The sequence below is a fragment of the Leuciscus leuciscus genome (assembly GCF_965113295.1).
Source record: "Leuciscus leuciscus genome assembly, contig: HAP1_SCAFFOLD_387, whole genome shotgun sequence".
Taxonomy (NCBI): Eukaryota; Metazoa; Chordata; class Actinopteri; order Cypriniformes; family Leuciscidae; genus Leuciscus; species Leuciscus leuciscus.
The window spans coordinates 1-68,513 of NW_028118352.1; the positions used below are offsets into that span (position 1 = coordinate 1).

The window sequence follows — 68,513 nt, forward strand, 5'->3', positions numbered from 1 at the left end:
CTGTGCTGCCTGCTGATATAGGTGCCGATGCAGGCAGTTTGCCCCACACAAGATGCTCACTCTCTGGTTGTAGAGTCACACACTGTTGCAGTTTCAGCGTACCAACCTTGACAGGTACTGTGTCACCTCTCCATTTCTCCATATTTGAAAGAACAGAGAAGAAGTGATGACAATCCTCATCAATGCCACCACTGGGTTCAGACATCAACCGCCAATAGCTGTCAGCCTTTCTCATGAAATGAAGGATCTTCTTAATAGCATTGCTACCCAATATCACATCATCAGTCTGGCCAGGCACCACAAGCATTGGGATGACCATCTTGCAATCGTACACCACCACATCCACATCATATATAGCTTTAGGTGTGACTTGATGACCGCCACATCCGACAATGATGACCCCATCAGCAGAATATTTTCTCAGGCCTGAGTTATGCTGCAAGAGGCGTGCTTCTGCTGCTTCGCTCAGTGTGCATGCCATGGAACCACTATCTATCATTGCTTTCAGAGTTATGTTCGCTGCTGAGATAGTGGTATAGAACAAACTATCAGACCTCTGTATTTTATGTAGGCCTTGAAATACAACGGTTATGCTTGGGGGTACTTTGGAACTGAATGACTGGTATAGTGACTCAAAATCATCTGTTTCGTCAGTAGGAGGCTCACAAACAGGGTCTGCACTGTCCTCCTCTTGATGCAGACCCATCAGTTTCCCGACGGAGCGGACTTCTGTGCTGGGCAGCTGCGTCTAGAGTGGTCAGGTGAATGGCACAGGAAGCAGAGTTTCCTGTCACGACAGTGAGTCAAGGCAGAATGTGCAGCATCACCACATACAGCACATGGCATGCTATTCAGACCCTCAATCCTGGGAAGTCTAGGCTTAGACACCCTGTTTGACATGGCCTGGGCAGGAGGAGCTCTCTGAAGTAGAACTTTTTCTAACATTGTGATGACGCGGTCGAGAGCAGGGGACTCGGTCAAGTTGGCTGCATGAAGGTCTTGTCTGTCAGGTAAAGACACACCAGTGCACTGCATTTCAACCTTGTTCACGTGCACCTTCTCATTGAGTCTCTTATCTACAGCAGAGGCAGTGCCCTTAGAGCGAATCTCAGTGTGATATTCATCTAGCACATCTTGGACCTCTTCAACAGACCACTTATCTATTGTATTTGACCTGAACGTCAAGGCAAGTTCTCTAGATGGACAATTTTTGATAAACATGCGCGTCACTTCCAGGGCGGGGCAGTCTAGTGTTTTACCCTGTTCTTTAAGCCGGTCAGTAGCAACATCCGCAGCCTGATGGAGCCGTAGCCAATAGTCATATGCACCCTCATCACTCTTCGGCAGTGTAGTGTAAAAGTCTGCTAGGGGGAGGGGTGAACAGGGGACAGCAGCAAAATGTTTACGTAGAATACCATAGATGGCCTCCGGGTTCTCAATTACTTTAATTCCACTGTTCCTCATCCCAAACTTCACGACATCTTTTGCTTTGCCTCTGAGATGCGTGAGTATTTCTTCTGCCTGTTGCTCTGCTCTGATATTTATTTTCTTTATGTAACTCCTCATTAAGTCTTCCCACTCACGAACATTCACTGCGTCTGTGCTATCCCCTCTGAAGGTTGGAGGCTCCTTCACCTTTCTGTGAGGTACCAGTTGGACTTGGGACAAGTCCAGACTCTGTGTGGATGTGTTAGTGGGTGCGTTGAGCATGTGTGCTGTGCTAGGCGTGGACACTGCTTGTGTTGGGCTGAGGCGTGCGATAACGCTATCTGCCAGCTGCTGACCAACATTCCTTATTATGTCACTCATTTGACTCACTATGTCAGGTAACAGGGGGGTAGAAATTGGGGTGGACGTATCAACAACTTGCGCGTGTGGTGCATGCTCAGTGTGGTGATTCTGGGAAGAAAATCCGACCCCACTAGCTATAGGGGCCGCTGCGGCAATCTGACTATCCCCCACGACATGAACGTCACCTCCCTGAACAGGACTATCAAAATCCCAAAAAATCGGAATCCCTCTCCCCCTACCAATGCCCTCACCAAACGGTGTGCTGATATACCCTTGTCTGTAGCTCATATTGGCGTATCATGCAACATCAAACAATCAGTAACACAGTGTCAGCCAATCAGTAACAACAAACTGCATGAAATATAGTCAGAAAAGACTAGCAAAGAAAAATGTATCAGTAAATAAAAACAATTGAGGCCTATACTAATGTGCGAAACGATATGCTGTCCACCTGACAGCGTGATGAAGCCGTCCAGTAGAATGGTCCCAGGTCGGGGTGAAGATCCAACTTCAAATCGATGAGTCACGGCACCAATGTGACGGGTCACTCCATCCTACTGTTGCTGCTACACATCACCACGGACAACCACTTGGATCAGGTTTCTTTATTGCTGGAACACAGTATGACAGTGTGGAATCGTGGGATCAGCAAATAGATCTCGGGACAACAATCCATTATCTCTTTATCTCCAGTGTGGGTAAATGCAACGCAAATCCCACAGTCACACTGAATCAAACTGCCCCTAGATGGCGTAGTTGCATCACTTTTAATATAATTTAACTAGCAACTCTTTTTACTCCGTTACATATATATATTTTTATATTTTGAAGTTTCTATCCTTAAGCAACAAGAACATGTGTCTCTGTCTAATCTCAGACTTATATGTGTTTGCTCCACACTTTAGAACCATGTGTTTGTGTCAAGAGTTGTGGATTCATTGGAGGGGTTAAGAGGAAAGAAGTTTCCATCCAGGAGTGTCATATTTCACGCCCATTGCCACTTTGAGGCTTTGTGCGACACAGAGTACACTTACTCCTGTATCAACTGTGGATTTTACCCACCTGTGGTAGTCACACAGCGATAATAATTCCCTTATGAAAAATAAGTTTATTCAAGTGTTCTATTAGTATACTTCTTTTCAACTAAAAAGAAGAAAGCATACTTTCAGTCTACATTTTATATACTTCTCAAAAATATACTTTATGTACTTCTCAGAAATATATTTAATTACACTTAAGTGTACTTGACTTATCCTCCTGAGACCCGAGAGTTTGCCTGGTGTGCATTTTATAATTGTTCTTGCTATTTGGGATAAGTAGGACCTAATAAGTATAATAACTAAAATTTGTTTTTGTACAGGAAGTAGTTTTTGCAGAAAATGATGTCCTCATGTGAGGACAGTGGGTCTATAATTTACCATATGATGTCCTCATGTGAGGACATAGTACTGCAATCAAAAAACAAACTTAAATGGTTGTAATTCAAGAATGCTTTGGAATATAGACATATGGTTGGTCTTGTTTTTAAGAAGACATTTGCCAGATTAATGTAGAAGTGAAATAAATTATGAAAGTGAAACAGAAAAAAAGTTATATAAGTTTGAGTTTATGAAAATATAGAATGTAAAAATAGAATTATTTATATTTTATATAAAATATATATATTATAAAATATATTTCACTCTAAAACTGCTAGAAAATTAAAGCCAAAAATCTAAACAAGTTGTGTTCCAAATTTTAGGTTGATATCTCAAAAAATGAGCTTTCAGTAAGATTTTATTTGGGCGTAGTACCAAACTTTTTCACTAGATGGACAGCCAGCTTCCTTACTGACCATATAAGGGCGTCTCCATTTTCATATGTTTTGAGTGATCTGAACCATGTCTTTCCATAATTTCATACAATTTATGAAGTATACATCCTATTCAGAAATAGTATGGGTGTTTTGGCAGTATTTGATTTGATTTCAACCTCTAATAAACATAAAAAGAGCACATATGTGCGTTATAGCTCACTGCTGCATCACAAATCGAGAATCCATAATATTTTTCTTTATATTCTAAACATTTTCAGACCTTTTTTTCTCATAACATTTAATTAGTGTTATCTTTTGAACTCTTGGCATGAAAACAAACTGAGGTTTCTACCAATCTTTCATGATTTTTCATGTTTATTTCTATTTCAAAATAAAGGCCTAAACACGCCTAATGAATATGAAATATTCTTGTTGCAAATTGATTTTATTTAAAAAAACAGCCACCAAATATGAAAACTAGAGATTGTAAGCTTTCAAATGATATATAGATTGTCAATATTACTTTAGGTTTTTACTACGGTATTATTGTTCTAAATATATATGGGCAAACGTCCCACCAGCTAACCATATGTTAGAATAAATAACGTAATATAGTCCCAATGTCCTCAAACGAGTACTTCACATTTACTGATGTCCTAGAGTGCTACTATTACTAAAATATCCATCCATCCATCCATCTTCTTCCGCTTATCCGGGGCCGGGTCGCGGGGGCAGCAGTCTAAGCAGGGATGCCCAGACTTCCCTCTCCCTAGACACTTCCTCCAGCTCTTCCGGGGGGACCCCGAGGCGTTCCCAGGCCAGCCGGGAGACATAGTCCCTCCAGCGTGTCCTAGGTCTTCCCCGGGGTCTCTTCCCGGTGGGACATGCCCGGAACACCTTCCCGGGAAGGCGTCCAGGAGGCATCCGGAAAAGATGCCCGAGCCACCTCAGCTGGCCCCTCTCGATGTGGAGGAGCAGCGGCTCTACTCTGAGCTCCTCCCGAGTGACTGAGCTTCTCACCCTATCTCTAAGGGATCGCCCAGCCACCCTGCGGAGAAAGCTCATTTCGGCCGCCTGTATCCGGGATCTTGTCCTTTCGGTCATAACCCACAGCTCATGACCATAGGTGAGAGTAGGAACGTAGATTGACCGGTAAATCGAGAGCTTCGCCTTACGGCTCAGCTCCTTCTTCACCACGACAGACCGGTACAGCGACCGCATTACTGCAGAAGCTGCACCGATCCGTCTGTCAATCTCCCGTTCCATCCTTCCCTCACTCGTGAACAAGACCCCAAGATACTTGAACTCCTCCACTTGAGGCAGGAACTCTCCACCAACCTGAAGCGGGCAAACCACCCTTTTCCGACTGAGAACCATGGCCTCGGATTTGGAGGTGCTGATTCTCATCCCAGCCGCTTCACACTCGGCTGCAAACCGTCCCAGTGCATGCTGAAGGTCCTGGTCTGATGGGGCCAACACGACAACATCATCCGCAAAGAGCAGAGATGAAATTGTGTGGTCCCCAAACCTGACCCCCTCCGGCCCCTGGCTGCGCCTAGAAATTCTGTCCATAAAAGTTATGAACAGAACCGGCGACAAAGGGCAGCCCTGCCGGAGTCCAACATGCACCGGGAACAAGTCTGACTTATTGCCGGCAATGCGAACCAAGCTCCTGCTCCGGTCGTACAGGGACCGGGTAGCCCTTAGCAAAGGGCCCCGAACCCCATACTCCCAGAGCACCCTCCACAAGATGCCGCGAGGGACACAGTCGAATGCCTTCTCCAAATCCACAAAGCACATGTGGATTGGTTGGGCAAACTCCCATGAACCCTCCAGCACCCTGTAGAGGGTATAGAGCTGGTCCAGTGTTCCACGACCAGGACGAAAACCACACTGTTCCTCCTGAATCCGAGGTTCTACTATCGGCCGGATTCTCCTCTCCAGTACCCTGGAATAGACTTTCCCGGGGAGGCTGAGAAGTGTGATCCCCCTATAGTTGGAGCACACCCTCCGGTCCCCCTTCTTAAAAAGAGGGACCACCACCCCGGTCTGCCAGTCCAAAGGCACTGTCCCCGACCGCCACGCGATGCTGCAGAGGCGTGTCAGCCAAGACAGCCCCACAACATCCAGAGACTTGAGGTACTCAGGGCGGATCTCATCCACCCCCGGTGCCTTGCCACCGAGGAGTTTCTTGACTACCTCGGTGACTTCAGCTTGGGTGATGGACGAGTCCGCCTCCAAGTCCTCAGCCTCTGCTTCCTCAATGGAAGACGTGACGGCGGGATTGAGGAGATCCTCGAAGTATTCCTTCCACCGTCCGGTGATATCCCCAGTCGAGGTCAACAGCTGCCCACCTCCACTGTAAACAGCATTGGTAGGGCACTGCTTCCCCCTCCTGAGGCGCCGGACGGTTTGCCAGAATCTCTTCGAGGCCGACCGATAGTCCTTCTCCATGGCCTCACCGAACTCCTCCCAGGCCCGAGTTTTTGCCTCCCCAACCACCCGGGCTGCAGTCCGCTTGGCCCGTCGGTACCCATCAGCTGCCTCAGGAGTCCCACAAGCCAGCCAGGACCGATAGGACTCCTTCTTCAGCTTGACGGCATCCCTTACTTCCGGTATCCACCACCGGGTTCGGGGATTGCCGCCTCGACAGGCACCGGAGACCTTACGGCCACAGCTCCGAGTGGCCGCGTTGGCAATGGAGGTGGAGAACATGGTCCACTCGGACTCAATATCTCCAGACTCCCTCGGGATCTGGTCGAAGCTCTGTCGGAGGTGGGAGTTGAAGATCTCTCTGACAGGGGATTCGGCCAAACGTTCCCAACAGACCCTCACAGTACGTTTGGGTCTGCCGAGTCTGTCCAGCTTCTTCCCCCGCCATCGGATCCAACTCACCACCAGGTGGTGATCAGTTGACAGCTCCGCCCCTCTCTTCACCCGAGTGTCCAAGACATACGGCCGGAGGTCAGATGAACAACCACAAAGTCGATCATTGACTTCCGGCCTAGGGTGTCCTGGTGCCATGTGCACTGATGGACACCCTTATGCTTGAACATGGTGTTTGTTATGGACAAGCTGTAACTAGCACAGAAGTCCAATAACAGAACACCACTCGGGTTCAGATCAGGGGGGCCGTTCCTCCCAATCACGCCCCTCCAGGTGTCACTGTCGCTGCCCACGTGGGCTTTGAAGTCCCCCAGTAGAACGACGGAGTCCCCAGTCGGAGCACTTTCCAGCACCCCTCCCAGAGACTCCAAGAAGGCCGGGTACTCTGCACTGCCGTTTGGCCCGTAGGCACAAACAACAGTGAGAGACCTATCCCCGACCCGAAGGCGCAGGGAAGCGACCCTCTCGTTCACCGGGGTGAACTCCAACACATGGCGGCTGAGCTGGGGGGCTATAAGCAAACCCACACCAGCCCGCCGCCTCTCACCATGGGCAACTCCAGAGTGGTGAAGAGTCCATCCTCTCTCGAGGAGTGTGGTTCCAGAGCCCAAGCTGTGCGTAGAGGTGATCCCAACTATCTCTAGTCGGAATCTCTGAACCTCACGCACAATCTCAGGCTCCTTCCCCGCCAGAGAGGTGACGTTCCATGTCCCTAGAGCTAGATTCCGCGTCCAGGGATCGGGTTGTCTAGGCCCCCGCCTTCGACTGCCGCCCGATCCACTTTGCACCGGCCCCTTACGGTCCCTCCTGCAGGTGGTGGGTCCACGGGAGGGTGGCCCCACGTCGCTCCTTCGGGCTGAGCCCGGCCGGACCCCATGGGGGGAGGCCCGACCACCAGGCGCTCGTATACGAGCCCCAACCCCGGGCCTGGCTCCAGGGTGGGGCCCCGGCTGCGCCATACCGGGCGACGTCACGGTCCTCAATTTTGTTGGCATCATAAGAGTTTTTTGAACCGCTCTTAGTCTGACCCGTCACCTAGGACCTGTTTGCCTTGGGAGACCCTACCAGGGGCATATAGCCCCAGACAACATAGCTCCTAGGGTCGTTCGGGTACTCAAACCCCTCCACCACGATAAGGTGGCAGTTCAAGGAGGGGTTACTAAAATATGTCAAATTTTAATCCCCATATGATGATAGAGACAGTATTGTACATAAATACATTTGTTTCATTCATATAATTTGAATAGATTTTTTACCTGGGTCATTTTTCTTTCGGGAACTGGTGTAGAAGTGTTTTGCTGATATTCCAGCCATTTTCTTCTCACTGACATTGGTGTAATGTTGTGATATCACCATAAGATGGTGTGGGCAGTGTCCCTAAATGTGGCCAACATGTCTAAGATTTACAAATTTGACTATCATTGTGTCAAGAGGCAAAAATGTAATGTCCTCATATGAGGTCGCATGGTCTCAGGAGGTTAAACTGAGAGAAAAGTTCAAGTATATTTGGCCTGTAGCCTACTTGTACTCAATCTTTTGATCGAGATATACTTAAAAGTAGGGATGCACCGATCCGATACTCAGAATCGGTATCGGCTCCGATACTGCCATTTTTGCCAGTCAGGCGAGGCCGATCCAAATCCGATATTGTGCGTATACTATTCTGTGTTATTGTTAAGCCCCACAAAAGGCACACAAACATTATAAAGCACCATAAAGTTTTCGTGCACAATATTATAAGTGTTCTGAAGCCATTATATAGTATAATGTAAGATAGAAATTAATATTTAAGTCGTTCAATTCAAGATCACGTAAACGTTTCCCTCAGCTGCGGCTGTCAATCATTCTTCATTCAGCATTCAAACAGCGTGTCGCGTTCGGTTACGAACTTACGACAGTTAACACGATGAAACTCTCTCCAAGATGATTCAATGTTACTATTATTATACTATAATGCACGACAGTGAGGATGAATTGAGTGATGTGGATATTGACAACAATAATGTAGAATTTATAAATGGTAGTGAAGACATCATTCAGTATGATGATATAAATTATAGAGCAAATGAGTTTGGCTGTGACATAGATCCGGATGAGCATTTGTTTAATAATATAATCAATGATTGTATTTACTACACTGACGAGCAATTTAAATGCATTAATATGAATGGTGCCTTTAGTATTATACACTTTAATAGTAGGAGTTTGAATAAAAATCATAACGACATTAAACAATATCTTAGTCAGTTTAATAAATTCAGTGTCATTGCTGTTTCTGAGACTTGGTTGGATGCAGACAGGTGCTGTGAAGTAGAATTAGATGGATATGAATTGTTCACTACCAACCGGATAAATAAAAGAGGTGGGGGTGTTGCACTATACATAGATACAGATCTGGGGTTTGAGAGGATTGGTAGTGAGTCAACCACCATTGATGATGTTTTGGAGTGTATAACATGTGAAATTATTTTAGAAAAATCTACAAATATTGTTGTTAGTTGTGTGTACAGAACACCTGGATCATGTCTAGACATCTTCAATAAAAAAATGGACAGTCTTTTTAGTAATTTAAATAAGGTCCATATTGTGTGTGGTGACTTTAATATTAATCTTCTGAATCCTCAGAAAAATGTGAAAACAGCAGACTTCATTAATACTATGTACTGCAACACTCTATTTCCTCTTATTGTTAAGCCAACCAGAATTACTACGGACACATCAACATTAATAGATAATATTTTTACTAATCAATTAGCAAGTCAAATTATCGCTGGAGTACTTATCAATGACATCACTGACCATTTTCCTATTTTTAGTATTTTCAAACAATTACGAAATAATACAAACAAAACAAATGATTTCAAAGTTGTAAGACATAGAACTCCTGAAGCTATTGCTGCTCTCAGGGGTGACTTATGTGCCCAAACTTGGGAAGAAGTGTATACAACTCCTGACCCTGATAGGGCTTACAATGCCTTCCTACTTACCCTAATCCATTTGTATGACCAGCACTGTCCGCGTAAGAAATACTATATTAAAAATAAAAATAGCCAGGATAAGCCATGGCTTACCAAGGGCATAGCTAAGGCCTGTAAGAGAAAACAACAACTCTATAGAGTTTATTTAAAGCAAAGGACTAAACAAACTGAAGAAAGTATAAAATGTATAAAAATAAGTTAATTCAAATAATAAGATCTAATAAAAAAGCGTACTATTACAAATTGTTGGAGCAGAACAAGAATGATACCCAAGGTACCTGGAGGGTTTTGAATGGCATTATCAGGAATGGGAGAAAAAAGGAAGAATATCCAAATTACTTCACAGTGAATAACTCAATCATCAGTGACAAAAAGGAAATTGCTAATGCATTTAATAGCTTTTTTGTCAGTGTTGGGCCTAAGTAATCCAATGGAATTGTGCAATCAAACAATGCAAAAGAATTTGAAGAAATCAATATTAAAAATAATTTAAACTCACTTTTCATCGAAAGTGTTAGTGAGAGAGAAATTATGGAAATTGTACATTCCTTCAAGACCAAGAGAACAACAGATGGATTTGACATTGATATGGTCCTCGTGAAAGATATCATTGATTGTATTGTTACTCCGTTAATGTATATATGTAATCAGTCTTTTTTAATGGGTATCTTTCCGAGTAAAATGAAAACTGCCAAAGTAATACCTATTTTTAAAAGTGGAGAAAAGCAACAGTTTACCAATTACAGACCGATCTCAATACTCTCGCAGTTTTCAAAAATATTGGAAAAGCTATTTGTGAAACGACTTGATAGCTTTATAGACAAGCATAACCTGTTAAGTGAACATCAGTACGGTTTTAGATCCAATAGGTCCACTTCAATGGCAGTCACTGAACTAGTAGAAAAGATATCAACATCTATTGAGAACAGTGAGTATGCTGTCGGTGTCTTTATTGACCTTAGCAAGGCCTTTGACACTATAGACCATTCATTACTTTTAAGTAAATTAGAAAGGTATGGTGTCAGGGGCTTAGCACATGCTTGGTTAGAAAGTTATCTAAGTGACAGAAATCAATATGTACACATTAATGGTATCAGTTCAATGGAGGCAAAAATAACCCACGGTGTTCCTCAGGGCTCCGTTTTGGGACCTAAACTATTTATTATGTACATTAATGAAATTAGTGAAGTCCTTAACAAATTGCAATGTATCCTATTTGCTGATGATACCAGTTTGTATGGTTCGGGAAAAGATCTTGAGCTGCTTTTGAACTCAGTAGAAACCGAACTTAAGATACTCAAAAAATGGTTTGAAGTAAATAAACTTTCCATAAATATGCATAAAACTAAATATATTGTATTTGGAAACAAGGCAGTAAACAAACTATGTCGACTCAAAATTGGGGAGGTAGAAATTGAAAGGGTGTATGTAATAAAGTTTTTGGGAATTAATATCGATGATAAGTTAAATTGGAAAGCGTATATAAATATACTAAAGACTAAAATTTCAAAACTTATTGCTATACTGTGTAAAATAAAAAAAAACTTTGTGAATCAAAACGCATTATATATACTGTACAATTGCCTCATCCTTCCATACCTTAGCTATTGTGTGGAAATATGGGGGAATACCTATAAAACTAATATACAACCCATTTTCTTATTGCAGAAGAAAGCATTTAGAGTGATTAGCTATGCAGAATACCTTGCCCCAACAAATCCACTTTTTATTAGACAAAATATTTTAAAATTTCATGATCTTGTTGATGTTTACACAGCAGTTGTGATGTACAAGGCCCATAATTTCATGCTTCCTCACTGTCTACAAGAGATGTTTCAAACTAGAGAATCTAGATACAGCCTCAGAGGTACTGATCTGTTACAAAAACCCATGGCGAAGAGTAATACTAGAGGAGGTGTTTATCAGTTAAAGGAGTTGATTTATGGAACAGTCTTCCTATTCAACTTAAGCGCTCTAAAACTATTAATGCATTTAAGAAAATGTATAAGTTCAATATTATGGAAAAGTATAGAACACTTGAATGAAGTACATTACATAAGTAGTTGAAAGGAGTAGTTGAAAGGATGTATAATATAATCTTGATTGTTGAAGTTTAAGTTCTGTGCTTATATGTTACCATCGCTGGAATAAGAGAAACTTTATAATTGTGTCATCTTTGGATATAGTGTCTTAGTTGTAAAAGGGGTTAGGCAAAATAAGTCTTGACTTCAGCCTAAACCCCTTCGGTCAGGCATAATTTAGCATTTAAATTCCTAATGTACACATTTTGTATTCATCTTTCTAATGTACATATTTTGTTTTTTTCTTTCTTTGTTTTTTTTTTCTTGTATTATGTACAGGATCTTTGAATTACATGTGACTAAAGATTTAAATGTTCATAATGACCGAAGAAATAAACTACTACTACTACTTGATCTGTAGATGAAGGTCTATGGTTTCACATAAAACAACTTTATCTTGCTGGACTTTATTGCTGTAACTTAATCATGTTACTTTCTACTGGGTGTCTGTTAGATCACAACACTGGAGTAAAGTCTGCAGCCAGCCCCTATTGCATTTTTATCATATTTTGCTAACATTGTTTAACACATTGCTAGCCTTTTTTTAACATATTGTTAACATGATTATCATTTTGTAAACATAATTTACAGTTTTTTACAATCGCAATGACAGTTTTTTCAATACATTTAACAAGTTTCCTAAACTCTTAACGCACCAACACACCTAAAACACACAATTGGCAAAACAGTTAATTTCATGCTCAAAATCACACATTGTAAACTAAACTCCAAAACTAATTTTCAAAATACAATAATACACTAACACAATACACAATGTCTAACAAAACACTGCAAACATGTTTCAAAATCAAATAATTATTCAAAACACTAACACATGTTCTCTTCCAACAGGAACATTTAGTCAATCATAACACAATGACAAAAAAAACACTATCATCAGCTGAAATTACAGAAACTGCATTATTTTATGTGTCAGGTCTGCCCTTATACCACAGACAGATCATAGATTGTGTTTTGCACTGCAGTTTCTTTTTAAGTCGCTCTACATTTTTGTTTTGTTTGTAATGTAAATGCATGCATTTTGTTGGTTTTTTTGCAGCAGAAATTCAATGCAACAAAATAAATTACTCTTCTTAGAGTAGCTTTATAGAATGTATGGTTTATGAAAAAAGAAGACAGAGACAGAATTGCTGCAGTAACGGCTTTATTTGCAACAGGACATTTCTGCAAGATAACAAAATATGCAATATAGCTGCCATTTACAGTATTACTGTATGTGAAAATACTAAATATACAAACAGAAAAAGCCATCTTCTAATCTGCCCGGTCTTCTGCATTTGTCCACGTTCTCATCCACATCACACCTGATATCTTCCCTGGCAAGGCATCGTGGGAAGAATCTTTTGGCATGCCTTATCCACCCCTGGCAGTGTTCAGCTGTGATGTCTTGGTATGCAGCATCTTTTGCATACAGGAGGGACATTTGGTCCTGTGGATGATGGTCAAAAACCTTTCATCTCCAGGCTGAGAAAACTCCTCAATGGGGTTGAGGAAAGGGAAGTAAGGGGCAAGGAAAATGGACATCATCCTCTGATGGGCGTCAAACCAGGCTGTGACGGGAATGGTGGAATGCCACATTGTCCCATATTTGCATAACTTCAATCAGCTGTTTCTCAGTAGCAATGGAATAAAATACAGGGGATATATTTGTGTTTCAATTCACAATATAAGCAGCTGTTCACCTTGACTTTAGCCTGTAAGGTTAGGTGTAGAACATGGTGTTATCTGTTCTGACATACAGGGTTAAAGCATTGGGAAATTTGGCAGTAAAAATCCATTGTTTTGGTCTTGTTTGAGCTTGTGTGTAAAAGAAGTTCAGGCATTTTAAATTTGTGTTAATTGTATGCATTTTGTGTTAAAGCAACAAGAAATGTGTTAATAGTATAGCTTACACAGACGGATGTAGTGCTAACTGTGTTAAGAGTTTTAGAAAATTGTTAAAAGTATTGAAAAATCTGTCATAGCAATCGTAAAAAACTGTAACATGTTGCTAGCATTATTTAGCATTTTGTTAACATGTTTTAGAATGTTGCTAGCATGATTAGCATGTTGTTAGCATTATTTATACATACACTCCTGAACAAAATCTTAAGACCAGGGGAAACATTGCAAGTATTCGCATTCCGCGCTGGTGGATCATAACCGGGTTGTAAGCACTGCTTCAGAATGCCAAAAGAAGAAACAGGAGCAAGAGACAAAAAATAGAGAGTAGGCAATTTATTGAAAACTGCATTTAAACTCAAACAGGCTGTTCATCAGCTGATCAAAAGTTTAAGACCATAGCCATAAAAAGGTAAAATCTGCACAAAAATATGGCTTTCATGTCATTGTTCTTCAGGCAGTCACACTGTCATGATCTCCTGATGGCAAAGGCAAAAAGGCTTTCTCTCTTTAAACGTGGCAGGATTGTTGAGCTGCACAAGCAAGGCCTCTCGCAACGCGCCATCGTTGCCAAGGTTGGACGCAGTAAGACGCAGTTTTCATTTCTTAAAAGATCCTGAGAGTTATGGGACAAAAAAGTCAAGTGGTAGACCCAAAAAAATTTCACCTGCACTGAGCCGGAGGATCCGACGGGTTGTCCGTGAAGACACAGGTCGATCCTCGACCCAAATTAAGGCCCTTACTGATGCTGACTGCAACCCAATAACCATAAGACGTCATCTGCGAGAGAAGGGCTTCAAGAACAAAAAACGTCTTCAAAGGCCACGTCTCCTCCCACGCCACAAACTTGCCCGTTTGGAATTTGCAAGGGAGCACCAAACATGGGACATTGAAAGGTGGAAGAAAGTTTTATTCTCTGACGAGAAAAAAATTAACCTGACGGTCCTGATGGCTTCCAACGTTACTGGCATGACAAGGAGATCCCACTGAAGATGTTTTCTACGCGGCACAGTGGAGGAGGTTCCATCATGATCTGGGGTGCTTTTTCCTTCAATGGGAAAATGGAGCTTCAGGTTGTGCAGGGGCGTCAAACGGTGGCTGGCTATGTGGATCTGTTGCATCCCTCTTGACTGAGGGCCCCCGTCTGTGCGGTAATGACTGGGTCTTTCAACAGGACAACGCTGCAATTCACAACGCCCGCCTGACGAAGGACTTCTTCCAGGAGAATAACGTCAGTCTTTTGGACCCTCCTGCGTGTTTCCCTGATCTAAATCCCATTGAGAACATTTGGGGATGGATGGCAAGGGAAGTTTACAAAAACGGACGACCGTGGATGCCCTTTGTGAAGCCATCTTCACCACATGGAGCAACGTTCCCAGCAGCCTCCAGGAAACAGTCGCATCAAGCATGCCGAAAAGAGTGTTTGAAGTGATCAACAAGAATGGTGGGGCTACTCACTACTGAGTCCTTTTTTGACACTTTTAGTTCTGTTGTGGGTTTATTTTTGGGCTATGTCTTAAACTTTTGATCAGCTGATGAACAGCCTGTTTGAGTTTAAATGCAGTTTTCAATAAACTGCCTACTCTCAATTTTTTGTCTCTTGCTCCTGTTTCTTCTTTTGGCATTCTGAAGCAGTACTTACAACCCTGTTATGATCCACCAGCGCGAAATGCGTAAAACTTGCAATGCTTCCCCCGGTCTTAAGATTTTGTTCAGGAGTGTATTGCCAGCATGTTTTAGCATATTGCTAGCATGATTAGCATGTTGGTAGCATGAGTTAGCATGTTGTTAACGTTTTAATTTGTTGCTAGCATGATTTAACACGTTGCTAGCATTAGTTAGCATGTGTGTTAGCATGAGTAAACACGACTTCCCAGGAGGATTTTAACGCACCATAATTGTACAAAAGTCTTGACACCCTCATTGAAAGGCTGTGGGACTTTTCGTAGCAGCAAAGCAATGAGAACGGTTTGGCCCGACAGTTACCCGAGATTGACCAATACACACAATGAAATATGTGTGTTATTAGGTGATAAAAAAAAAAAAAAGAAGTCTAATTTGGAAGAGTTGCAACAAGCAAATGGCACCATAATCAGAAACATTAGCAGCAGGGATACAACTACTGCTTTCCTCACGCAACAGTTTCTGATGTAAACAGGGAACTTCAGAACATTCTGAAGAAGCACAAGACTGCAAATCGAATATTTCTGCAAATTGAAATATTCGGAAAGAGCAGTCCGAACTCGTTAAGAAGGATTTCAATTAACTCACCACGTAAACTTGTGTGACCTGCCGCTGTAAAACTCATGCAGACTGGGAAGAAGCAAAGTTATTAGATTCAGTGTTGAAAAAAGATAAAAATGAAATCTAATTTGGAAGAGTTACAACAAGCAAATGTCACCTCTTCAGTGGAATGACTTGTAAACTTAAAAGTAATATTTTTGTTTCAAATTTATGTGTTGTTGTAAATGCAAATCATTTTAACCAAACGTGACTGTCTTTGTCTTAATTTATAACACAGTTCTCAATGTGTGTTTTGGGATGTAGCAACACAACATACAATACAGTGCAGACTTTTTTATTATGTGTTATTCGTTAAACATGTATATGAGATGAAATATCATTGAGAGATGACAGAAGGCCCGTTTATGACAGATATATCCAGAAACATATATGCGTCCAGGGAGTGAGCGGTCCTGCTTCTACACTTTTTAAAATCGCATAAGGTTTTCTGTTAGGGTTTGGTTACAGTATTTATAACAGTATCTTTAACAATAAAAGTTGCACAACTCTTCTAAATCTTCTGAGTGACTGTAACATGCTTTTCATTTAGCGTTTTTTACTGTAACCTTTTTGGCTTTTGCAGTTGGACTACTGTATTTTTACAGTACCTATGCAAGTGCTAAATATACAGACTGTGATGAGGTTCAGTGTGTGTGAGAAGGAAGAAGACATGGTCGGCGTGACTGGGACTCGTACAGCGCTTTAAAGCAAAAGAAAAATAAACAAAAGGTGCGGCCACTGCGCATTCACCGTAGCTCTTCACTACAGCACAAAATTAAATTAATTGACAGTTCACACAAGCTCTTCCCGCTGCATCAGCTTTCTCTGGTTCACATAAACTCTCCCCGCTATCGTCAGCTTTCACTTGTAACTGTCACGCTGCATTCGAGTCTCCAGTCCTCCTCTCTGTCTCTCTCTCACTCCCCGTCGGTATATCCGGTCTCTCCACGCCGATTACTGCAACAAGACACAGGTGTTCGTCTTCTTCTTCTTCTTCTTCTTTGGTTGCTTAACGGCGGATGCGGACTAACTTAGCGCACTACCGCCACCCTCCAGATAAATTGTGCCTGATCATCACTATGGCTTACATCTTTGGAAATAATGTAGCCTGCAAGCTACCAAAAAAAATTAAAAAATATTTTTTTTTTATATTCTATCAATGAGTCCGGTGTGCTTTAAAAATTCAAACATATATTTTATTACTCTATGATAGCCTTAGCTAGCCTTAGACAAAATATCTCTAAAGATAAAACTTTCCCCAATGTCCTCTATTTTCCTTTTAATTAAAACCATTTCTCTATTAAATTTCCTACACATCATAAATACATGTTCCACTGTTTCTGGCACATTACAAATCTCGCAGTTTCCTGAATTATGTTTTCCTATTAGCTGTAATGTTTTGTTTAGTCCGGTGTGCCCTATTCTCATTCTTGTAAAAATTGCCTCTTCTCTTCGACACCTTATTACCAGACGACCCTGACCAACCTCAGGATTTACAATATAAAAACCCCTCCCTTTATCTCCCCTATCCCATTTATCTTGCCACAACTTTTTAACATGTTTTTTAATCATTGACTTAGCCTCTGATTTTGATATTTTACACTGAATAGACACATTTGTCGCTTTCAAAGCCTGTTTAGCAAACTTGTCTGCCCAGGTGTTCGTCATTTGCAGTTGACCTACTTACGCGCCGCTCGTCTCGCTCCTCTCTCTCTCCCGCTACAGACCTCGCGAAACCACGCCCCCTCGCCACACAGACATTCAATACGCTGATTTCACGCAGCCGCCATTTTGAAATCGAAAGTGAGGCTCCGGTGGGAAGAACCCCGGAAGTAACGATAAACAACAATGCCTTGGATTACCAACCTGAAGCGGCTGCCGCGATTTACACTATTGGATGTTAATATCCAATATAGGATATGGATATAGTTCATTCCTGCTTCTTTTTTTACATTCTGAATTATATATAAAAAAAATATTTTATTTATAAATGAATTTCACTGTATATAGTCTAAAGTATGAAAGAAATGTATGTACATTTTTAGAATTGACACAACATCATTAAACACAACAATACGCCATCGCATTCACGACTCTCCTGTGATTAAAGGCGACACTTCCGGTTTTCTTCCCACCGGAGCCTCGCTTTCGATTTCAAAATAACGGCTGCGTGAAATCAGCGTATACTATACAATATTCAGTACTATACTATACTGGCAGTGCATACAGTATTTATTTGCCTTTACTATACTTTTTACATAATTGCAAAATGAATTTATTATGACAATATACTGTTTTTCTATGACTGCAAGCTTTGGATTATGTGTTCTCCATTTTCTGATGTACTGTAGTGTCTAATGAATGATCTGTAGTCTTTATATTTTGACTGATGTGTGTAAGATCTGAAAGCATTATTTGATTTTGAGCACAGATAAAATAGTTTTGAGTCATTTGTTTGATGTTTTGCCAGAAGAGTCAAATGTTCTCTGAATGTAGTTTGAAGATTTGGTTTTGTGTTTAAGATTTTAGCAATTCAGAAAACTATGTCCACGTCTTTGACTTCCTATACTGTCATTCTCATAAAAGCAGAGGCAGCAGCTGAACACTAAACACTTTCACTAAACTGTGCTGGATAAGCCCACACTTCAGGAGTTTCCGTCTATTTAAGTGACATCTGATTTATTGTTTGACTTCAAGGGGATTCCCAGGATAAGTGTGTGTGTCTTGTTCTTTACCGGTCTGCATGCCTGGAAACAAAGCTGACGTGACGCCAAACCCCAATCAAATAAATGCTGGATTTTCAAAAGTATGTGCAGTTTTAGACACTGAAGGGTTATTGAAGGGTCACTTTACATTTATCAGCCCCTAAACATTAATTTAAATGATCCGTGAATGGTTGCTTTACTTGTGAGTCAGAAGGCCTCTTGATTGGTCCTTGGCAAGTGAAAGTTGTTTGAGTCCAGATATTCTGTGAGTCTGAAGGTCTGGCTACACAAGACCAGGAAAAGACTCATGGGTAAATTCAGCTAATTGGGACGTTTTTTTGGTAAAATGTGTACAGTTTTTCTCGATTGCTTAAACACGTTTCTTGAAACTATGCCTCATATTCTCAAAACTGTAAACACAAATCCAAAATGTCTCACCCAATTCCCCAAACGGAAAACAGGACGTTTGGGTCACCCTAATTTTAACTGTTTAACCGGACGTCTGCCTACTAATAGCCTACCCACAGCGACACTTAAAATGTCAACCTCCGGACAACTTGCACTTTGCTAGATTAGGTTAGCCAGCCGGCACATGATGGATTTAAACAATGGATTGTCTTCTCAGTGGATGTCGTTTTCCATGGATTTTGAGTTTGACCATGTTAAAAAAAGGTAAGCTGCAATCTAAGTTATATCTGCTGGGTTTGTTTGTTTGCGTGGTAATGTTTTCTCCTCCCCTTACTTATCGTGAGGTGTCCCCAACCCACTCGCGTTGTTTTCAATTACATATAGGCATTAACGTTACACCGTAACTTCAGCGCGGCAAAAATTGAACGTTGGTAAAACAAAGGCAGAGTGCCTTAACTCCAACTGTAACTTGATTCCAGCATTCTAGAGTGCAGCGGAACAAAGCTAAAAGACCATAACTGATGCTAAGGGCTTCTGCCTTTGCTTTCCCTCTGCTTTTGGAAGTTATGACAAAAACAACATCTTATTTTTAGCAGAAAAGAACAAAATTGACTCAAGATATTTTTCCACATGATAAAACTGATGTCCATTGTTCCAAAAATGGCAATAACTCATTTTGACCAAAATTGAAGTTAAGGTCTTTTGCCTTTGCACGGCAGCCTGTCCTTTTTACTTCTGGAGAGAAAGTGCCCTTTTTTCTGGGGTGCTTTTTTTTTTGTGTGAAAAAATATATATATATTCCTGTTTGCGCACAGCTTCCCTGTCAAACAAATATATTTATTGAAGAATAGTATATCTAAATAGCAGGTCAGGAGTTCTGAAGCGCTCCCTTTCTCTCTCTCTCTCTCTCTCTCTCTCTCTCTCTCTCTCTCTCTCTCTCTCTCTGCGCAGCGGCGCACATCGGCACACACACACACACCTGCAGGCAGCAGCAGCAGCCCATCCCAGCAGTGTTTTTCTTGGCTTGTGCTGAGGTGAGTGGCGCTCGAAATTCGAGGCACTGGTCGAGGCTCGAAATTACTGCTGATTAGCCAAAGACAGATAACCTGTGTTTTGCTAGCATGCATGCCTCATGAGCTACTAGACTAGCTAATGTGTAAGGGATAATCGCTATACATTATCCCGCTTATTATATGGCTACCTACCAAACAAATAATTAATTTGACACAAAATATTGATTTAAAAGGGAGTTTATTGATTTAAACCCGATTGTATTGCTTCCGCTAAAGAAAATAGTACGCTCCGTCTCTACGGTTAGAATCCTGTGAGTCCATAGCAACGCTCTGTTTCTCATGGCAACGGTCTGTTATACTCCTCACAGCGGTCTGATATCAAGAAATACCACACCGCATTCTACATCGGAATTCAACCAAGCCATGTAATAAAATAAGTTAGTAATACAATTTATTTTTGTATTTTGTCAATCATTTTTTCAGTGATTTTTTTTCAGTAAAGTTAACAAAATAGCAGCAACACCCCTCTTCAGTTTAGAGTGAATATTTGTGTTGATTTTAAAGTGTTATGTATTCTGATAACACCAAAATAATTGAAATGATGTAGTGCCTTGTGCAAAAATAAACAAATTATTATTAAAACACGCCCCTCTGCTTGATGCAGTTATTTAGGTTATTCTAAATATATACTTGAAACTAGTAGCATAGAAAATGTTTTCAAAACATGCACATTGTGGAATGGTTTCCTTTGCTACTCTATAAACCTAGTGAATACTAAGGAGATCATGGTTTCTCTGTGAACTGGTTATTTTGTAGACATCTTTTGAAAATGAAACAATTGCGTGAGTTTGAGGAAGATAAAATTAATTAACTTTTGTAATATTTTTTTTTAAAAGGAAGTCAGAGCAGTGGCGGATTTAGCAAATCGGGGGCCCAAGGCGAAGGTAGGTAGGCTATGGGCCCCTCCCCATCCAATCTTTAAAAGAGAACGAAAAAAATATGTACCGACTGAATGGTGGATAGGCAGGTAAAGCTAATCTACGGGGAAGTAAAGGTTAGAGAGGAGAAAAAAACGTCCCCTTTAACCCTGCATACACTTCTTTACTCCTAAACAGAAACATGTTACAATGTTTACATGGTACAATATCTGGTAAGCTATGTTTTTTTTTGTTGTTTTTTGCTTGACAAATTTCACCATTTCGAATCAATTCTTGTGATTTGATTCAATATTGACTCATTTGGAAAAATATTAGGTAACGTTTCACAAGATAGGCGTTACTTTTTCTCAAGAAAAAAAAGCCCTATCATCTGGTATAATTTAAGATTAAAATAAGTAATATAGTACACATATTTAGCCAAATACTCTCTATAGCTCTTTTTTTTTCTAGCCAATTAAATGCCTTTCCTGAGGTAAATGTTATGTGACGATTGTTCGCCAGCTGTTTTACCTCTTTCCGCGTTTGAAAAACACTTATTGATCGATAATATGAATGAGGAATATACATTTCGGTAAGTTATTCTGTATCTTTCAACATTGTTAATTCGTGTTTATTTACTATTAGCTAGAGATGATCAGTTCACGTGCCGCTATAGGAATCTGTCACGTCACATTAAAATGGCAAAACGGTATTTATTGTTTGAATTTCGTAATAGAATTGACAGAATCTGAGAGCTGATATTTTTTTTAAATATCATGATTCATAAGTAAACTGCTCAGTTTTGTATGTCGATCTGCGTGTCCTCTTTGCTTCACGATTTTTCTGTGCGTTGGACGTTGTTGTTCCTGATCTGTAACGTTATCCCCAACAGTAGCCGTAAAAAAGTTTGTCATCTTTGGCAGCGTTCCCAAATACTTATCAGCGTCTTTTCACTTTTTTCTTTTATTTTAGCTGCTTGGGTAACTTCGAAACTTTAAATTTTCGCGTTTAGACTCGTCTTGCTCTGTTTGTGTATTTCCCAGTCCTCCTGTTACTGCGTGTTGTTTAACTTTCGCGCCGCGCACCTTTACATACTTTTTGCTTTCCTCCCGCTTCCTCCTTTTTTCGGCACCGCTTGGGTAGCTAGCTTCGCTTCATTTTTACTCTGTCTACTACTCTGTACACTCTGTCTGTCACTCTGTACACTCTGTCTGTCAATCACTTATTTTTCTCCGTCAGTTTTTTGGCACAGCCTTGTCACTTTCGCAGATGCGCAGTAAGTGAGATAATGGAATAGTCCAATGTAGTGAGGCGGGGGGCCCCCTCCTGTCTGCGACACGACAATAATGATTTTATGCCATTTTTCGCAAACGGAGTTTTAGAAATATATAATAAAAAAAATAATAATTAAGCATAAGTTAATAGGGCATTTTGGGGGCCCCTAGGTAGCTCGGGGCCCAAGGCAATTGCCGACCTTTGCCTAATGGTAAAGTCCGCCCCTGACCACACCTATGAATAATGAAGCTACTTCAGACCAACACATTTTAGATTTGCGTCGGGCGCAAGAGTAATTTATCCCGCCGGTATAATAGCAACAGCGCCCAAGACCTGCCCACAAAGTTACTTGCGTTTCGCGCTTGATACTTGCGTTTCAGATCGTTAAAATAGGGCCCAGAATCTGTCTCACCTTAATTTATGGATAAAACTGCTACTGCCAATAAATGTGAAGAACTTAAAATGATCTCTACTCACCATAGACAGAAACATTGAATGTTTTTGATGTCAGTTCAGATGCGATTATCTTTACTTCATAGAGTCCAGCATGTTCAGTTCTGATGTTTGTGATGGTCAGAGATCCAGTTTGATGATCCAGCTTCAGTCTGTCTCTGAATCTCCCATCAGGAACATCATCATATGTGGAGAAGATTCCAGAATCTCTGTTTATTTTAGCTATCAGAGACTCTTCTGCTCCAAACTTCCACAGTATGTCATCATGTGTGTGTATTTCAGTAACATCAGTGTGTAGAAGCACAGATTCTCCCTCCATCACTGACACTGACTGTGTTTCATTTGTTTCAACAGCAAACACACCTGAAGAACACGAACAAGAACTGATTAAGTCTTCTGTTGGTTTACAAAGCCTAACGTCAGTTTTATAATATTTAATGTGAACTGATACAAAATGTGAAGAAAAATGCAAATTCATTATGAGACAGCAGATCTCTCAATAATAATACTGACTTGATTTACCTGTGAAAAACTGCAAATCATCTTAGCTTGTTCCAGACACTTACCAGTCAGACGCCGCCAACACAAACTGAACAAAACAAGCGTTTGAAACATTTTCTTCAGATGATCTAATAAAATCATCCGCCAAAAACAATCAAGCTGTTCATCTGATGTGTGAATCCTTCCTCGACAGAGTTTGACCCTCCTAGCTTACACACACACACACACACACACACACACGCACACACACACACACACACACACACACACACACACACACACACACACACACACTCTCTCTCTCTCTCTCTCTCTCTCTCTCTCGCTCTCTCTCTCTCTCTCACACACACACACACACACACACACACACACACACTCTCTCTCTCTCTCTCTCTCTCTCTCTCTCTCTCTCACACACACACACTCTCTCTCTCTCACACACACACACACACAGAAACTTTATAGTTACATTTAAATGTCCTTCTGGCTCTTATTAAGACTTTAAATGTTCTTGTTCATAGAAAAACGTTCTTTATTTTTGTCATCTAATACTGATAATGTTGGATATTGGAATATTGTATACATTTTCTTCATGGTAAAATATAGTGTAATTGTTCCTCTTCTTCTCAGTCAGAATGAAACCGGCTGTGGTTTGATTTCCTTAGAAACGGTTTGATCTCCTTAGAAACGGTTTGATCTGCTGGCTGGACAAAGACAGAGTGATCATTTATGAATATAGTTTGAAGGGATTCTTCCTCTCCTGCTATTTATGAACATCACAGTCTGACTTCAGCTAACAGTGAAATCAACAGTAACACTTTATAAGACTGTTCCGTCATTAATGAATAACTACACAGGAACAAATGAGTAATGCACTATTAACACTTATAACAAATTTACTTATAACGAATTTTACTATTAATAATGAATGAATTAGTGAGTAATATCGCTCAGTTGAATGAGGTAGTTCACTATTATCTAATCAATATATATATTTTTTTTTCATTCCTCCCAAGGAACTACTAAACTACTATATACAGGTTCATAATTAACATGAATAATACATGAAATATAATTTCATGCCAGTCTGGGTGTCAGTGGCAGGGAAAGAGTTAAAGTCCCCCTGTGGTAGAAATCAAGCTTTTAGTGTTGTTTATATGTCTATGTGGTGTTTAATATGCTTTAAGTCAACACCATTCCTGAGTATTTTCTATTTAAAAGAGTCTCAAAAACAGTTTGGAAAATGTATGATGTACTAATCGCTCATTATATACATTTTTATCACAAAAAAGTTACAGACTGCAGCTTTAACCTTGTAAACCATAAGTTGTAAATGTTATTAAATTACCATTAAGGTTAATATTAATAACCATTATTTACCATTTAAGCTAATTCCTCTTTGTCTAGTAAATAGCCTACTGCTACTTTTTAAAAATGTTTATTAAAATGTTATTTTTGATCCACTGCAACATTTTCTGAAGTATACAGCCAAATCATTACTATTTTGACAAATATACTGCCTAAATTTTGCATAATAGCATCATAAAATTAGGTTTTTAAAAATCCAAAAGATTATAATAAAAGACTTCAGCCGTTATAAGTGAATCAGATCTGTTTTAATTGCACTTATCACATAAACATACACATATCTTTCGATTTCTTTTCTATTTTCCATAAAATAATATAGTTTATATGTGTTTTAAAGCACGTTTTCCTTGACGAATGCAAAGTAAAAAAAAGAAATAAAAAAAGAGCATGAGAAAGGTCTATATTCTACTAAGGTTCAGGCTTTTGTGAGGAGTTTGGCATATTATACTTTAGCTATGACACTGAAATGACTTTTCTGAAAACATTTATAACAACAGACACGATGATGAGCACTTCTAAATCCTGCCGGCATAAATACATACATGACACAAATAATTACATATCAACAGTGGACAATCACAGCACAGCAAAACCTTCTTTAAGAATAGAACTAAAAGAGACATGAAATGGAGAAAACATTTATAATGAAGAGATGATGTGAATAATGAATCATTAACATTAACGCCCCAGTAAAAAACTACACTTGGCAGTAAAAAAAAAGAAAAAAGATCAGCATGCCATCTCAAATGCTTCATAAAAGGTTACAATGTTACAAGACATTTGTTAAAACAAAATATAAATAAAAGCAATCAACTTTTGCACATTTAACGAAGACAAAAACGTGCTTTATGATACAAAATGCATATTGTTGTTTTACCAGTACACATATCTGTGAAATATGCTTAATACCAGCAGAAGGCTTATGCAACAGTCAGTAACACATATGGAAGATAATATATAAAAAATACATTACATAAACCCATATTAGGCAATATTTTAGGCATCTTTTCTCATATTTTCTCCAGTGACTTTCAGTGCAGTTTAACAGGTTCAGTTCCTGAGATTCAGAGTTTGATCAAGGACACAATGGTGATATTTCATGGATCAACCCTTGCAGGATTTGAACCTTTTACACATTAACCACAAAGATACGACACCACATTTCTGCTGAAAACACCAGTTTAGAGTAACATTAATGTTAGGAATAACATCATACTGGTGTTTTCATCAGGGATGTTCCTCTGTAGTGTTGTGAAAATGCTAATACTAAAATTGTAAATATAACATTACCAGTATCGGTAGTATTGGCGTGACCTGTGTGTTGTGACAGCTTCTCCGTCAGTATGGAATTACTTGAAGTTGTTCAAAATGTTCATCTTGATGAAGTATTCATGTTCACAACCTGTTATAAATTAATGTAAACATGAGCAGACAAAAAAAAAAAAAAAACCCTGCAGGTCTTGCAGTGTAAATGCTGCTGTTATTAAAGTCCCACTGAAGGGCCGTGGAACGCACAGGGTTGTTTGATGAGTTGACGTAATTTCCACTCAAACAAGAAGCCAAGGCGGGACATATTTAATAATAATATAATAATAATATTTAATAATAATATAAATAAACTCTAGCCATTTCATTCTTAATCAATGTACAGTTGGATAACAGAATAAAACTTGAGCGTTTGAGTAAGTGAACACACATCTCCAACACATATTGCTCCCTGATGTGTCAACGGTCGGTGGCTTTGGCCAGGTTGTGTTTATAGCATAGGGGGCGGAGCTTTAGATTCTAGAGAGCGTTTGATTAGACAGAAGATGTGATGATCCAAAAAAAATCAGTGATCCATTTTAGCGGAAGTGAGAGACTGTAAGTTTTGAAAGCTTTTATCTCCTAAATGCGAATTTTGCCATTCTTCCGGAGCACATTAACTTATTCATAACCTTAAGGCTAACATATTCATACTGAAAGCTAAAAAACTCAATTATGATTTCAGGGGGTCTTTACAGATTACAGAGAAATCACTTCCTGACTGTTTCTGTCAATTTAGCAGCTTTAATAAACATTCAAATACCCTGAAAATCCTCAAGCACTCTTTGTACTATTGGAGGTAATGTTCTCCGTTGTTTCTTACTAATTAACCGTTTGCCTTTTCTGAAGCAATGTTTGCATATTTTAAAATATATTTAGGCTACTTATTTAAATAACTAATAAACAAACTATTTTGAATTAGTTCAAGGTGAAATTTCTCTAGTATTGGTGCCAACTAAAGAAATCTTGGTATCATGACTCTTTCTCTGTGATGTGAGTTTCTTCTCTTCAAGTTCTCTTTTAATGAAAGTATCAAAACAATAGTGTTATGTGGGCGTCTCATTGGCCGCCTCAGCCTCAGTCTGATTAAGGTTCGAGTCTCTGAGATTCTTCATTAGAAAAGTGTCTCTCTGATCAGGGGGCGAGTCTTCAGCTCCACTTTCCTGTTTATATAAAAACACAGATAAACACAAAGAAAAAGAAATAAACCGGACTGATGTTTGAGTTACACAAAGGCTTGGAATCGCAAAAAATAACTAAATATCTTAAAATGTAGGATGTTTCTCTTCACATTTATTAGAATAATTCATGTTTCCTAAACGACCTGCACATTTAAATGCTTGAAATATTATGTAAATAAATTACTCTAAGTATATAATAATATAAAATGTAAATCACACACAAACATTTAATCAGCGCACAGATGTGAATCTGTTTTACAGTCAGACAGATTCAGTTGATGTAGTTTCTCACCTGTTTATCGCTATTCGTCCTGTTCGCTTCTGGAGGAAAAACAACAAACTCAATTAAACACTTTACTTTGGTTAGAGTTAAAAAATATATTTTAAAGATGTTTTTAAATCTCATATTTCAATCTTATTAAATCATTTGTATGTTACACTCACCGTTCCTTCTTGCTCTGCGCTTGTACCAGTAAATCACAGCAAGAATCAGAAGAAGAACAGCAACAGCGACAGCTGCATATATTAGTCGGACCTGGACCTGGATCTGGGAGAGATAAAGACAGACAGTCATTGTTTGTTGTCAAAGTAACTTATAAATCAACTTCAACAGTTTTTTTTTGTCTGATATCTATTGATACATGTTTCTACTCTGGTCATCAGTTGTATGATGTTGATTAAACTGGTAAATGGCTCCATCTTGTGTGTTTTTGAAGAACTAGCAGCTAAAACACTATTTAAAGACTATTTATACATTCATTTTCATCTTAATAACATTAGTTAATAACTTTTTTTTTGCATGTGAAGAATTATTTTGTCAAACAGACCTCAATGAAAACATTTACTGGGTTGATATAAACATTTTTATGAACATATTTTGTGTTAACTTCGAATCCACTGCACTTTGGATTCTTGGTGAACTAAAAAATAAATAGATAATATATTTAAATTGATGATAATAAAAGGTGATAAGAGATGATATTGACCAGAACAAAACAGTTAAACTACCACCAATAGAAAAACTAGTTTATATCATAATGCACTGAATTTGAAGTTAAAGCTATAAATTACAGTTTAAGAGTAAATGTGTTTTTCTACACTACCAGTCGATAGTTTTGGTAAGACTTTTAATATTTTTGAAGTAAGTCTCTTCTGCTCACCATGGCTGCATTCATTTGGTTAAAAAAAATATATTATTGTTGACAATTTAAAATAATGGTTTTCTATTTTAATATTTTATTTTTTTTAGTCCTGTGATCAAAGCTGAATTTTCAGCATCATTACTCCAGTCTTCAGTGTCACATGATCCTTCAGAAATCATTCTAATATGATGATTTGATGCTCAAAAAACATTCATATTATTATCAATGTTGAAAACAGTTATTTACATTTTTATTTCAGGATTCTTTGATGAATAGAAAGTTCAAAAGAACAGCATTTATAAAAAAAAAAAAAAAAAAAAAAAACACAAACAAAAACACAAAGAAAACAGCTGTTTTACACTGTAATAATATTTCACAATATTATTATTATTATTTTGTATTTGTTTTTTAATCAAATAAATGCAGCTTTGTTGAGCGGAAGAGACTCCAACCCAAAACTTTTCTCTGGTGGTGTAGATGCTGTGTTTAAAATAAATATAGGAAAAGAAAAATAGAAAACACTCCTGAGTGTCACGGCAAAAGTATTAAACACATTAATGATGTGATTGAAATGGACAAGACTTGCTTTTAAACATGAAGACTCACCAGTAACAGAAACACTGAAGATCTTTACACTGATGCTGCTGCTGATGATCTGTAGTGTATATTCTCCAGAGTGTGTGTTTCTGATGTTCATGATGGTCAGAGATCCAGTCTGATTATCCAGCTTCAGTCCGTCTCTGAATCTCTCAGTATCTTCATCACACTGAACATCTGTACAGATATACTGATCTCCAATGATTAGAGCGATATGAATGCCATTATAATACCATCTAATTATGTCTTGTTGGTTTGTTTGAACACCAGTGTTTAGAGTGACTGGATCTCCCTCCTTCACTGACACTGACACTTTATCAACACCAGACACTCCTGGAGAAGAAACAATTAACATTAGCCAAACAAATGCATAATAGTGCTTTGAAAATGTTTTTCTACATATCATAAAGATTGTGAGTAATGTCTGGATTTATAATTTAACACAGAAGAACATCATTGATTGACACTTTCACTCATCAGACAAAAATACACGAGTCTCATGGAGGATCTTGAACAACTTATGTTCAACTTATGTTCTCTTACAACACATGAATATTATGAGTATTACCCATAATAATATGTTAGAAAATTGCTTTTTCCCCAAAACATTAAGGTACAATGGAACATTTATCATTTTAATCTTTATCATTTTTACTGTTTCAATCTTACACTTGTGACTTAAATCAAATTACATGTTTTATTTTACACATTTATTCATCCAAAGCTACTTACACTACATTCAATGCACATTTGATCAGTTTATGCACAGGTATCAACATTTACTCACAGTATGAAGCCATGTTACTTTTAGAGGTTTTATCCATGTTATATACCATTTAAATATACCATTTTTTCAATATGTTGTTCATGTTGTGAACAGTGGCGGATTTAGCAAATTGGGGGCCCAAGGCGAAGGTATGTATGGGCCCCCCATCCGATCTTTAAAGGTGCAATGTGTCATATTTCTGAGGATCTATTGACATAAATGCAATATATAACTATGTTTTCAGTGCATAAAAACCTTACTTAATGAACCGTTATGTTCTTATTACCTTAGAATGAGTCATTTATATCTAGGCCTACATAACCGCGGGAACCCCCTTCTATGAAGATCGACATATTGTGACGTCTAAAAATCACACACTGCACCTGAATGGCAGGTAAAGGTTGGAGAGGAGAAATAAAGCTTCCCCTTTAAACCTTGCATACACTTATTCTTATTCACACCTAAACAGAAACGTCACAATGTTTACATGGTACAATTTCTGGTAAGCTCTGTTTTTATTTTATTTTTGCTTGACAAATTTCGATTCAATTCTTGTGATTTGATTCAATGCTGGCTCATTTAGATACATATTAGGTACACAAGATAGACGTTAATTTTTCTCAAGAAAAAAAAACTATGAACATAATGCGTTTTAGTAAACAATATACTAAATAAGTAATATAGTAGGCTACACATATTTAGCTAAATACTCTTTATATCTTATTTTTCTAGTCAACTAACATGCTATAGCCTATATTATGGTAATTAAATGGCTTTCCTGAGGTAACGTTATGTGACGATTGTTCTCCAGCTGTTTTACCTCTTTCCACGGTTGAAAAACACTGATTGGTCGATATTATGAATAAGGAATATACTACATTTTGGTAAGTTATTACCGAAGATGATCAGTTCACGTGCCTCTAGGGATCGGTCACGTCACATTACAAGCTCCAAAGGGTATTTATTGTTTGAATTTCGTAATAGAATTGACAGAAACCGAGAGCTGAGATTTTTCATATCATAAGTAATTTAAACTGCTCTGTTTTGCTTCACGATTTTTCTGTGCGTTGGACGTTTGTTGTTCCTAGGCTAAAAAAGTTTGTCATCGTTAGCAGCTTTCCTAAATACTTACAGTATCTGAGTCTTTTTTTTCTTTTATTTGAGACTCTTGGGTAACTTCGAAACTTTTCATTTTCACGTTTAGACTCATCTTGCTCTGTTTGTGTAGTTCCTGTATCGTTAGCGTTGTTGTCATTGTCAGCGGGCATCACAAAACAAGTTTGTTACCTTATTCGGCAATTTGTCCTCCTTTTTTCAGCACCGCTTGGGTAGCTTCGCTTCATTTTTACTCTACTACTCCTTACACTCTGTCAATCACTTCTTTTTCTCTGTCAGTTTTTTGTCGCAATACAGGCTTGTCACTTTCGCAGATGCGTAAGATAATGGAATAGTCCAATGTAGTGAGGTGGGGGGCCCCCTCCTTTCTGCGACTAATGATTTGATGCCATTTTTGCAAATGGAGTTTTAGAAATATATAATTTGCGAAAAGTAAAAAAAAAAAAAACTTAAGCATAAGTTAATGGGGCATTTTGGGGGCCCCTAGGTAGCTCGGGGCCCAAGGCAATTGCCGACCTTTGCCTAATGGTAAAGTCCGCCCCTGAGTCAGAGTTGCGTTAATATACTTTTTTGTTTAAAAAAAGAAAAAAAATACGTAATTATGAGAAGTGCCCTTTATTTCACTTGAGCCCCTGCCCCTCAAAATGTCTGTGCACGTCCCTGCTGCAACCTCTTTCTCATACTTTTAATCTGCCGGAGTTTGGCATCTCAAATGATCACGTGGTCTCTGAAAACGACACACCAGAGACATAAATACCGCTGTATTTAAGCAGTGCTGTTCCATTCATTCAAAGTACCAAAGCACGATTGAGAGGAAACATGGAGACAAAGAAGTTTTTCGTTTATTTGTTCATAGTTTCTGCATTCCTCTTGCACGGTAAGACATTTATTTATTTATTTCTCTTTAGGTCAACGATAAAAAAAAAAAAAAATAAAAAAAAAATAAAAGAGTTTATAGAGTTCCCTGCTCAAACCAGAGATTTATTCAAGACCCAGATCCAGACAAAGACCTGTCAGTCCAAGATAGTAGGCTAGACTAAATATTAACGAAATATTAACTTCTCATTTATTTTTCTTTACTGAACAAAGATCAACAAGACAGTTAACAAACATTTTATTAGTTTCAGGTAAAAAATAAAATAATAATAACTAAAAAAGTGTAAAAAGTGCCTAGACTTTATTAATTAACATTTTTTTTGTAGTAAATTTGTCAAGTTGTTATGTCAGTGCGAATCAAATTAACCAAACTTTGAGTGTTTTTTTTTCTTAACACTGGTAGGCAGGATAAACACTGTAAAATGTTTTGTTTTTTTATTAGATTTTTGTTTGTATTTCACTGTATTCCTTTCTTTATCCCCCTTTATCATTTTAAACAACTCTAATCTGTTATAACCAGCTTCATTTGAGCCATCAAGACATCTAGGATTAACAAACATCTAAATAAATTTAAGGATTAGGAGGATTTGGGCTTCCCGACTTTAAATATTATTATTTAATATTATAATATTATTATAGCTCATTTAAATACTTCAGCATGCTGGAGAAAGTTGGGTTCGGTGGAGGTAGGTGACAAGCCAGAATGATTAGCAATTGAAAAGGCTTCTTGTAATAAGACTTCTTTTTAAAGTATCAACGGGAAACAGTTATTTATTTCTAACTTAACTGAAGTGTGGAAACAAATTAAGGTATGGCTTATATGAAAATTCCTTATATATATGTGGATACTCCAATTTGTAGTAATCATGCTTTTCCTCCAGGGTTACATAAGCTTTTTTTTTTTTTTTTTTTTTTAATGGAAACACATGGAAACAGTTCCGGATATTTATACATTTAGCTCTTTTGAACAGCTAAAACAAAACTATGCTCTTGTTTCTCCACATTTTTTCCCGTTTTGAATTTGAATCCCACCTCAAAGAGAATTGTAAATGTACATCCCATGAGTGGTAGTGTGTAAAAAATGTACACATTACTGCTAGAAAAGGTTGACAAAAACACAGAGAAAATAAAACATGACTGAGAAGAGGAAATTGGTTTTAGGATTCATGAAAACATGTGGGATGAGTGCTTGAGAAATGTATACATGTTTTGTGAAGGCTAGACACAATTCAGTTCAGGTCAAAATCTTATTAAATTTAACCCACGATTTATCCACTCTGTAATAATTTTTTTATGTATATTTCAATTTCTTTCTGAAGCGCATTCTATTGATCTGGAGCCTCAGCCTTGCATTGGACTTTTAGGAGGAGAGAATGCTTCTTGTAGTAAGTATCAGACAAAGGCCATTTCACTGTGTGTGATGCTTGCAAAGATATTTAAAAGCTGTAAGTATCTATCTAAAAGTAGCATGTGCAATGGTCCCGCTTACGTTTGATGACTTATTTATCCTGTATACTATAGTTACTGTTTTGGTGGCATTGTGTGTGTGTGTTATTTGTGTTTTTACGCTGCTTGTTTGATCTGAAGAGAAACATTTTTATAGCACTTCCTCTTTTATTATTTTGGATGTCTGTCATAGACATTACATCATTTTCTGTTGATTTCTTCTTCAGGTGTGTCTGGTGTTGATACAGACAGAGTGTCAGTGATGGAGGAAGATTCAGTCACTATATGCACTGGTGTTAAAACAAACCAACTAGAGAAGATTAAATGGTATTTTAATAACACTAACATCGCTGTAATCACTGGAAATCTCAGTGTTGTCTGTACAGATGTTCAGTGTAATGAAGGTAATAAAGTTAATAAAACAACTGAGAGATTCAGAGGCAGACTGAAGCTGGATCATCAGACTGGATCTCTGACCATCATGAACATCAGAACCAGACACTCTGGAAATTATACACTAATGATCATCAACGGCAGCGACAGTGAAAAGATCTTCAAAGTTTATGTTACTGGTGAGTCATAATGTTTAAATCATTTCATCGTGTTTATTATATCAGTGACATTCAGAGCTTTTTCTCTTGATCTGCATCATTGAACTGAATCACTTTCAACTGTTTAGTTTTTCCACTGACGATCCATTAGTTTTTAACAGTTAGTTTTGTTCTGTTCATTCCAGTTCTTTCCATCTGATTACATGCATTTATTATTTCATACTCGTTTTCATACTTGTTTTTAGTTCACAATAAAGTGCAAAGAAATAGTAAATGTGTAAAAAATCTTGTAGTTTGTCAGTTTATCTCATATAATGATCAGAAGTGTTTGCAAATCATTATAAATATTTTAGATGTATAATGTGCTTATTTTGGAATATTATAATATAGAAATGTATATTTCAATGTAGTAATGCATTAATTGTATAAACATGTACGTGTCACGAGATGCACACAAAAAAAGGTAAGATCCATGTGCAGTTTAATGGGGTAATCCATAATCATAAACCAGCCAGGCAAAGGGTCAAAATCCATACAGTCCAAAAACAGGAATGGAACTCAGAAGTGCAATCTGACATCAAACAAGGACTCCATGACAAAAACTGAAACAGACAGGGTATAAACAGACACAAACAATGTGAGTGGGAACAGTGATGAGTTCAGACAAAGCACTGTTAGACTTTTCAAGGTTTTTTTACAGTAACTTACTGGCAACACTGTTGCCAGTAAGTTACTGTAATTAAGAGTTACAGTACCAAACCGTATTTCAGTTTTGTGTAATACAGTGCATTACTGTAAAAACGAAGCTAATCAGTACACTACTGTAATTATTTTTATTTGTACTAAATATAAATTAGATTTGATAATTTTGATATATGATTAATTTTATTTTTATCCTACATAAGTACTACTTTCATACAAACCAATTAGACAAAGTTATCACAAAATACCATTTTTTTATTTAAAACATTTCATATATATCACAAAATAAACATGCCAATGCTGGAAATGATGTGTGAAATTTTTACACATTAATGGGTAAGTTTAGAGACAACATTTTTTGTGTTAATTTTAACTCATTCATTGTGTTAATGATTTTAACAAAGTAAATATGTCAGAGAGGTTAGCACAAAGATGTGTAAACGTGTTAAATTAACACATTATGTGCTGTCCTTCACTGCAAACATTTTTGAAAACATACATAAAATCATAAACAAAACATTAGCATTTGACTAAATGAATGTAGAGTCATTGGTTGTTTAGCTTATACAAGTATTATAATGAAATATCAACCATTACATTCATAAAACTGCAGAATATAAATACATTAAGCATTCAAAAAGGAAATGTCCAAAACAGGACAAAACACAGTTCTTTTCACAATACAAGACACATAACCCCACCTTAAAAATAATTTCACTTATTTCCAAAAATTTGTTGGATTCATGTACACTGGTGGCCAAAAGAAGTATTTAAGTGGCGTAATGTTTTTGAAAGAAGTCTCTTTGATGCTCAAGAAACATTTATTATTATTATCAATGTCTGACTGTCTACTCCATCTTTTCTACAGCATAGGAGTAAAAGTCATCATCAAAATAATCTTTAAAAAGCCAACACAATGTTTTTGTCCACCTTTGTGAATAAATGAACTTCTCCAAAGATTGGTTCCTGTTCAGAACTTGATTGACAACATCAGAGTGTTCCCTGGTCTGCATGCGTGCCCACTAGGGGTTGAACGACTTCAGATTTTTTGAAGTCGACTGTTATGACATCAAAGTCGAGTCGACGTTGACTAGTCACTCACGTCATTCATAAAAACACAAGAGATGGAACTGCTTTGCAACATGCCCCAATTTGCAATTTATTTGCAGAAAATGATACAGATGCTGACAGACAGTTCATAATATGTTGCAACTTAACGGTAACAATGCAACAATAACTCCCGTTTTAGTGCAAACATTTTTTAGTGATGCATTATGTTGGCATAACAATGCCATTTATGCAAGATGGGCTGTAAGCCTACTCACTGTCACAGTCCTGCTCATTCACAGTTTTTACTTTTCGATCATGGTTTGCATGTTTAGTGAAGTTTCTAATTGACCGTTCGCAAAGACCCTCCCCCTTTAGTTACTGTTGCTATGTCCGACACAGTGAAATATACATCGCGGAGCAGAGAGGACACTGACAACGTGCTGACAGACAGGACAGAGCAGGTTACTTTTAATATGTAAACAAAGTCTCAACTTTCATATTTGGTCATTTTATAAAGAAATTGAAACAATAAATACCGTTTTGTGGCTCTTTAATGTGGCGTGACAGATCGCTGTAGAGCCTCTTAAAGCTGCTCGTGAACCGATCATCTCTTCCTTCTAGTTAATTTATAGCATCAAATAAACATGAATATACATAAGAAGGAATGTTGTTTTAACTGCAGAAAGACGTCAGTACACGCCGTTATTCAAGTTCAAATCCTCCAACGTTAATCTATTAACTCTCCTGACTTGCGTATTATGATTGGTCAGATCGCCTGTCAATCAAACTCCCTGCGAAGGGTAAATTTACTGCTGTCGAGAATGATTTGCATTCCTCACTTAACATTAGCGGATGCCTTTTCAGATGAGTGTGCATTGCACTTGTACTTTTGTTGTACTTCAGGACAGACTTACTTTCCAAGTCACATTTTTACAAGCTTCATCTTTAGTGAAGTATTTCCACAGACTTGATGGTGACAATCATAGTGTCACATGATCAACGCGACTAGTCGACGTCAAGCTTAAAGCGTCACGGCATTGCATTAAGGTCGACTAGTCGACTAATCGACTAGTCGGTTCAACCCCTAGTGCCCACAAACACAAATGTACTCAGTCCTTCAGAGGAGATCCCGGTTCCAAAACTATATGAGAGAGAGAGAGAGAGAGAGAGAGAGAGAGAGAATATTAGTGTCACATTATTTTTAACCTCCTTTTTTGTTAATTTTTATTATTATTTTCACAAAAACTTAATATATATTTGTAAACAGCTTTTGTCAATAAATAGCATACAAAAGAACTAAATTAAATTATGCCAGATTAAATTTTAATACTTACAAATCCTAAATTCTGTCCAAAAATGCTGAGATGCATAGAAAGAAGTTGAACGACTGAAATAGATGATTTTAGCCCATTTCAGCTTGTCTGCAGTGAAGGAGTACCTGTTTGAGACAAATACACAGTAAGATACATGCAAGAAATCACTGTGTGATGATCGTTCTCCTTCCTACAGTAGTTAACCCACCTGTGCGCTGATATTAGGACCTTCCTAGTCAGGTGGAACTGCAATGGTAGAGTCGCTGGCTAATAAAATATAAAAATAATGCAAAAATATAAACTTAAGTTGTTTAGAATGCTAGATTTGGTCTGAATGAATTAGTGAGAGTTTTACTGCAGTGCTTACCTGGATACATTTAATCTGGTGAGACTGAACAAAGACAATGGTCCATCTTCTGATTGGTTCATTTGCTGTGTAATAAAGTTAGACATAATGCAAAGGTCACTTATTTGATATGAAGTTAGCCAATTTTATAGAGATTTTATAAGATATTGTTAGCTACCTAGTCTGCACCAGTGGCTCAAAAGCAATTTTCACATAGTGTATGCTAATCATTTCAGCAAACTTATCTCAAAATATATCACAAATGGGCTGGCCTACCTCTGGAATCTTGCTAAGTCACTGGCGCGAATTGGCGCTTTGTTGCAGTTGCCTTTAAACACAAAAATGGAAGTAAATATTAAATTCCATTAAAAAAAAACAACTATAATATGGTATAGTTTGCAAACTAATGCTAAAACTATAAAGGTTCTCATCAGTAGGCCAACATTAGGATATAAACAGAATTTCACATTAGTTTATTCACATTTATTGTTAATGTAAACGCGTTGCTCGTTGGCATATTTTAACTCGACAATTCAATAATCTAACAAAGTGTGTAAAATGAAACGTTAGCTCAGTTTACCATGGTAAAGTTCGTTACCGCCATGTTGACGACGAGTAACGTTAGGCTAACGTTAACGTTATAACATACGTTAAACTGGGCACAATCCTGTCAACATACACAGAATGTTTTTTTTTGTTTTTTTTTTTTTACCTTGCTTGCTGATCTCTCTCTCGGTGAAGTGAATTCCGTCTCTTCCCCGGGCCAGACACGAACGTCGCGATCCAACAAAAGACAGACCCCATTACCTACACTGGATGTCTGTCTGACGCGACACGACAAATCCCAGACAGTGTGATGCGCCGCGGCCGTTATATTTCAGACGTAGTCCGATACGAGTCCAAGCGCTCGCACTAGTTCTTACAAGGGATAAACAGGTTTGCATTTAAAGGTCCGGTCGCTTCAATGTGTCCAATATAGACAGCCTCTGGCTATTATAGCGTTGTAGACACGTGGTGTAAGGCAAAAATTAGGAAATAAAAAGCACGGTGGAATGGTGCCAGCCAGAGAGGCAGTTACGTCAAATACAGTAGTATACAGCAAATTTAAAAAATACAGTAAGTCTCTGTATGTGGTGTTAGACGTCACAGAAAATTCCCATGATGCAATTGGAATCACAGTTATTTACTGTAAAGAGAAATAGCAGTATAATACTGGGGGATTTAAAGTAAATAACTGTAGAAATTACAGAAAAGTCTAACAGTGAGGATTATGGGAAATGCATTACATTTACATTTACGCATTTGGCAGACGCTTTTATCCAAAGCGACTTACATTCCATTCAAGGTACACATTTTACATTTTGTCAGTTCTTGCTTTCCCTGGGAATCGAACCCATGACCTTGGCATTGCTAGCACCAACACTCTACTGTTTGAGCTACAGGAAAGCCCATCTTGAGGAAAGCCCATCACTTCATGAAATGAAGTGGTGGTGTGACGTGGCGGTATGGGAAAGATCTCTAGTGGACACCCAGGGTACACCAACCAGACACTGTGACAGTACTTGTGTAATATATGTGTGGGTTTGTAAAAAATAAATAAATAAATAAATAAATTCCCTCCAGCACAGTTGACATATAAACAGTAAATCTATACGAATAAAAACACGATTACCTTGATATTTAGCAATTTTGCAGTTAATTTTGTTTCTACTGAATTTGTCAAGATCCAGGAATTGAATACGCACAACTATTTTCACACTTGTGGAGTTTTTTCCTCAAAAGATCCTCCAGCATCTGTTGGTTTGTGTTTCAGGTGTTCCTGCTGCTGAACGAGATCAAATGAGGAGAAAGTCAGTGAAAGAGGGACAATCTGTCACTTTAGATCCTGGTGTAAGAAACCCAGATGATTTGATGAAATGGTATTTTAAAGACATTCCCATCACTGAAATCACTGAAGATCAGAGTCAGATCTATACAGATGATCAGTGTGAAGAGAGATTCATAGACAGACTGAAGCTGGATCATCAGACTGGATCTCTGAACATCACAAACACCAGAAACACAGACTCTGGACTCTATAAACTACAGATCAGCAGCTGCAGATTCAGCATCATTAGGAGCTTCTGTGTTTGTGTCACTGCATGGTGAGTCTCATTTGCTCTTTAGAATTATAACAACTTTGTGCCGGCCCAGATCTGGCACATGTGGAAAGCAGATCTGAGTCACATGCGGTGTGGAATGATGGCACTTGGGTGGACCGCTCCTGTTTGCCAGATCTGGGCCACAAGTAGGCCATAGCAATGCCACATGTCAGCCAAGAGCAAAGACATAAAACTACTGGACCTTCTCTGAGCCACAACATCTTTCTATATTATTAGTCTCAGCATTAACAAGCCTGTTAACATCACAGAAGAGAAGAAATGTGTGTGTGTGTGTGTGTGTGTGTGTGTGTGTGTGTGTGTGTGTGTGTGTGTGTGTGTGTGTGTGTGTGTGTGTGTGTGTGTGTGTGAGAGAGAGAGAGAGGGAGAGAGGGAGGGAGAGAGAGAGAGAGAGAGAGAGAGAGAGAGAGAGAGATTATTTCATTATTTCACAGGAGACCAGGTGAAAAACACAGATGAGGTAAAACACTTCACTAGTATTATCTTTGTAGAAATCTTATGAGATTCTCAGGAGAGTGCAACAAAACTCCATTCATTTTATCTGTTGTGAAATAACTTATTAAAACTTTAAAATACAGCCCTACTGTGAGCTACGAGGTTATTAATCGATAATATTTGCTTTTGTTGAAGCCGTCATTCTGCATTATTTCAACTTATTTTCACAATAATCATGTTTAACAGCGGAATTTATGTAAAAACTACATTACCCATGATGCTCTACTGAACATTCCACCAATTAGGGAGTCAAAACAAGCCAAAGTGCCAAAAAAGATCTTTACCCACTTTCATGAAGCAATTGCCGTAACGCTCTCAAAATACTTCAATATTTGAATATACTGTATAAAAGCATTTCTGCTCTTCTGCTGTAAACTTTCCCCTGAATGAATCACGTTTCCATCAAAATGATCCCGAAATAAACATTCCAGACTGAATATTATTCACTGATTGATGGAAGATTTGCTGATTTCATGAGTTTCTGTGACAGTTACTGCTGTTCATTTCTCTCTCTTTAACATCCTGCAATTTATTGTTTCCAGACGGAGAAAGATCACGTGATCCGAGAGAATCCCAACAGGATGATTGTGAATTTGCAACATTATTCCCATTGAGGAGAATCAGCAAATACACACTTCAGCTGTTCAGCTTTAACCTGAAATACATATTCATCATAAAACACTATTTACATGTTATGGAAATATTACCCTACTGGAAGCACATATAATTTAGGACATTTAGATGAACGTTACTTACATTATCTGACAGTTTCAGCTTATAAACCTGGAATAGATTAACATTTATCATGCTTATTATAATAAGTCTCTTGTTTCAGACGATGGATTAGGTGTTTGTTGAAGGTTGAGAAGGAGTTCAGTGTTTCTGAAGTGAAGATTCTGATAGAGACTCATTATAATGGAAACACTAGGCGGCGCTTATTCACTCTAGTTACTTCATTATTATTCAATTCAACAATAACCTACTTATTATCTTGATACATCCATAGAACAAATGCTTTGTGATATTTAGGAAGATGGAAACACTCAAATCAACATTTAACACTCAATGACAACTTAAACCTTTAAGACAAACCGACATGAGCTCTCGGCGCAGTCAACATCATTATTTCATTTACAAATGTATTAAATGCACAAATATGAAGAAGATTTGCACTACACATCTTGTACTGTCAGTTTTTACTTGACTTGTTATCAATGTACTATATTTGCATAATACAATGTGCCAAGTGTATAAAAACGTATATACACATTATTTTGCTACAAAATAACGTTTGTGTTGTGATTCAGGCAGAGCTGGTTTATTTAGTTCATTAGAACTCAGAATCTGAAATGTCACTTTTGCTCTTTATGTTTGTATTTTAAGTGTATCTTTTTACTGTTGCTTTTAATAACAGAATGTGAATAAATGCAACATTTTAAATAAACTATTTCATTGTTATAAATGATCATTATTTAAGCAATTTATATGTTCAGTGAAAAGATTGTGCTAGTCTTGTCTTACATCATTAAAATACTCTTACAGTTGTTTCTCATTTTTTTAATTATACTTATTTTTTCTGTTTTAATTTTAAAGGGCACCTATTATGACTCTTTTCGCAAGATGTAAAATAAGTCTCTGATGTCCCCAGAGTGTGTATGTGAAGTTTTAGCTCAAAATACCCAACAGATAATTTTTTACAGCATGTTTAAATTGTCATTTTTTGGGGGCTCAGAAAAAAGCGCTGTTTTAGTGTGTATCCCTTTAAATGCAAATGAGCTGCTGCTGCCGGCACAGGGGGCGGAGCCTCACGAGCTCGCGCTCAGAGCCAGGACAATCTCATCTGATAATATCAAAACTGAAACTCTCAGTTGCATGTTCATTTCGACTCGGAGTCGGACAATAATGCCCACAGAGCCAGAGAATATATGCTGTATAGAGATAGAACAGGTATAGTTTAGTTTAATTATGGTTAAAACTTATTTGTCATCTGCTTTTATCCACTATTAATACAAGCCTGCTGTGGCAGACCCCGTCCGAATGATGACCAAAATATACTGACGAGTTCAGTGAAGTTTATTGTACATCACACAAAAGATGAAGCCTTAGTTTTACACCAGAGAATCACTGTAAGAGCTGAATAAAGACAGTATAAGATGTGAGCATTAAAGTCTTATCCATAAACTCTCTCTCTCTCCCTTTCATTATCATCAACATACACTGCGAATTACACAAAACACTCGTTACAACTAACAGTAAACAAATACACACCTTTTCAGTGGGTGCTTAATAAACTGGTAAACCTTATATCCGTAAAATGATTCGATGAGCTGTCATAAAGTGCGCGCTCTCACTTTCATTTCTGCCGTGATCAGTAACGTTAGTCCTGTCGCTCCGGAGACCGTAAGCTGGATCACAAACAATACAGATCCATCCTCGAGTAACAACGAGAGTAAATGAAGACTGCTATGTTCATTCTTACATCCAACAACAAAACACCTGTCGCTTAGGAGACATTCTTGTCTACAGCTGTTCCAGCGTCGAAACAATGGCGGACTCTGTGTCCAGCTCACTCAGGGCGGGTCTATGCTCAAACTGAAGTGTCACTCAACAGTCGTGGGAGGGGCCTGTGCAATTCTACGTCACATTGCACCGAATCTGAGAACAGCTCCTTCTGAGACAGTGCTTATGATTTATTGAGATTGTAAAAAAAACACTGGGTGGATTTTTATCATTCTAGGGTGGTTTTGCTCACACACTGCCAACACACATTTATGTTCAAACACCATGTAAAAGTGAATTTTGCATAATAGGTGCCCTTTAAAGGGGCTGTGTGTAGGTTTTTACTTAAAAAAAATCTTTAAGATAGAGTTTTCATTTGTACATGTATGAGCCAACCACGATGTAATAAAAAGAATGACACCTTGACTGTCCACCACGGTTGCCTCTATCAGCCTGTAGGCTCAATTGTGTGTGGAAGAGTCAGGCCCAAATCGGCGCGAAAATTCACAAAATGTGACGTCATGCGCGTTCTCGTCTACTTGGGCTTACATCCGTACGGCACTGCAGCCATTATTAGTAAGCAGCGGCAATCGGTAGTGTTTTCAAATGGTGTTTTCTTACCTCAAACATAATGCTGGTGAATCTCGATGAGCCGTCAGTGGTTGCTGTGGCAACCCTGCCCTGGTTGATGTGGTCGTGCTCGTACGAGCGTGTGCGCACCGTGAACGAGACTGGCTGCAGTTCCTCTAACGGACACTGGTGTCAGTAACCGTTAGAAATTTCAGAACCTATGCAATGCTCCTTTAATTTAAAGTTTTAGTCATTTTTATTTTGCCATTTTTATATATACTTTTAAATATATGCCTAGTTTTATTCATTTTCATTTATACATTCATACAGTTTTAATACTTCAACATAAACTAAACTAAATGTTGCCTTGGCAACTAACTGATCAAAAATAAGTTTATTAATATTATTATATTTCAGTAAATACCTTCAACACGTCACACTGAACTACACACACACTTAAAGCGTTTGGTAAGTTAATTTTTGAATAATTAAACGACACAATCACATGATTTCTCTGATGTCGGTTGATGGTCACATGACGTGCAAAAAATCTAATATTTATAAATGATTTTTGTATAGAGCTTTATATAGATTTTCTGTGATTATAATGTAAAAAGTTATAAAGGACAATTTTACCATAAAATAAATGATTTGATTATTGTAAGAAGTATTTAATTGTTTCTAATATTTACGTGTTAAATTCTTTGAAACGTTCAGACCCTGAAGCTTTTCTTCACATTATTACTGTTTCATATTTGACACAGTGTGTGATTTAAGACTGTAAATATGAGAGACTTTAACAGTCACTTCTGGAACAATCTAGAAACACACTTTAAAAACATATTCACATTGTGTCAACTTCAACTTTTCTGGATGATCTGAGAACTTGTAAAACTTTTATTGCTGAAATTACCTGCAAGTTTCAGGTATCAGAGTTTTATTTTGTTTTCTGTTTATTTATATTTACAATAATACAATATTATCTGATCATTTTTATTTTTCTGAATACATTTTTAAAATAATTGTACCTCTCTGATCAGCTATTATAAAAAATCTAAATAATGTGTTCATTTTTGATCTGAGATGTTTGACATATATTATTATTTCTCTGTCACTTTAATAGACTCTTTTCGGGTCTATAGATGATGGTCAAACAGCATCAGTGTTTAATGATGAATCTACAGTTCCTCAAACTCACCGCTAGAGGTCATCACACATCACAGATTACACCACAATATTTACTCTGACACTACTCAGATCAGACATCTAAATACAACTTATATAAAATATATAAATCATAAACAAGAGTATATAATGAGAATAATACGATTAAACAAAGTAAAATTTAAAGCATATGATATTTGAATATCATATAAAAAGTACATTGTATATTTGTGCCTCAATATATTTCTTTCATCAAACAGTGATTTATTTTATAAATATATTTTTATAAGATATGTCACAATACTTATGATATATCAGTTTCTTGATCTTCTGGATCTGATGTCATAAAGCAGAACAACGACAGTAGCCACGCCCACCAGAGCAGAGACGACCAATCGGATCACAGCTTCAGTAGGACCGCAGCAATGAACATGGACTTCTGAGAGAGAAAAAGCAATGATAAAATAGGATTGTTGTTTATTAACAAGCTGACTTTGTCCGTAAAACAAAATTGCAATAATACAGATTATGTAAATGTGCCGAAAATGAAATCCATCATGTTGATGGATAAAAATTTAATTAAAACAAGCATGTTACGACCACAAATGGTGGGAAATTAGCGCAGTAAAAGTACAGATACATCACTTAAAATGTACTCAAGTAAAAGTACACAAAATTATTTTATAAAATCTACTTAACTACAATAACTTGAGTATTTGTAATGCATTACTTCACACCCCGGCAAATTATATGCAACAATAATTTATTTAACTGACACTGGTAAGTTTTCCTTGATATGACGTGAAATAGGGGCGCATAACGGGTTATGAGAGACGCAACTTTAGTTTAAAAGAATACAAAGACATTTTTATCCGTCTAGAAAAATAGCGCAGACACTGGGCAAAGATGAAACTTTCTAGAGTGCATGTGTCGAGTCCCTGTGTTTGTACACTATCAAATGGAGATACTACTTTAAAGGCTATGTATAGCCTCAAAGACCATGAAGCAGAATTAGGCCCTGTCCCAAATGGCACCCTAAAGGCCCTTTCACACTGGACGCGATTTTGACGCACGAATAATTCGCGCGATGGTTTTATTTTTCGATCAGCTGTTTGTGTAATGAGTGCTTCCACACCGAACGCGAATGTGCTGCGGCGAAAAAACTGGCTGATGTGAATGGTTTTGACGCGAACTATTCGCTTTTTCGTTTCGCTTTTTCGTTACACGTCCGGTGTGAAAGGGCCTTAAACACTCACAGTCTTCCTCCGATTCCACACTTCATGACGTAACGCCGCTTTGACTGTCGGGTAGAAGTCTGCTGTGGAGCTCACTTCTGTGCGGCTTAACAAACGTGTGCATCGAGGGTGTATATCGGCTCGCGAGCACCCTTCTGAAAACTAAACTGACAAATGGGACACTCCATGGTCTTGTGGACTTAATGGACATGCGCACCAGATGACCATTGTAAGTCCACAAGAACACATGTAGTGTGCTATTTGTGACAGGGCCTTAGAGAGTGTGGATTTAGTGTGTGTTAAGTGTACTGCGCTTTGCTGTACACCCACTGTCAATTGGCCAAGATAGCAAGTGTGTGTATTTGGACAGACCTCAAGCATCAGTTCAGCAACTAGTAAGTCCGACTGTAAACACATCCGTTGGCAGAGGGATGTGTGGAGTATCGTACCAAATGAGTGAACATATAAAACCTTTAGTTTAATGTGAATGTTGGCAGGGTTCTGCTGTGTAGCACGTGCTGTCCTTAAAACACTCTAATTTCTTACGCGTCTAATCCCAAGCCTCTGTTGCTGATTCATAATTCTGAAAAGTCATTTTAGAGCTCGTAGCGGAGGCTTGAGCCAATGAAAGCAGAATAATGCAGTTATTAATGCAGTTATTAGAGAGAGAGAGAGAGAGAGAGAGAGAGAGAGAGAGAGAGAGAGAGAGATTAAACGTGTGTGAATTACCTGAGTCTGTGTGTCTGTCAACAGTGTTCGGCAGCAGCGTCTCTACTGTAAGTTTATCGGCTTCATAGAACAGTGCCGTTATTCCCTCGCTAGTGAGAAATTTCATGTAGGCCTAAGTTGATAAACTATTTTACTGATAAAATCGTCAAAGCAGCGCTGACAACATGTTTCTGTGCGAGTGTGTGTCTGTACTGTATGTATGTGTGCGTTTGAGTGGGAGAAAGAAAGTATGTGCTTTCCGGACATAGTAAAATTATGCGTAACCGTTTTTGTCCTATTGTTTACTATTTGCTTGTTCGGTGTCGCTGTGGGTTTTGGTTCTTTTGTTGTTGTAAGCTGTAAGGACCTTTGAAAGAACTGAAATCATTTGGTGAAGTGATATGGAACTGTAATGCGGTCAAAACCTGCCTGGAACTACTTTAGCAGAGCGTTTTCCTGAAAATAATTGCACACATTAGAACGTTCATCAACCAATCAGATTCAAGCATTCAACGGCCCCGTATAAATCAAGGTAATTTCTGAACATTCTATTCTATGTGTGTATTTAGAGCCTGTCAATCAGCACTAGCGCGCCTCCCTCAGGCTGAATTACGCAAATACACTAGACATCTACCAAAGTGTGTCTGTGTGTCTGTGTGTTCAGCGATTATGTAAAACAAGCGGCCAATCATAAACTAGCGCTACGACACAAAGGGCCCTATCTTGCACCCAGCGCAATTGACTTTTTACACCGACGCATGTATCATTCCTATTTTTCACCCGCGCACAGCAGACTTTTCCCTCCACAGAAGCACGTCGGTTAACTAAGAAATACACTTGCGCTCCTGGGGGCGGTTCAGCGCAAAGAGGAGGCGTGTTCCGGCGCAAACGTTCCCTCATGCTATTTTATAGGTTTAGAAAACAATTCCGCCACTGACCGAAAAAAACTAGTTTAAAGTCAGTGGCGCGTTGCGCATGTTATTCATATGCTATTTTAAGGGTGCATGCTTGGCCATAATCAATGTAGCGTGTGCACAACGCGCATACACTTTGATTCTCTCATCTACACAGAAGCAGCCGTTTTCATTTTTGCAAATCATACATTATTACGATAGATAGATAGATAGATAGATAGATAGATAGATAGATAGATAGATAGATAGATAGATAGATAGATAGATAGATAGATAGATAGATAGATAGATAGATAGTTTATTATAAAAGCATACATCTAGCTTACACATTTACCCAAATTATCACACGCCTGTTTAACCGAAGTTAATTTGGGTGTGTTTCTACACCCCCAACGTCACTCTGTGTTTTACGGCCCTGATGAGAACGTCGGTCTCCTCGGCTGTGAACCGCTGCTGGCGCGCGCCTGGCAAATCCGCCGTTATCATAGGAATCCGCTATAGAACAAGTGCGCCTGCTTCTTAAAGGGAATGTGAGATGTCGCTCTGATTGGTTTATTTCACGTTACGCCCAAACCACACCCAGTGGCGGATTTAGCAAATCGGGGGCCCAAGGCGAAGGTAGGTAGGCTATGGGCCCCTCCCCATCCAATCTTTAAAAGAGAACGAAAAAAATATGTACCGACTGAATGGTGGATAGGCAGGTAAAGCTAATCTACGGGGAAGTAAAGGTTAGAGAGGAGAAAAAAACGTCCCCTTTAACCCTGCATACACTTCTTTACTCCTAAACAGAAACATGTTACAATGTTTACATGGTACAATATCTGGTAAGCTATGTTTTTTTTTTGTTGTTTTTTGCTTGACAAATTTCACCATTTCGAATCAATTCTTGTGATTTGATTCAATATTGACTCATTTGGAAAAATATTAGGTAACGTTTCACAAGATAGGCGTTACTTTTTCTCAAGAAAAAAAAGCCCTATCATCTGGTATAATTTAAGATTAAAATAAGTAATATAGTACACATATTTAGCCAAATACTCTCTATAGCTCTTTTTTTTTCTAGCCAATTAAATGCCTTTCCTGAGGTAAATGTTATGTGACGATTGTTCGCCAGCTGTTTTACCTCTTTCCGCGTTTGAAAAACACTTATTGATCGATAATATGAATGAGGAATATACATTTCGGTAAGTTATTCTGTATCTTTCAACATTGTTAATTCGTGTTTATTTACTATTAGCTAGAGATGATCAGTTCACGTGCCGCTATAGGAATCTGTCACGTCACATTAAAATGGCAAAACGGTATTTTTTGTTTGAATTTCGTAATAGAATTGACAGAATCTGAGAGCTGATATTTTTTTTAAATATCATGATTCATAAGTAAACTGCTCAGTTTTGTATGTCGATCTGCGTGTCCTCTTTGCTTCACGATTTTTCTGTGCGTTGGACGTTGTTGTTCCTGATCTGTAACGTTATCCCCAACAGTAGCCGTAAAAAAGTTTGTCATCTTTGGCAGCGTTCCCAAATACTTATCAGCGTCTTTTCACTTTTTTCTTTTATTTTAGCTGCTTGGGTAACTTCGAAACTTTAAATTTTCGCGTTTAGACTCGTCTTGCTCTGTTTGTGTATTTCCCAGTCCTCCTGTTACTGCGTGTTGTTTAACTTTCGCGCCGCGCACCTTTACATACTTTTTGCTTTCCTCCCGCTTCCTCCTTTTTTCGGCACCGCTTGGGTAGCTAGCTTCGCTTCATTTTTACTCTGTCTACTACTCTGTACACTCTGTCTGTCACTCTGTACACTCTGTCTGTCAATCACTTATTTTTCTCCGTCAGTTTTTTGGCACAGCCTTGTCACTTTCGCAGATGCGCAGTAAGTGAGATAATGGAATAGTCCAATGTAGTGAGGCGGGGGGCCCCCTCCTGTCTGCGACACGACAATAATGATTTTATGCCATTTTTCGCAAACGGAGTTTTAGAAATATATAATAAAAAAAATAATAATTAAGCATAAGTTAATAGGGCATTTTGGGGGCCCCTAGGTAGCTCGGGGCCCAAGGCAATTGCCGACCTTTGCCTAATGGTAAAGTCCGCCCCTGACCACACCTATGAATAATGAAGCTACTTCAGACCAACACATTTTAGATTTGCGTCGGGCGCAAGAGTAATTTATCCCGCCGGTATAATAGCAACAGCGCCCAAGACCTGCCCACAAAGTTACTTGCGTTTCGCGCTTGATACTTGCGTTTCAGATCGTTAAAATAGGGCCCAGAATCTGTCTCACCTTAATTTATGGATAAAACTGCTACTGCCAATAAATGTGAAGAACTTAAAATGATCTCTACTCACCATAGACAGAAACATTGAATGTTTTTGATGTCAGTTCAGATGCGATTATCTTTACTTCATAGAGTCCAGCATGTTCAGTTCTGATGTTTGTGATGGTCAGAGATCCAGTTTGATGATCCAGCTTCAGTCTGTCTCTGAATCTCCCATCAGGAACATCATCATATGTGGAGAAGATTCCAGAATCTCTGTTTATTTTAGCTATCAGAGACTCTTCTGCTCCAAACTTCCACAGTATGTCATCATGTGTGTGTATTTCAGTAACATCAGTGTGTAGAAGCACAGATTCTCCCTCCATCACTGACACTGACTGTGTTTCATTTGTTTCAACAGCAAACACACCTGAAGAACACGAACAAGAACTGATTAAGTCTTCTGTTGGTTTACAAAGCCTAACGTCAGTTTTATAATATTTAATGTGAACTGATACAAAATGTGAAGAAAAATGCAAATTCATTATGAGACAGCAGATCTCTCAATAATAATACTGACTTGATTTACCTGTGAAAAACTGCAAATCATCTTAGCTTGTTCCAGACACTTACCAGTCAGACGCCGCCAACACAAACTGAACAAAACAAGCGTTTGAAACATTTTCTTCAGATGATCTAATAAAATCATCCGCCAAAAACAATCAAGCTGTTCATCTGATGTGTGAATCCTTCCTCGACAGAGTTTGACCCTCCTAGCTTACACACACACACACACACACACACACACACACGCACACACACACACACACACACACACACACACACACACACACACACACACTCTCTCTCTCTCTCTCTCTCTCTCTCTCTCGCTCTCTCTCTCTCTCTCACACACACACACACACACACACACACTCTCTCTCTCTCTCTCTCTCTCTCTCTCTCTCACACACACACACTCTCTCTCTCTCACACACACACACACACAGAAACTTTATAGTTACATTTAAATGTCCTTCTGGCTCTTATTAAGACTTTAAATGTTCTTGTTCATAGAAAAACGTTCTTTATTTTTGTCATCTAATACTGATAATGTTGGATATTGGAATATTGTATACATTTTCTTCATGGTAAAATATAGTGTAATTGTTCCTCTTCTTCTCAGTCAGAATGAAACCGGCTGTGGTTTGATTTCCTTAGAAACGGTTTGATCTCCTTAGAAACGGTTTGATCTGCTGGCTGGACAAAGACAGAGTGATCATTTATGAATATAGTTTGAAGGGATTCTTCCTCTCCTGCTATTTATGAACATCACAGTCTGACTTCAGCTAACAGTGAAATCAACAGTAACACTTTATAAGACTGTTCCGTCATTAATGAATAACTACACAGGAACAAATGAGTAATGCACTATTAACACTTATAACAAATTTACTTATAACGAATTTTACTATTAATAATGAATGAATTAGTGAGTAATATCGCTCAGTTGAATGAGGTAGTTCACTATTATCTAATCAATATATATATTTTTTTTTCATTCCTCCCAAGGAACTACTAAACTACTATATACAGGTTCATAATTAACATGAATAATACATGAAATATAATTTCATGCCAGTCTGGGTGTCAGTGGCAGGGAAAGAGTTAAAGTCCCCCTGTGGTAGAAATCAAGCTTTTAGTGTTGTTTATATGTCTATGTGGTGTTTAATATGCTTTAAGTCAACACCATTCCTGAGTATTTTCTATTTAAAAGAGTCTCAAAAACAGTTTGGAAAATGTATGATGTACTAATCGCTCATTATATACATTTTTATCACAAAAAAGTTACAGACTGCAGCTTTAACCTTGTAAACCATAAGTTGTAAATGTTATTAAATTACCATTAAGGTTAATATTAATAACCATTATTTACCATTTAAGCTAATTCCTCTTTGTCTAGTAAATAGCCTACTGCTACTTTTTAAAAATGTTTATTAAAATGTTATTTTTGATCCACTGCAACATTTTCTGAAGTATACAGCCAAATCATTACTATTTTGACAAATATACTGCCTAAATTTTGCATAATAGCATCATAAAATTAGGTTTTTAAAAATCCAAAAGATTATAATAAAAGACTTCAGCCGTTATAAGTGAATCAGATCTGTTTTAATTGCACTTATCACATAAACATACACATATCTTTCGATTTCTTTTCTATTTTCCATAAAATAATATAGTTTATATGTGTTTTAAAGCACGTTTTCCTTGACGAATGCAAAGTAAAAAAAAGAAATAAAAAAAGAGCATGAGAAAGGTCTATATTCTACTAAGGTTCAGGCTTTTGTGAGGAGTTTGGCATATTATACTTTAGCTATGACACTGAAATGACTTTTCTGAAAACATTTATAACAACAGACACGATGATGAGCACTTCTAAATCCTGCCGGCATAAATACATACATGACACAAATAATTACATATCAACAGTGGACAATCACAGCACAGCAAAACCTTCTTTAAGAATAGAACTAAAAGAGACATGAAATGGAGAAAACATTTATAATGAAGAGATGATGTGAATAATGAATCATTAACATTAACGCCCCAGTAAAAAACTACACTTGGCAGTAAAAAAAAAGAAAAAAGATCAGCATGCCATCTCAAATGCTTCATAAAAGGTTACAATGTTACAAGACATTTGTTAAAACAAAATATAAATAAAAGCAATCAACTTTTGCACATTTAACGAAGACAAAAACGTGCTTTATGATACAAAATGCATATTGTTGTTTTACCAGTACACATATCTGTGAAATATGCTTAATACCAGCAGAAGGCTTATGCAACAGTCAGTAACACATATGGAAGATAATATATAAAAAATACATTACATAAACCCATATTAGGCAATATTTTAGGCATCTTTTCTCATATTTTCTCCAGTGACTTTCAGTGCAGTTTAACAGGTTCAGTTCCTGAGATTCAGAGTTTGATCAAGGACACAATGGTGATATTTCATGGATCAACCCTTGCAGGATTTGAACCTTTTACACATTAACCACAAAGATACGACACCACATTTCTGCTGAAAACACCAGTTTAGAGTAACATTAATGTTAGGAATAACATCATACTGGTGTTTTCATCAGGGATGTTCCTCTGTAGTGTTGTGAAAATGCTAATACTAAAATTGTAAATATAACATTACCAGTATCGGTAGTATTGGCGTGACCTGTGTGTTGTGACAGCTTCTCCGTCAGTATGGAATTACTTGAAGTTGTTCAAAATGTTCATCTTGATGAAGTATTCATGTTCACAACCTGTTATAAATTAATGTAAACATGAGCAGACAAAAAAAAAAAAAAAACCCTGCAGGTCTTGCAGTGTAAATGCTGCTGTTATTAAAGTCCCACTGAAGGGCCGTGGAACGCACAGGGTTGTTTGATGAGTTGACGTAATTTCCACTCAAACAAGAAGCCAAGGCGGGACATATTTAATAATAATATAATAATAATATTTAATAATAATATAAATAAACTCTAGCCATTTCATTCTTAATCAATGTACAGTTGGATAACAGAATAAAACTTGAGCGTTTGAGTAAGTGAACACACATCTCCAACACATATTGCTCCCTGATGTGTCAACGGTCGGTGGCTTTGGCCAGGTTGTGTTTATAGCATAGGGGGCGGAGCTTTAGATTCTAGAGAGCGTTTGATTAGACAGAAGATGTGATGATCCAAAAAAAATCAGTGATCCATTTTAGCGGAAGTGAGAGACTGTAAGTTTTGAAAGCTTTTATCTCCTAAATGCGAATTTTGCCATTCTTCCGGAGCACATTAACTTATTCATAACCTTAAGGCTAACATATTCATACTGAAAGCTAAAAAACTCAATTATGATTTCAGGGGGTCTTTACAGATTACAGAGAAATCACTTCCTGACTGTTTCTGTCAATTTAGCAGCTTTAATAAACATTCAAATACCCTGAAAATCCTCAAGCACTCTTTGTACTATTGGAGGTAATGTTCTCCGTTGTTTCTTACTAATTAACCGTTTGCCTTTTCTGAAGCAATGTTTGCATATTTTAAAATATATTTAGGCTACTTATTTAAATAACTAATAAACAAACTATTTTGAATTAGTTCAAGGTGAAATTTCTCTAGTATTGGTGCCAACTAAAGAAATCTTGGTATCATGACTCTTTCTCTGTGATGTGAGTTTCTTCTCTTCAAGTTCTCTTTTAATGAAAGTATCAAAACAATAGTGTTATGTGGGCGTCTCATTGGCCGCCTCAGCCTCAGTCTGATTAAGGTTCGAGTCTCTGAGATTCTTCATTAGAAAAGTGTCTCTCTGATCAGGGGGCGAGTCTTCAGCTCCACTTTCCTGTTTATATAAAAACACAGATAAACACAAAGAAAAAGAAATAAACCGGACTGATGTTTGAGTTACACAAAGGCTTGGAATCGCAAAAAATAACTAAATATCTTAAAATGTAGGATGTTTCTCTTCACATTTATTAGAATAATTCATGTTTCCTAAACGACCTGCACATTTAAATGCTTGAAATATTATGTAAATAAATTACTCTAAGTATATAATAATATAAAATGTAAATCACACACAAACATTTAATCAGCGCACAGATGTGAATCTGTTTTACAGTCAGACAGATTCAGTTGATGTAGTTTCTCACCTGTTTATCGCTATTCGTCCTGTTCGCTTCTGGAGGAAAAACAACAAACTCAATTAAACACTTTACTTTGGTTAGAGTTAAAAAATATATTTTAAAGATGTTTTTAAATCTCATATTTCAATCTTATTAAATCATTTGTATGTTACACTCACCGTTCCTTCTTGCTCTGCGCTTGTACCAGTAAATCACAGCAAGAATCAGAAGAAGAACAGCAACAGCGACAGCTGCATATATTAGTCGGACCTGGACCTGGATCTGGGAGAGATAAAGACAGACAGTCATTGTTTGTTGTCAAAGTAACTTATAAATCAACTTCAACAGTTTTTTTTTGTCTGATATCTATTGATACATGTTTCTACTCTGGTCATCAGTTGTATGATGTTGATTAAACTGGTAAATGGCTCCATCTTGTGTGTTTTTGAAGAACTAGCAGCTAAAACACTATTTAAAGACTATTTATACATTCATTTTCATCTTAATAACATTAGTTAATAACTTTTTTTTTGCATGTGAAGAATTATTTTGTCAAACAGACCTCAATGAAAACATTTACTGGGTTGATATAAACATTTTTATGAACATATTTTGTGTTAACTTCGAATCCACTGCACTTTGGATTCTTGGTGAACTAAAAAATAAATAGATAATATATTTAAATTGATGATAATAAAAGGTGATAAGAGATGATATTGACCAGAACAAAACAGTTAAACTACCACCAATAGAAAAACTAGTTTATATCATAATGCACTGAATTTGAAGTTAAAGCTATAAATTACAGTTTAAGAGTAAATGTGTTTTTCTACACTACCAGTCGATAGTTTTGGTAAGACTTTTAATATTTTTGAAGTAAGTCTCTTCTGCTCACCATGGCTGCATTCATTTGGTTAAAAAAAATATATTATTGTTGACAATTTAAAATAATGGTTTTCTATTTTAATATTTTATTTTTTTTAGTCCTGTGATCAAAGCTGAATTTTCAGCATCATTACTCCAGTCTTCAGTGTCACATGATCCTTCAGAAATCATTCTAATATGATGATTTGATGCTCAAAAAACATTCATATTATTATCAATGTTGAAAACAGTTATTTACATTTTTATTTCAGGATTCTTTGATGAATAGAAAGTTCAAAAGAACAGCATTTATAAAAAAAAAAAAAAAAAAAAAAAACACAAACAAAAACACAAAGAAAACAGCTGTTTTACACTGTAATAATATTTCACAATATTATTATTATTATTTTGTATTTGTTTTTTAATCAAATAAATGCAGCTTTGTTGAGCGGAAGAGACTCCAACCCAAAACTTTTCTCTGGTGGTGTAGATGCTGTGTTTAAAATAAATATAGGAAAAGAAAAATAGAAAACACTCCTGAGTGTCACGGCAAAAGTATTAAACACATTAATGATGTGATTGAAATGGACAAGACTTGCTTTTAAACATGAAGACTCACCAGTAACAGAAACACTGAAGATCTTTACACTGATGCTGCTGCTGATGATCTGTAGTGTATATTCTCCAGAGTGTGTGTTTCTGATGTTCATGATGGTCAGAGATCCAGTCTGATTATCCAGCTTCAGTCCGTCTCTGAATCTCTCAGTATCTTCATCACACTGAACATCTGTACAGATATACTGATCTCCAATGATTAGAGCGATATGAATGCCATTATAATACCATCTAATTATGTCTTGTTGGTTTGTTTGAACACCAGTGTTTAGAGTGACTGGATCTCCCTCCTTCACTGACACTGACACTTTATCAACACCAGACACTCCTGGAGAAGAAACAATTAACATTAGCCAAACAAATGCATAATAGTGCTTTGAAAATGTTTTTCTACATATCATAAAGATTGTGAGTAATGTCTGGATTTATAATTTAACACAGAAGAACATCATTGATTGACACTTTCACTCATCAGACAAAAATACACGAGTCTCATGGAGGATCTTGAACAACTTATGTTCAACTTATGTTCTCTTACAACACATGAATATTATGAGTATTACCCATAATAATATGTTAGAAAATTGCTTTTTCCCCAAAACATTAAGGTACAATGGAACATTTATCATTTTAATCTTTATCATTTTTACTGTTTCAATCTTACACTTGTGACTTAAATCAAATTACATGTTTTATTTTACACATTTATTCATCCAAAGCTACTTACACTACATTCAATGCACATTTGATCAGTTTATGCACAGGTATCAACATTTACTCACAGTATGAAGCCATGTTACTTTTAGAGGTTTTATCCATGTTATATACCATTTAAATATACCATTTTTTCAATATGTTGTTCATGTTGTGAACAGTGGCGGATTTAGCAAATTGGGGGCCCAAGGCGAAGGTATGTATGGGCCCCCCATCCGATCTTTAAAGGTGCAATGTGTCATATTTCTGAGGATCTATTGACATAAATGCAATATATAACTATGTTTTCAGTGCATAAAAACCTTACTTAATGAACCGTTATGTTCTTATTACCTTAGAATGAGTCATTTATATCTAGGCCTACATAACCGCGGGAACCCCCTTCTATGAAGATCGACATATTGTGACGTCTAAAAATCACACACTGCACCTGAATGGCAGGTAAAGGTTGGAGAGGAGAAATAAAGCTTCCCCTTTAAACCTTGCATACACTTATTCTTATTCACACCTAAACAGAAACGTCACAATGTTTACATGGTACAATTTCTGGTAAGCTCTGTTTTTATTTTATTTTTGCTTGACAAATTTCGATTCAATTCTTGTGATTTGATTCAATGCTGGCTCATTTAGATACATATTAGGTACACAAGATAGACGTTAATTTTTCTCAAGAAAAAAAAACTATGAACATAATGCGTTTTAGTAAACAATATACTAAATAAGTAATATAGTAGGCTACACATATTTAGCTAAATACTCTTTATATCTTATTTTTCTAGTCAACTAACATGCTATAGCCTATATTATGGTAATTAAATGGCTTTCCTGAGGTAACGTTATGTGACGATTGTTCTCCAGCTGTTTTACCTCTTTCCACGGTTGAAAAACACTGATTGGTCGATATTATGAATAAGGAATATACTACATTTTGGTAAGTTATTACCGAAGATGATCAGTTCACGTGCCTCTAGGGATCGGTCACGTCACATTACAAGCTCCAAAGGGTATTTATTGTTTGAATTTCGTAATAGAATTGACAGAAACCGAGAGCTGAGATTTTTCATATCATAAGTAATTTAAACTGCTCTGTTTTGCTTCACGATTTTTCTGTGCGTTGGACGTTTGTTGTTCCTAGGCTAAAAAAGTTTGTCATCGTTAGCAGCTTTCCTAAATACTTACAGTATCTGAGTCTTTTTTTTCTTTTATTTGAGACTCTTGGGTAACTTCGAAACTTTTCATTTTCACGTTTAGACTCATCTTGCTCTGTTTGTGTAGTTCCTGTATCGTTAGCGTTGTTGTCATTGTCAGCGGGCATCACAAAACAAGTTTGTTACCTTATTCGGCAATTTGTCCTCCTTTTTTCAGCACCGCTTGGGTAGCTTCGCTTCATTTTTACTCTACTACTCCTTACACTCTGTCAATCACTTCTTTTTCTCTGTCAGTTTTTTGTCGCAATACAGGCTTGTCACTTTCGCAGATGCGTAAGATAATGGAATAGTCCAATGTAGTGAGGTGGGGGGCCCCCTCCTTTCTGCGACTAATGATTTGATGCCATTTTTGCAAATGGAGTTTTAGAAATATATAATTTGCGAAAAGTAAAAAAAAAAAAAACTTAAGCATAAGTTAATGGGGCATTTTGGGGGCCCCTAGGTAGCTCGGGGCCCAAGGCAATTGCCGACCTTTGCCTAATGGTAAAGTCCGCCCCTGAGTCAGAGTTGCGTTAATATACTTTTTTGTTTAAAAAAAGAAAAAAAATACGTAATTATGAGAAGTGCCCTTTATTTCACTTGAGCCCCTGCCCCTCAAAATGTCTGTGCACGTCCCTGCTGCAACCTCTTTCTCATACTTTTAATCTGCCGGAGTTTGGCATCTCAAATGATCACGTGGTCTCTGAAAACGACACACCAGAGACATAAATACCGCTGTATTTAAGCAGTGCTGTTCCATTCATTCAAAGTACCAAAGCACGATTGAGAGGAAACATGGAGACAAAGAAGTTTTTCGTTTATTTGTTCATAGTTTCTGCATTCCTCTTGCACGGTAAGACATTTATTTATTTATTTCTCTTTAGGTCAACGATAAAAAAAAAAAAAAATAAAAAAAAAATAAAAGAGTTTATAGAGTTCCCTGCTCAAACCAGAGATTTATTCAAGACCCAGATCCAGACAAAGACCTGTCAGTCCAAGATAGTAGGCTAGACTAAATATTAACGAAATATTAACTTCTCATTTATTTTTCTTTACTGAACAAAGATCAACAAGACAGTTAACAAACATTTTATTAGTTTCAGGTAAAAAATAAAATAATAATAACTAAAAAAGTGTAAAAAGTGCCTAGACTTTATTAATTAACATTTTTTTTGTAGTAAATTTGTCAAGTTGTTATGTCAGTGCGAATCAAATTAACCAAACTTTGAGTGTTTTTTTTTCTTAACACTGGTAGGCAGGATAAACACTGTAAAATGTTTTGTTTTTTTATTAGATTTTTGTTTGTATTTCACTGTATTCCTTTCTTTATCCCCCTTTATCATTTTAAACAACTCTAATCTGTTATAACCAGCTTCATTTGAGCCATCAAGACATCTAGGATTAACAAACATCTAAATAAATTTAAGGATTAGGAGGATTTGGGCTTCCCGACTTTAAATATTATTATTTAATATTATAATATTATTATAGCTCATTTAAATACTTCAGCATGCTGGAGAAAGTTGGGTTCGGTGGAGGTAGGTGACAAGCCAGAATGATTAGCAATTGAAAAGGCTTCTTGTAATAAGACTTCTTTTTAAAGTATCAACGGGAAACAGTTATTTATTTCTAACTTAACTGAAGTGTGGAAACAAATTAAGGTATGGCTTATATGAAAATTCCTTATATATATGTGGATACTCCAATTTGTAGTAATCATGCTTTTCCTCCAGGGTTACATAAGCTTTTTTTTTTTTTTTTTTTTTTAATGGAAACACATGGAAACAGTTCCGGATATTTATACATTTAGCTCTTTTGAACAGCTAAAACAAAACTATGCTCTTGTTTCTCCACATTTTTTCCCGTTTTGAATTTGAATCCCACCTCAAAGAGAATTGTAAATGTACATCCCATGAGTGGTAGTGTGTAAAAAATGTACACATTACTGCTAGAAAAGGTTGACAAAAACACAGAGAAAATAAAACATGACTGAGAAGAGGAAATTGGTTTTAGGATTCATGAAAACATGTGGGATGAGTGCTTGAGAAATGTATACATGTTTTGTGAAGGCTAGACACAATTCAGTTCAGGTCAAAATCTTATTAAATTTAACCCACGATTTATCCACTCTGTAATAATTTTTTTATGTATATTTCAATTTCTTTCTGAAGCGCATTCTATTGATCTGGAGCCTCAGCCTTGCATTGGACTTTTAGGAGGAGAGAATGCTTCTTGTAGTAAGTATCAGACAAAGGCCATTTCACTGTGTGTGATGCTTGCAAAGATATTTAAAAGCTGTAAGTATCTATCTAAAAGTAGCATGTGCAATGGTCCCGCTTACGTTTGATGACTTATTTATCCTGTATACTATAGTTACTGTTTTGGTGGCATTGTGTGTGTGTGTTATTTGTGTTTTTACGCTGCTTGTTTGATCTGAAGAGAAACATTTTTATAGCACTTCCTCTTTTATTATTTTGGATGTCTGTCATAGACATTACATCATTTTCTGTTGATTTCTTCTTCAGGTGTGTCTGGTGTTGATACAGACAGAGTGTCAGTGATGGAGGAAGATTCAGTCACTATATGCACTGGTGTTAAAACAAACCAACTAGAGAAGATTAAATGGTATTTTAATAACACTAACATCGCTGTAATCACTGGAAATCTCAGTGTTGTCTGTACAGATGTTCAGTGTAATGAAGGTAATAAAGTTAATAAAACAACTGAGAGATTCAGAGGCAGACTGAAGCTGGATCATCAGACTGGATCTCTGACCATCATGAACATCAGAACCAGACACTCTGGAAATTATACACTAATGATCATCAACGGCAGCGACAGTGAAAAGATCTTCAAAGTTTATGTTACTGGTGAGTCATAATGTTTAAATCATTTCATCGTGTTTATTATATCAGTGACATTCAGAGCTTTTTCTCTTGATCTGCATCATTGAACTGAATCACTTTCAACTGTTTAGTTTTTCCACTGACGATCCATTAGTTTTTAACAGTTAGTTTTGTTCTGTTCATTCCAGTTCTTTCCATCTGATTACATGCATTTATTATTTCATACTCGTTTTCATACTTGTTTTTAGTTCACAATAAAGTGCAAAGAAATAGTAAATGTGTAAAAAATCTTGTAGTTTGTCAGTTTATCTCATATAATGATCAGAAGTGTTTGCAAATCATTATAAATATTTTAGATGTATAATGTGCTTATTTTGGAATATTATAATATAGAAATGTATATTTCAATGTAGTAATGCATTAATTGTATAAACATGTACGTGTCACGAGATGCACACAAAAAAAGGTAAGATCCATGTGCAGTTTAATGGGGTAATCCATAATCATAAACCAGCCAGGCAAAGGGTCAAAATCCATACAGTCCAAAAACAGGAATGGAACTCAGAAGTGCAATCTGACATCAAACAAGGACTCCATGACAAAAACTGAAACAGACAGGGTATAAACAGACACAAACAATGTGAGTGGGAACAGTGATGAGTTCAGACAAAGCACTGTTAGACTTTTCAAGGTTTTTTTACAGTAACTTACTGGCAACACTGTTGCCAGTAAGTTACTGTAATTAAGAGTTACAGTACCAAACCGTATTTCAGTTTTGTGTAATACAGTGCATTACTGTAAAAACGAAGCTAATCAGTACACTACTGTAATTATTTTTATTTGTACTAAATATAAATTAGATTTGATAATTTTGATATATGATTAATTTTATTTTTATCCTACATAAGTACTACTTTCATACAAACCAATTAGACAAAGTTATCACAAAATACCATTTTTTTATTTAAAACATTTCATATATATCACAAAATAAACATGCCAATGCTGGAAATGATGTGTGAAATTTTTACACATTAATGGGTAAGTTTAGAGACAACATTTTTTGTGTTAATTTTAACTCATTCATTGTGTTAATGATTTTAACAAAGTAAATATGTCAGAGAGGTTAGCACAAAGATGTGTAAACGTGTTAAATTAACACATTATGTGCTGTCCTTCACTGCAAACATTTTTGAAAACATACATAAAATCATAAACAAAACATTAGCATTTGACTAAATGAATGTAGAGTCATTGGTTGTTTAGCTTATACAAGTATTATAATGAAATATCAACCATTACATTCATAAAACTGCAGAATATAAATACATTAAGCATTCAAAAAGGAAATGTCCAAAACAGGACAAAACACAGTTCTTTTCACAATACAAGACACATAACCCCACCTTAAAAATAATTTCACTTATTTCCAAAAATTTGTTGGATTCATGTACACTGGTGGCCAAAAGAAGTATTTAAGTGGCGTAATGTTTTTGAAAGAAGTCTCTTTGATGCTCAAGAAACATTTATTATTATTATCAATGTCTGACTGTCTACTCCATCTTTTCTACAGCATAGGAGTAAAAGTCATCATCAAAATAATCTTTAAAAAGCCAACACAATGTTTTTGTCCACCTTTGTGAATAAATGAACTTCTCCAAAGATTGGTTCCTGTTCAGAACTTGATTGACAACATCAGAGTGTTCCCTGGTCTGCATGCGTGCCCACTAGGGGTTGAACGACTTCAGATTTTTTGAAGTCGACTGTTATGACATCAAAGTCGAGTCGACGTTGACTAGTCACTCACGTCATTCATAAAAACACAAGAGATGGAACTGCTTTGCAACATGCCCCAATTTGCAATTTATTTGCAGAAAATGATACAGATGCTGACAGACAGTTCATAATATGTTGCAACTTAACGGTAACAATGCAACAATAACTCCCGTTTTAGTGCAAACATTTTTTAGTGATGCATTATGTTGGCATAACAATGCCATTTATGCAAGATGGGCTGTAAGCCTACTCACTGTCACAGTCCTGCTCATTCACAGTTTTTACTTTTCGATCATGGTTTGCATGTTTAGTGAAGTTTCTAATTGACCGTTCGCAAAGACCCTCCCCCTTTAGTTACTGTTGCTATGTCCGACACAGTGAAATATACATCGCGGAGCAGAGAGGACACTGACAACGTGCTGACAGACAGGACAGAGCAGGTTACTTTTAATATGTAAACAAAGTCTCAACTTTCATATTTGGTCATTTTATAAAGAAATTGAAACAATAAATACCGTTTTGTGGCTCTTTAATGTGGCGTGACAGATCGCTGTAGAGCCTCTTAAAGCTGCTCGTGAACCGATCATCTCTTCCTTCTAGTTAATTTATAGCATCAAATAAACATGAATATACATAAGAAGGAATGTTGTTTTAACTGCAGAAAGACGTCAGTACACGCCGTTATTCAAGTTCAAATCCTCCAACGTTAATCTATTAACTCTCCTGACTTGCGTATTATGATTGGTCAGATCGCCTGTCAATCAAACTCCCTGCGAAGGGTAAATTTACTGCTGTCGAGAATGATTTGCATTCCTCACTTAACATTAGCGGATGCCTTTTCAGATGAGTGTGCATTGCACTTGTACTTTTGTTGTACTTCAGGACAGACTTACTTTCCAAGTCACATTTTTACAAGCTTCATCTTTAGTGAAGTATTTCCACAGACTTGATGGTGACAATCATAGTGTCACATGATCAACGCGACTAGTCGACGTCAAGCTTAAAGCGTCACGGCATTGCATTAAGGTCGACTAGTCGACTAATCGACTAGTCGGTTCAACCCCTAGTGCCCACAAACACAAATGTACTCAGTCCTTCAGAGGAGATCCCGGTTCCAAAACTATATGAGAGAGAGAGAGAGAGAGAGAGAGAGAGAGAGAGAGAGAATATTAGTGTCACATTATTTTTAACCTCCTTTTTTGTTAATTTTTATTATTATTTTCACAAAAACTTAATATATATTTGTAAACAGCTTTTGTCAATAAATAGCATACAAAAGAACTAAATTAAATTATGCCAGATTAAATTTTAATACTTACAAATCCTAAATTCTGTCCAAAAATGCTGAGATGCATAGAAAGAAGTTGAACGACTGAAATAGATGATTTTAGCCCATTTCAGCTTGTCTGCAGTGAAGGAGTACCTGTTTGAGACAAATACACAGTAAGATACATGCAAGAAATCACTGTGTGATGATCGTTCTCCTTCCTACAGTAGTTAACCCACCTGTGCGCTGATATTAGGACCTTCCTAGTCAGGTGGAACTGCAATGGTAGAGTCGCTGGCTAATAAAATATAAAAATAATGCAAAAATATAAACTTAAGTTGTTTAGAATGCTAGATTTGGTCTGAATGAATTAGTGAGAGTTTTACTGCAGTGCTTACCTGGATACATTTAATCTGGTGAGACTGAACAAAGACAATGGTCCATCTTCTGATTGGTTCATTTGCTGTGTAATAAAGTTAGACATAATGCAAAGGTCACTTATTTGATATGAAGTTAGCCAATTTTATAGAGATTTTATAAGATATTGTTAGCTACCTAGTCTGCACCAGTGGCTCAAAAGCAATTTTCACATAGTGTATGCTAATCATTTCAGCAAACTTATCTCAAAATATATCACAAATGGGCTGGCCTACCTCTGGAATCTTGCTAAGTCACTGGCGCGAATTGGCGCTTTGTTGCAGTTGCCTTTAAACACAAAAATGGAAGTAAATATTAAATTCCATTAAAAAAAAACAACTATAATATGGTATAGTTTGCAAACTAATGCTAAAACTATAAAGGTTCTCATCAGTAGGCCAACATTAGGATATAAACAGAATTTCACATTAGTTTATTCACATTTATTGTTAATGTAAACGCGTTGCTCGTTGGCATATTTTAACTCGACAATTCAATAATCTAACAAAGTGTGTAAAATGAAACGTTAGCTCAGTTTACCATGGTAAAGTTCGTTACCGCCATGTTGACGACGAGTAACGTTAGGCTAACGTTAACGTTATAACATACGTTAAACTGGGCACAATCCTGTCAACATACACAGAATGTTTTTTTTTGTTTGTTTTTTTTTACCTTGCTTGCTGATCTCTCTCTCGGTGAAGTGAATTCCGTCTCTTCCCCGGGCCAGACACGAACGTCGCGATCCAACAAAAGACAGACCCCATTACCTACACTGGATGTCTGTCTGACGCGACACGACAAATCCCAGACAGTGTGATGCGCCGCGGCCGTTATATTTCAGACGTAGTCCGATACGAGTCCAAGCGCTCGCACTAGTTCTTACAAGGGATAAACAGGTTTGCATTTAAAGGTCCGGTCGCTTCAATGTGTCCAATATAGACAGCCTCTGGCTATTATAGCGTTGTAGACACGTGGTGTAAGGCAAAAATTAGGAAATAAAAAGCACGGTGGAATGGTGCCAGCCAGAGAGGCAGTTACGTCAAATACAGTAGTATACAGCAAATTTAAAAAATACAGTAAGTCTCTGTATGTGGTGTTAGACGTCACAGAAAATTCCCATGATGCAATTGGAATCACAGTTATTTACTGTAAAGAGAAATAGCAGTATAATACTGGGGGATTTAAAGTAAATAACTGTAGAAATTACAGAAAAGTCTAACAGTGAGGATTATGGGAAATGCATTACATTTACATTTACGCATTTGGCAGACGCTTTTATCCAAAGCGACTTACATTCCATTCAAGGTACACATTTTACATTTTGTCAGTTCTTGCTTTCCCTGGGAATCGAACCCATGACCTTGGCATTGCTAGCACCAACACTCTACTGTTTGAGCTACAGGAAAGCCCATCTTGAGGAAAGCCCATCACTTCATGAAATGAAGTGGTGGTGTGACGTGGCGGTATGGGAAAGATCTCTAGTGGACACCCAGGGTACACCAACCAGACACTGTGACAGTACTTGTGTAATATATGTGTGGGTTTGTAAAAAATAAATAAATAAATAAATAAATTCCCTCCAGCACAGTTGACATATAAACAGTAAATCTATACGAATAAAAACACGATTACCTTGATATTTAGCAATTTTGCAGTTAATTTTGTTTCTACTGAATTTGTCAAGATCCAGGAATTGAATACGCACAACTATTTTCACACTTGTGGAGTTTTTTCCTCAAAAGATCCTCCAGCATCTGTTGGTTTGTGTTTCAGGTGTTTCTGCTGCTGAACGAGATCAAATGAGGAGAAAGTCAGTGAAAGAGGGACAATCTGTCACTTTAGATCCTGGTGTAAGAAACCCAGATGATTTGATGAAATGGTATTTTAAAGACATTCCCATCACTGAAATCACTGAAGATCAGAGTCAGATCTATACAGATGATCAGTGTGAAGAGAGATTCATAGACAGACTGAAGCTGGATCATCAGACTGGATCTCTGAACATCACAAACACCAGAAACACAGACTCTGGACTCTATAAACTACAGATGAGCAGCTGCAGATTCAGCATCATTAGGAGCTTCTGTGTTTGTGTCACTGCATGGTGAGTCTCATTTGCTCTTTAGAATTATAACAACTTTGTGCCGGCCCAGATCTGGCACATGTGGAAAGCAGATCTGAGTCACATGCGGTGTGGAATGATGGCACTTGGGTGGACCGCTCCTGTTTGCCAGATCTGGGCCACAAGTAGGCCATAGCAATGCCACATGTCAGCCAAGAGCAAAGACATAAAACTACTGGACCTTCTCTGAGCCACAACATCTTTCTATATTATTAGTCTCAGCATTAACAAGCCTGTTAACATCACAGAAGAGAAGAAATGTGTGTGTGTGTGTGTGTGTGTGTGTGTGTGTGTGTGTGTGTGTGTGTGTGTGTGTGTGTGTGTGTGTGTGTGTGAGAGAGAGAGAGAGGGAGAGAGGGAGGGAGAGAGAGAGAGAGAGAGAGAGAGAGAGAGAGAGAGAGAGATTATTTCATTATTTCACAGGAGACCAGGTGAAAAACACAGATGAGGTAAAACACTTCACTAGTATTATCTTTGTAGAAATCTTATGAGATTCTCAGGAGAGTGCAACAAAACTCCATTCATTTTATCTGTTGTGAAATAACTTATTAAAACTTTAAAATACAGCCCTACTGTGAGCTACGAGGTTATTAATCGATAATATTTGCTTTTGTTGAAGCCGTCATTCTGCATTATTTCAACTTATTTTCACAATAATCATGTTTAACAGCGGAATTTATGTAAAAACTACATTACCCATGATGCTCTACTGAACATTCCACCAATTAGGGAGTCAAAACAAGCCAAAGTGCCAAAAAAGATCTTTACCCACTTTCATGAAGCAATTGCCGTAACGCTCTCAAAATACTTCAATATTTGAATATACTGTATAAAAGCATTTCTGCTCTTCTGCTGTAAACTTTCACATGAATGAATCACGTTTCCATCAAAATGATCCCGAAATAAACATTCCAGACTGAATATTATTCACTGATTGATGGAAGATTTGCTGATTTCATGAGTTTCTGTGACAGTTACTGCTGTTCATTTCTCTCTCTTTAACATCCTGCAATTTATTGTTTCCAGACGGAGAAAGATCACGTGATCCGAGAGAATCCCAACAGGATGATTGTGAATTTGCAACATTATTCCCATTGAGGAGAATCAGCAAATACACACTTCAGCTGTTCAGCTTTAACCTGAAATACATATTCATCATAAAACACTATTTACATGTTATGGAAATATTACCCTACTGGAAGCACATATAATTTAGGACATTTAGATGAACGTTACTTACATTATCTGACAGTTTCAGCTTATAAACCTGGAATAGATTAACATTTATCATGCTTATTATAATAAGTGCCTTGTTTGAGACGATGGATTAGGTGTTTGTTGAAGGTTGAGAAGGAGTTCAGTGTTTCTGAAGTGAAGATTCTGATAGAGACTCATTATAATGGAAACACTAGGCGGCGCTTATTCACTCTAGTTACTTCATTATTATTCAATTCAACAATAACCTACTTATTATCTTGATACATCCATAGAACAAATGCTTTGTGATATTTAGGAAGATGGAAACACTCAAATCAACATTTAACACTCAATGACAACTTAAACCTTTAAGACAAACCGACATGAGCTCTCGGCGCAGTCAACATCATTATTTCATTTACAAATGTATTAAATGCACAAATATGAAGAAGATTTGCACTACACATCTTGTACTGTCAGTTTTTACTTGACTTGTTATCAATGTACTATATTTGCATAATACAATGTGCCAAGTGTATAAAAACGTATATACACATTATTTTGCTACAAAATAACGTTTGTGTTGTGATTCAGGCAGAGCTGGTTTATTTAGTTCATTAGAACTCAGAATCTGAAATGTCACTTTTGCTCTTTATGTTTGTATTTTAAGTGTATCTTTTTACTGTTGCTTTTAATAACAGAATGTGAATAAATGCAACATTTTAAATAAACTATTTCATTGTTATAAATGATCATTATTTAAGCAATTTATATGTTCAGTGAAAAGATTGTGCTAGTCTTGTCTTACATCATTAAAATACTCTTACAGTTGTTTCTCATTTTTTTAATTATACTTATTTTTTCTGTTTTAATTTTAAAGGGCACCTATTATGACTCTTTTCACAAGATGTAAAATAAGTCTCTGATGTCCCCAGAGTGTGTATGTGAAGTTTTAGCTCAAAATACCCAACAGATAATTTTTTACAGCATGTTTAAATTGTCATTTTTTGGGGGCTCAGAAAAAAGCGCTGTTTTAGTGTGTATCCCTTTAAATGCAAATGAGCTGCTGCTGCCGGCACAGGGGGCGGAGCCTCACGAGCTCGCGCTCAGAGCCAGGACAATCTCATCTGATAATATCAAAACTGAAACTCTCAGTTGCATGTTCATTTCGACTCGGAGTCGGACAATAATGCCCACAGAGCCAGAGAATATATGCTGTATAGAGATAGAACAGGTATAGTTTAGTTTAATTATGGTTAAAACTTATTTGTCATCTGCTTTTATCCACTATTAATACAAGCCTGCTGTGGCAGACCCCGTCCGAATGATGACCAAAATATACTGACGAGTTCAGTGAAGTTTATTGTACATCACACAAAAGATGAAGCCTTAGTTTTACACCAGAGAATCACTGTAAGAGCTGAATAAAGACAGTATAAGATGTGAGCATTAAAGTCTTATCCATAAACTCTCTCTCTCTCCCTTTCATTATCATCAACATACACTGCGAATTACACAAAACACTCGTTACAACTAACAGTAAACAAATACACACCTTTTCAGTGGGTGCTTAATAAACTGGTAAACCTTATATCCGTAAAATGATTCGATGAGCTGTCATAAAGTGCGCGCTCTCACTTTCATTTCTGCCGTGATCAGTAACGTTAGTCCTGTCGCTCCGGAGACCGTAAGCTGGATCACAAACAATACAGATCCATCCTCGAGTAACAACGAGAGTAAATGAAGACTGCTATGTTCATTCTTACATCCAACAACAAAACACCTGTCGCTTAGGAGACATTCTTGTCTACAGCTGTTCCAGCGTCGAAACAATGGCGGACTCTGTGTCCAGCTCACTCAGGGCGGGTCTATGCTCAAACTGAAGTGTCACTCAACAGTCGTGGGAGGGGCCTGTGCAATTCTACGTCACATTGCACCGAATCTGAGAACAGCTCCTTCTGAGACAGTGCTTATGATTTATTGAGATTGTAAAAAAAACACTGGGTGGATTTTTATCATTCTAGGGTGGTTTTGCTCACACACTGCCAACACACATTTATGTTCAAACACCATGTAAAAGTGAATTTTG

General features: G+C 37.3%; 2 protein-coding genes and 6 long non-coding RNA genes across 8 annotated transcripts; 2 read left to right on the plus strand and 6 right to left on the minus strand.

Annotated features, from left to right (window-relative positions):
* Positions 1-24,582: 24,582 nt before the first annotated feature.
* On the minus strand, positions 24,583-27,369 carry LOC309491619. The gene is made up of 3 exons (XR_014203212.1): positions 27,287-27,369; positions 27,135-27,160; positions 24,583-26,824 (listed from the first exon to the last, which is right to left on the minus strand). It is a non-coding gene; the product is annotated as an uncharacterized lncRNA (long non-coding RNA).
* A 975-nt stretch (positions 27,370-28,344) lies between these two features.
* LOC309491618 (uncharacterized protein) lies at positions 28,345-55,743 on the minus strand. The gene is made up of 3 exons (XM_082190682.1): positions 54,903-55,743; positions 28,591-28,914; positions 28,345-28,464 (listed from the first exon to the last, which is right to left on the minus strand). Exons 1-3 carry the CDS (start codon positions 55,297-55,299, stop codon positions 28,397-28,399), a joined length of 789 nt encoding a protein of 262 aa, XP_082046808.1. The 5' UTR covers positions 55,300-55,743; the 3' UTR covers positions 28,345-28,396.
* Positions 31,076-39,146, plus strand: LOC309491617 (uncharacterized protein). Its single transcript, XM_082190681.1, has 4 exons — positions 31,076-31,340; positions 32,659-32,724; positions 33,013-33,357; positions 38,561-39,146. Exons 1-4 carry the CDS (start codon positions 31,283-31,285, stop codon positions 38,893-38,895), a joined length of 804 nt encoding a protein of 267 aa, XP_082046807.1. The 5' UTR covers positions 31,076-31,282; the 3' UTR covers positions 38,896-39,146.
* LOC309491622 lies at positions 36,184-37,589 on the minus strand. Its single transcript, XR_014203215.1, has 3 exons — positions 37,024-37,589; positions 36,423-36,833; positions 36,184-36,229 (listed from the first exon to the last, which is right to left on the minus strand). It is a non-coding gene; the product is annotated as an uncharacterized lncRNA (long non-coding RNA).
* Positions 43,921-49,513, minus strand: LOC309491624. The gene is made up of 3 exons (XR_014203217.1): positions 49,378-49,513; positions 48,836-49,174; positions 43,921-44,073 (listed from the first exon to the last, which is right to left on the minus strand). It is a non-coding gene; the product is annotated as an uncharacterized lncRNA (long non-coding RNA).
* LOC309491620 lies at positions 50,895-53,681 on the minus strand. Its single transcript, XR_014203213.1, has 3 exons — positions 53,599-53,681; positions 53,447-53,472; positions 50,895-53,136 (listed from the first exon to the last, which is right to left on the minus strand). It is a non-coding gene; the product is annotated as an uncharacterized lncRNA (long non-coding RNA).
* A 1,720-nt stretch (positions 55,744-57,463) lies between the features above and the next one.
* LOC309491623 lies at positions 57,464-59,862 on the plus strand. The gene is made up of 3 exons (XR_014203216.1): positions 57,464-57,652; positions 58,971-59,036; positions 59,325-59,862. It is a non-coding gene; the product is annotated as an uncharacterized lncRNA (long non-coding RNA).
* Positions 59,863-62,495: 2,633 nt separating this feature from the next.
* Positions 62,496-63,882, minus strand: LOC309491621. Its single transcript, XR_014203214.1, has 3 exons — positions 63,342-63,882; positions 62,741-63,151; positions 62,496-62,541 (listed from the first exon to the last, which is right to left on the minus strand). It is a non-coding gene; the product is annotated as an uncharacterized lncRNA (long non-coding RNA).
* Between the last annotated feature and the right edge of the window lie 4,631 nt (positions 63,883-68,513).

Coding starts and splice junctions, on each gene's coding strand:
- LOC309491617 (XM_082190681.1), top strand. CDS start 31,283: ATGGAGACAAAGAAGTTTTTCGTTTATTTGTTCATAGTTTCTGCATTC. Junction 31,341..32,658: donor TTCTGCATTCCTCTTGCACG/GTAAGACATTTA, acceptor TTCTTTCTGAAG/CGCATTCTATTGATCTGGAG. Junction 33,358..38,560: donor CTTCAAAGTTTATGTTACTG/GTGAGTCATAAT, acceptor TTTGTGTTTCAG/GTGTTCCTGCTGCTGAACGA.
- LOC309491618 (XM_082190682.1), bottom strand. CDS start 55,299: ATGATATGTAGAAAAACATTTTCAAAGCACTATTATGCATTTGTTTGG. Junction 28,915..54,902: donor CTTCAGTGTTTCTGTTACTG/GTGAGTCTTCAT, acceptor TTTCTTCTCCAG/GAGTGTCTGGTGTTGATAAA. Junction 28,465..28,590: donor CTTCAGTGTTTCTGTTACTG/GTGAGTCTTCAT, acceptor TTTTAAACACAG/CATCTACACCACCAGAGAAA.